This window comes from Cryptomeria japonica, chromosome 7, assembly GCF_030272615.1.
Source record: "Cryptomeria japonica chromosome 7, Sugi_1.0, whole genome shotgun sequence".
Taxonomy (NCBI): Eukaryota; Viridiplantae; Streptophyta; class Pinopsida; order Cupressales; family Cupressaceae; genus Cryptomeria; species Cryptomeria japonica.
Window position 1 is genome coordinate 397,695,034 of NC_081411.1, and position 72,089 is coordinate 397,767,122.

The window sequence follows — 72,089 nt, forward strand, 5'->3', positions numbered from 1 at the left end:
TAGGGGGAGCACACATTTTTGGAGCAGACAATTTTGATAACACAGTTTTGACAGTTTTAGTAAGACAATTTTGGATACACATTTTGGCTTTTTCTCATGAGTGTTGCCATCAATGCCAGAGGGGGAGATTGTTGGAAAATGCACACTCCAATGAGAAATTGTAGGTGATTGAAGGTATTGTCATTGATGGCAACCTTACAATCATATAACTCCGGCAGGCACCGACACTGACAGATTCTACATCGACATACAATTCACCGACACCAAAAAGATTGATTACCGACACCCTGGCCGACAAGATTTTGTTTATTGTATTTTGTAATTAATCAGAATCTTTTTGTAAGCCAACAAGGCATATTGTAATAACGCTCATATATAAGTATGAGATCTTAGAGAACATTTGGAATGAGGAGATATAAATGGATATCATGTGCGAATATTCAGGCAGATTGTAAAGTAAGGTTTATGATTATTGCAGATTTTAAACCGGTATTGAACCTGGCGTAGCAAATGTTGATCTAAAGCAGTACATGACATTGGATTTATATAATCCACCTTTTGTAAGTCAGTGAGACTTCTCTTTTATTTAAGCAGTGAGCTTTAGGCAGTTGACCTTCCTGCATGTGTAGGCCCCTATTGTAACACTAATATTCACTTATTGGCTAGTAAGCGAATATTATGGGTCACAAATCTGACCGAGGTTTTTCCCACACTGGGTTTCCTCATTAAAAATATTGTGTTATGGCATTCTTTCTATGTTGTGGTTGTTGTTCTTATTTACTGCATTAATTCTTGTTTACCGGTACACTATTTTGAGATGCAATTCATTTAATAAGTTAAGAAAATCCATTAACCAGCAAGATACTGATTCACGCCCCCCCCCCCCCCCCCCCCCTCTTAGTATCTTTGGGAATCCTAGTTTTGATTAGTGTTATAATGCTAAATCATAATAGATGTAACACCCTACTAAGGACACATTTGGGAAGGATATACTACCCACTCTTGTTGTAAGCCTTAAACCATCCACAATCTATCAATGAACCCCTACCTTACATTCTTAATTATATATTTGTAGCCTTGAAGATAAGAATAAGCTCTAGGATTGTAGACCCATGATTTTGGGACCAAATTTTATTTATACTATGAATTTAGAGTGTTTCATGTATCAGATAGCAAAGTATTGCTCATTACTTAGTTTTTACTGTTAGGAATCCCACAGATACTAAGAGGGGGGGGTGAATCAGTATCTAACCAGTATTTAGAATTTCTCAACATAAAACATGCAAAACATATTATACCAGTGTACCGATATGCAAGAAATAATGTAATAAATAGAATTAAAAACATCCACATGAAAAGCACACCATGACACAAGGATTTAACGAGGAAACCCGGTGTGGGAAAAACCTCAGTGGGATTTGTGACCCACAATATCCACTTACTGGCCAATAAGAGAATATTACTTACAAGAGGGGCATGCACATCCATGAAGGCCAATTGCCTAGAGCTCATTGCTCAATGGAAAGTCTCACTGACTTACAATGTGGATTATACAAATCCAATATCTTGTACTGCTTTACAATAGCATCTATAATACCTGATCCAATACCGATTTCTGCTCTGTTCTTTACATAAAACCTTTAACCTATATTTCGCATAATAGGTCTGCCTAATATCTTCTTTTTCTTCACTTCCATTACTTACTAAATGTCTACAATGATCTCTCTTATATATAAGAGTCATTTTACAACTTGCCAAGTCGGCTTACAAAGTTTTTACAATAATAAACAAAATATAATATAACAAAAATCTTGTCGGCCTCTGTGCCGATATGCTTCATTTCTCTGTGCCGGTGTTGGTGGTCTGAGTGTCGGTGTAGAGTGTGATCTGTTGATGTCGGTGAACTATCTCGTCGGTGTAATGCCTTGTTGGTGCCATAGGATTGTAAGGTTGCCATCAATGACAAAACCTTCAATCACATCCAATGTCTCATTGGAGTGTGCATATGCCAACATTTACATCATATACATTATTATTACTTGTAGCCCTTTCTTACCACCTAACAAAATTTTAATCTTCATAGCTATTGCTTATTACCTAGTGATATTTCCCTTGCAAAAAACTCTTTCTTATAGCCTCAAAACCCTTCATGGACTAACATCTTGAATTGTGTTGGATGTAGAATGGTTTTCTACCTTTCTTCCTATCTCCAAATTGTCATTTTACAAAGATATATTTCAAGCTCAAAACAATTTTGTGATCCTATTTTTAAAAATGGATTTAACTTCATTGGAGAGGTAATTTGGTATATGAAAAGCTTCCTCACCTTGATTTAATCCATTATAGTTGAGGGTGGGGATTTAATCAAGTTAGAGTTTTATGCAATGCATTCACCTTTTTATGATTATTCCCATATGAGTTTCTAATTGTAATTTATGATTTGATTTCCAAGAACTAGTCCAATAACATAATTATATTATTTATATTATTGGTTTTTCTTTCTTTATAAAAAAACAACCTTTAGCTCATTGTTATCCAACTTTTACTTTGTGAAATTGAGCTCCATGAGCCTTGTATTTAAAATTATTTGCTCAACTTTTCTTGCTTCCAAATATTTGAATAACTTGTATTCATGTGTCGAGGGATCATCTAGATTGTCATAGTGTGTGATCGTAATAGGATCTAAGATAATGAATATATTTAAAGGCATGCAAAGGGTTTAGTTGGAATTTAGTTTATCCCTTAGTAGACACAAGTCTCTTTTAATTTTTTCTCTTTGATCAATAGATAAAACCTTTCTATCTTCTCTAAAGCCCACCAAACTATATCTCGATGGGTGCAACAAAATTTCTAGAATGGGGAAGGGACCTATAAGTAGGCCAAGAGGCCCTCCTATCTATATTGGTTAGGGATAGGATTAAATCCTACATTTCAAACTAAACTTGTGTTGGTGTGAAAGGGATATTTTACCTAGCTAGTTCATCACTGATGTCCTAATCACACATGTTACTTAAGTTTACTTGGGGTACACATATGTCCTAAGAACCTTTTTAGAATTCTTAATTGTCATGTGATCTAACCTTATCACATTTACTTCATGTCTCCTAGGTCATTTAATATTTATTATATTAGTAAGTCTCAAGTCATAAGTCATAATCTTATGCAATCCTATGTTCACCTTGGCCTATATAACCAAGGGGTCCCCTTTATAATCTTGATTATGTTTTATCGATCTATTACTTGCATCTTTTAATAGAATAACATTATTCTTTCATAATATTATAACTAATAATTTAACATAAAATACTAATATTAATTAATATACTATATAAATTGATATTAGAGCATAATAATATGACTAGTTAAAACTTAACATTATTGTTTTTGTGATCGATGTTTAAATTTCCAACGTGGTACTGAGCTCGTAGACCTTATGCCTCCTTTAGATCAAATTTGAACCTTTTGCATTAACGTAAGAAATGATCTCCCTCTCTACCTCAACTATATTTAGACTAGCCTAAATATTCTTGATGTGTGTTGGTATAGCTAGGAATGGTATATTAGTGACTTTCAAAAAGATGAACTTATGTTGATAATAGTCCAATATCTCTACTCACATTTAATATTGTATTGTCAATGAATACATTTCTAAAATAAAATAAAAGATCTATTTAATCAACTAATATTTGAATGAAAACACTCTCTCTCTATATATATTATTTTATATAAAAGAAAATAATATAAGTTCCAAAACAAATCTGGCATGCAATGTATGTATACTGCATTGGCACAAGCCGACGTACCACTTTTTGCAGTCTTAACACATGAGAAGGCTGCGCCATATTTGTACGGACTTATCTTTTATTTTCCACGCTATGTGCGCTGGCACAAGTATTTTGTGGGGTCAACCAATGTACTTCCATTCTATACCATCTAAATTCTGCCACGTGTGAATAATATACTAGGTACATAATCCCATGATGTTTAATTTTTAAATTGTTTAGAATGCTCAAAGATAAGGGTACCCAAGATTAAAATTTGGGATTGTATTTTTATATTGAACTTTAAAGAAAATATTTAACAATCATATAATAATTCAGTCATTAAAGTTGTAAGAAATATATACAAAATAGGGGAAAGGACCCAGTAATTGAGCATGTTCCAATTGTTGTGAGGGTTGTTGATACCTTTTGTTCCAAAAATTGAACAAATAAAACCTATTGTTTGAAACAAAAAATATCAATTTTTGTTAGGAAATGTACCAACAGTTGTTAGGAAATGTACCAATAGTTGTTAAGAAATGTACTAATATTGTAAAAAGTAACCAATCAGGTGATGCCACATCGGCTGCACAACTATTGGGGTCTCTTTTGCACGCCTATTGGTCTCACTTTTTTTTGGGGCTGTTTTGGACACCTTGGCAAAAAGCATGCTGATGTGGCATCATATTTGATGATGTGGCCCTGAAACCTTAGTTATAAGCAGGGGACTTGCCAAGTAAGCTGCTGTAAAAAAATCAGAGTGATTCGAAATTTCCAAGTAGGATTTTGAGAAGCGTGAAGTTAGGGTGCACGACTACTGGGTCCTTTCCCCTAGTAAAAGTTTTGTAAGTATTACATTGATTTTGTTTTGTATCGGAGTTGAAACCTTAAAAATTGTTCTTTAGTTTGTTGAAGTTGGTCCATGATCTTAACATTCTTTTTGCATAAAACCTGGATCTCCGAGAAAAGGGATTGTATATATTATATTGAAGTATTTTTTCATAATATAAAAGTAAAATTTAATGAGTATTATATTATTGTTGAGTGGTGCGACTCTTAATTCTTATCTTTAGGTTTCTAGTCCTTCCTAATTTTATTGGTTGTATGCTCATTAATAGTTTGTATTTTTAGTGTAGTTGTTGGTGGAGTATGTTAATATTTTTGGCGATTATGTTGGGAAGGGGGTTTGACTCTTAGCCTTGGCAATTTAAATGTCATGTGGTCAACCATGTCTTAGAAATTGCAGCAACATATACTATTTTCAGAGCCCTCGTTAGAGAAATAACTAGAAACAAGTATATAGAATCCACAATGCAAAATAATTGCAAAGCAAACCCACAAGATGTTATGAGATGTACATTGGGGAAACCCTTTACAAAATTACTCAAACCCCAAAAGCATCCACTCAACTCAATTGATTATCTCGTGAACAAGATTACAATACACATTGATTTAGAAGCATACCAAGATGTAAAATCAATCTTGCAACCAAAAAAAAATCTTTATGTGTTTGTTTTGTTTGCATGTTTTCATTATATTCTAAGTACCGATCAATTGTTGAAGAGTATACCATATTTTATAGCATTTGTGCATCTAGCCTTGTACCAAGAGATATATGTTCTACTATGCTCATTCAATATCATATTTAGTTTCTAAGAGTTTTTTACCATCACAAGGATGACAACGGGTCTCTAAACTATATCACGCTTGCCAAACATATATCAAGTTCATTGTTTGGGGCTTGCAATAGATTTCCAAAGTTTGTGCAATGAAATGAATATATAGAAAGGCACACTGGACAAAATAGTTCTTATGTTATACATCGCACAAAGATATCACATTTTTGCATGTGATTTTGGAGGTTCATCTATACTTCTATCCAATTACATGTTTCACGAGGTATTGAGCTTTACACCATCTTATGGTTGATTGTGATCATTCTAAAGATTCGGAGTTAGTATATATACATCCATCAAGATCATTAGAGAGTAGTGCAGAAAGCTAGGATAAAGTTCGGATTGTGTTGCAACAACCTTTGAATTTTATAAATTGCACATTGTAATCAAAATATTAAGGCCTGACATATGTTGGAGGCTCATTGGGGAAGATTTTAATGTTGATGTGAATATAATAAAGAGATCCATTTCTTTCTATTCAATTTATTTTTATATTAGATGGCATCAAAGAATGGTTGATATATATAGTTTTATAGAATGAGATTGACAAGGAAAAATGAGATGGCAATATAAATCCTAAAGAATTGATAGATCATTAGATAACTAATTTAGAGGAACATTTTTTAGTATGAAGACATTGATGATCCATTTATAGAAATTTTCTAATACTAAGTTGAATAGTCAAATAAAGCAATCTTATGTTTTTGTTGGATTAGTATTTTGTATTAGTAAAATATGAGGATAATATCATTGTTATTCATGGATAGTTCATCTCATCCTTCTATTATTAACTTGGAAAGAGGGATTCATAAGTACTAACAAGATGGAATTCTAAAGAATTTCAAATGGATTAATCTCTCCTCGATCTCTATGAACTTGCCCCAAACCAATTAATTTGTATCAATAACTTGTGCGGCAAGAAAATATTGATCATGTTCTTGTATTTATGGGTTGTAATGGTGATTACTACATAACCTTTGTCACAATTGGCATTGAGTTTACTTATTCTCTTTGGATCAAAATTTGGGAGATGTATGGAGATATAGTTGATCCTCCATTCCCCCCAGATACTAACTTAGAATATATTGTTATTTTAGATGATTATGAGAATATACCATATGATCTTAAAATAACTATGAAGCTTGAACATTAAGAAAGTTTTTAACATCACGATGACATAGCAACCTCTCTCGATAATACTTCTCCTCCTATAAATACTTCAGATGAGACCTTGACTTCTATGGATCCTATGACAAATTCAAAGAGTGCATCTTCTTTATCTATGAGTTAGGATCTTGAGACTAAGGATTAAATAATTCCAAGATTGTTAGATAGTTCTAATGTTTATAATTAAACGTATTGTGATAACACATCATTCATGGATGATCAATGTAGTATAATGGCATATATTGACATTTCATCTCCATCTCTAACTTATTTTGATGATTTAATAAAAAATAATATTCATCATCTTCTAAATACAACTTCTTGGTATGTACTTAATAGGAATTGTATCTTATAAAGATGAGACTATTGAGGATATGCATTTCCTCTTTGAAATTAACTCCTATAGAGTTTCATCATCATCTTTTGATGTTATAAGGATACTTTCAGATCCTCTTGCTCTCTCTCTCTCTCCCAATTAATTTTTAGTACAAAGATCCTTGAGCAACATTTGGATGACTCAATTTTTTTTTTTTATCATGTTCTACATCTATTTCCACAAGGATCTAGATTGCCACCTTCATCAAGTAGGCCTAGTGGTACTTTTAAGTTCATTGATATGATAACACTTGATAAATGTTCAAATACATCATATGTGATATATTTTCTTTCCTCGCATTCATTTTAGCAATGGAAATACATGTATATATTATTGGTTTTATTTGATAATTTCAAATCATATTTAATGGTTTCAGGTAATATTTACCACTCATTGTCAATAATCTACCATAAGTGTAAGAGATTACACTTTGAGGGGGTTTCATGGTCTCTCTTCTTCTCTCTTGTGGGGGGAATTTTTCCTCACACGAGTTTTTATTCATCTCATAGTTTTGGAGAGCATCTTATGTTTTATCTCTTTTGGAGCTCAACAAATTTTCTCCTTTTCTTCATGTGTGATAGATTTATTTGCACATGGGTAGTTAACATAACCTTGTAGCCAAGACCCATCATTGCATCATTGTATTTTTGCATGTATTCTTATTCTACCTTAGTTTCACATAAAGGGGGTTTTGATGTGAAAAAAGTATATTACCTAACCAATTCCCCTATCAAGCCCTATTCACAATAGTCTTAAGGTCACTTAGGTTGTTCTTAGAGAATTTTTACTTTATACATCTTAAGTAATAAGATCAAGACACATGTCATTATGATATATTGTCTTGTGTCTCACGTTGAATTATATATCCAAGGGTTTCTCATTATCATCCCATATAATATACTTATATTGTGCATTTTCATTCTTTGATAGATTGAATTATTCTCTCACATTGAGTCTCTCAAATTGTGTTTTCATTGAATCTCCTAGATCTTGGGTGGCTATATCCATAGCCAAATCTTGCATGATATAGACAATTCTATATAAACTCTTATAATTCTAATTCTATTCATATAATAGATCATAGGAAAAATTTTCATTTAAATAAAGTTATTGATAATCAAGTGGAAAGTTTGAGTTACAAAGTGTTGTTATATAGAGCCATGGTGGAAGTAAGAATAGTCATGGCAAATGCATGACTAAATTTTTTCTTTATTCATTGGTTTTGTGTGAATGTAGAAAGAGTAAACGGAGTTCATGGTGGGAAGCATGGTTTCATGACCATTAGTGAGGTAAAACATACACTTGATTTATAAAATATATTGGAACTAGATGCAACCCATAATAATGATGATTCTATAAGGATACAAACCTAACATGTAATGAGAAAAAAATTACCCTTATATATACTTCTCAACTAGGCCTATAAATAGAATCTTGATAGATGTAAAGCACATATATGATGCTCTTTACATGTGGATGGATGAGTGAAATGTGTAAAACCTTTATGGTTCTAGTTGGGTCAATTTATGATATGGTTGTGCATGCTACCACATGTCTAAAAAATATTCTATTGAATTGAATGTGTTGGCGTACATGCATGTATGGGTCACACATAATGTATAAATATTAAAAGAGTTATAAACATTATTTTAATATCATGAAAGTGGTGCAAAAAAATTAAAGAGTAAAAAAATTGATATGAAATGAATGGACAATGCATACATAGTTATTTTGCACCATATCATATAAATCTTATTGAAAGTAATACTTGCAGATGTGTGTATGAAACCATTATACCAAATCTCTCAATTATGCATAAACATCTTAGAATTATCTAATTTTCTCATAAGGGAATAATGCAATATAAGATGAGTGAAGTAGAATAGTTGTGCAAGAGAAAAAGTGGCATTAGTTTGTACATAAATTATATTTTAATAATGTATTTTATGTCACATGTTATGTTCCTTACCAAAATAGATCTTCGATACAAGTATCCCCCAAATTAAAATTAAATAATAATACATACCAAAGAACTCATTCTATACACATGGTAGCCTTTATGAATTTTTAGTCATGCCTAATGGTTTTATGAATGTCCTGTAGCATCCTAAAATTGCGACACTTGCAATTTTGACTGCATTTGGGTCTTCACGATGGCAATGCAACACTTAGCCTTGAATGGAGACTTAGAATGCTCAATTGCTTGAAGGAATGCTTGAATGCTTGAATGCTTGAATGCTTGAATGTTTGAATATCATTTCCGCCTTTTTTCCATCCTCTTACCAAAATGGGAGAGGAAATGTAGTTTTTATACTTGTCAATTAGGGTTGATAGACTGATTTTTTCAACCTTGGGCCGACCAGGAAACAATATTTTCCAATTTGCAAACTTAAAGACCCGAAGCCCCAAAAGAGACCGGGCCCAAAATAGGGCTAGGGACCAGGGCGCTGGGCGCCATGGTCCTGGGGGACCAGGGCGCTGGGCACCCTAGTCCAGAAGGACCAGGGCGCTGGGCGCCATGGTCCCACCTCCAAGGACAACAGGGTGCAAGGAGGATCAGGCCAGGGTGCTGAAAAATGCAGTTTTTGATGTCATGAGCAAGTTTCGGGGTCTCCATTCAGGTTCCATGTTGCATCGCCATCGTGAAGACCCAAATGCAGTCAAAATGGCAAGTGTCACAATTTTAGGACGCTACATTTAGCCCCCACTTTAGCGGGAGTATAAGCGTATGCTCATACTTTCGGTAAAGTACAAGGAAACAACATTGAAAAACTTTCACCACGTCAAGGAGGCAAGATACACCAAGCCCCCAGTGGACTAAGGATCTTACGACATCGATTGACAAAGTAAAAGGGAAGATCACGAGGGAGAACCATGACTGTCAGTAGTAAGGTTCCCTCACTATGAGTCATGCAAGAAAGATATCAAAAATTTTCAAGGCAAAGCTAAATTTGTCAAGAAATTTTCAAGTATCTTGAAAAGATATGAATGGGATGTATGCCCCCCTACGTTAAAGCGATCGCACACGCCTCACCGGGGGTGATTTCTTTAAGGTAGTGATACATATAAGAAATGAGAAAGGAGCACGTTATCACAAGGATTTAGCCCCCAAGTGTGAGCTAAGCCCAATGATAATAGACACAAAACACAAAGCACAAGGTGACTTCGCTTTCCTCGGGGTCAGTCTGTTGTATGATAATTCATGTATATCATATGTATGTATGCATAATTTTTCTTCATTCCCCAATCAAGGAAGGTCACCTAGAAGAAGGGAACACATGTGTCTTTTGAGTCAACATGAGAGAGACCAAAAGAGATCTCAATGTTTTGCATCGTCCTCAAGTAGACAACACTAAGGACAACAAATAGAAGAATGAGAATAACACATAGAAGAAGTAACAAAAGAGAGGAGGATAGAGTCTGCTATGCTAATGAACTAGTCTAGCACGTCATCTACCCCCCGATCTTGCTGATCAATATTTCGGGAAGGTAGGAAACATGCTAGAGGAGGAACATCCAACACAGCAGATGGAGCTATCACAAGATCCAAACAAGGGCTATGTTCATACCCCAAGCCACGGTGTTCTTGTCTAGGAGCTAGGATAAGTGCTTTAGAAAATTCGTTAGATAGATGGTTATCAACATCAACATATTCATATTCACTATTAGAATGAAGAGGAGTAACATTTTCATCATGAAAAACATTTTCATCTATATCATCATCAAGATTTATAAAAATAGGATCTTTAACTCGCACAGGATCAAGACCATCATGCATCTTATGTTTAGAAGATTTCGGCTCAATCGTCAGCTGAGGAGAAAATGGAATAATATTGGCTGAAGGTGTTTTTGGGGATTGCAAAGTTTGAGAAGCAGCTGCCTGAGCTCTAAGACGACGCTTTTGTCGGCGTTCACGTGCAGAACGATTTCGTCTAGTCTTAGTAGGGAGTTGAGAAGAGTGAGGAGGAGGAATATTCTCATCCTTATCACTTGGGTGTTTAGGTTGTGGTCTCTTAGGTTGAACAATAAGAGAAGAGGAAGGTCTCTTCTCTCCATAAGAGGAAGGAGGAGGAACTGCTCCATATAAGGGAGGAATATTCGGTTTAGGAAGGAGACCAAGTCCATCATGACGAGGAGGTATAGGTCTACTTTTAGGAAGTTTATTAGATATAGGCATAGTCACATTCATAGGAATGGGTTGGGAATCTTCTTGAGGAAAGACATTAGTTTTATCTTTCAAAGGAAGAACTTCCTTCTCAAGAACGATAGGAATGTCAAGTTTGGGTGTTCTAGGTTCACTTAGAGATAGGATCATATCTTTTTTCCACTTTTGATAAGATTTGAAAAGATGATCACTTCGCGGTGGAAGAGATTGGAATTGTTTAGGCCAAAAGTAATCAATAGGAACGCTAGAAGTTCTTTCAGCTGGTTTAAAGAGACTATGATTGACAGTAACAACTTCACCATTATGGGGAAATTTCAAACACTTGTGAATAGGAGAAGCAATAGCTTTCATGGAAGATAGCTAAGGATAGCCTAGCTTCACACGAAATTGTTCAGATGATGGAATAATAGCAAAGTCCACATCAAGGGATTTGTTATGGACCTCAATAGGTAATGTAATAGAACCAATTGCAGGAGAAGAAAATGCATCAAAGAGTTTCACAACCACATTTGTTTCATCATAGATCACTTGATTCAATTGCAAAGTAAAAAGAAATTCTTCAGTAATGATATTAACCATACAAGAAGGATCAATAAGCACTCCACGGCAAGGTGTATTCTTGACTTTTGCAACTATATATAAAGGACCATCAGGTGCCCTGATAGTTTCACTAGAATCAAAGGTGATGGAAAGTTCTTTAGGGATTTTCTGCTGCTCCACAAAGTTAATCACATTCGGAGTCATGGACACAAGATCATCAGGTGAGACAGAGGAATCAATATTATCAATCGCATTAGAGGTATGAGAAGGCAATGGATCAGTAAAAATCTTAAGATTTTGGTTAGGAGGAGCTACAGATGTGTTGCCTTTATCATTCACACCAGAAACAGAGATAGTATTATTATCAATCAAATCTTGAATTTTACCCTTTAAAGCAAAACCTTTTTCAGTATCATGCCCAGGATGACAATGAAATTGACAAAAAGATTTGTTATCAAAATAGGGTGAATTAATTTTTGCAGGATCTATTTGCCTTATAGGAGGAAGAGTAAGCACATTTTTTTCCAATAGCTTATTCATAATACTATGCAATGATTCATTCAAAGGAGTAAACTTTCTTTCTTTCTTGAAAAACTTAGAAATAAGGGGCACACCTGATGCCATGGTCCCACCTCCAGGGACAACAGGGTGCAAGGAGGATCAAGCCAGGGTGCTGAAAAATGCAGTTTTTGATGTCATGAGCAAGTTTTGGGGTCTCCATTCAGGTTCCATGTTGCATTGCCTTCCCGAAATATTGATCAGCAAGATCGGGGGGTAGATAACGTGCTAGACTAGTTCATTAGCATAGCAGACTCTATCCTCCTCTCTTTTGTTACTTCTTCTATGTGTTATTCTCATTCTTCTATTTGTTGTCCTTAGTGTTGTCTACTTGAGGACGATGCAAAACATTGAGATCTCTTTTGGTCTCTCTCATGTTGACTCAAAAGACACATGTGTTCCCTTCTTCTAGGTGACCTTCCTTGATTGGGGAATGAAGAACAATTATGCATACATACATATGATATACATGAATTATCATACAGCAGACTGACCCCAAGGAAAGCGAAGTCACCTTATGCTTTGTGTTTTGTGTCTATTATCATTGGGCTTATCTCACACTTGGGGGCTAAATCCTTGTGATAACGTGCTCCTTTCTCATTTCTTATATGTATCACTACCTTAAAGCAATCACCCCCGGTGAGGCGTGTGCGATCGCTTTAACGTAGGGGGGCATACATCCTGTTCATATCTTTTCAAGATACTTGAAAATTTCTTGACAAATTTAGCTTTGCCTTGAAAATTTTTGATATCTTTCTTGCATGACTCATAGTGAGGGAACCTTACTACTGATAGTCATGGTTCTCCCTCATGATCTTCCCTTTTACTTTGTCAATCGATGTCGTAAGATCCTTAGTCCACTAGGGGCTTGGTGTATCTTGCCTCCTTGACGTGGTGAAAGTTTTTCAATGTTGTTTCCTTGTACTTTACCGGAAGTATGAGCGTACGCTTATACTCCCGCTAAAGTGGGGGCTAAATGTAGCATCCTAAAATTGTGACACTTGCAATTTTGACTGCATTTGGGTCTTCACGATGGTGATGCAACATGGAACCTGAATGGAGACCCTGAAACTTGCTCATGACATCAAAAACTGCATTTTTCAGCACCCTGGCCTGATCCTCCTTGCACCCTGTTGTCCCTGGAGGTGGGACCATGGCGCCCAGTGCCCTGGTCCTTCTGGACTAGGGCACCCAACGCCCTGGTCCCCCAGGACCATGGCGCCCAGCGCCCTGGTCCCTGGCCCTATTTTGGGCCTGGTCTCTTTTGGGGCTTCGGGTCTTTAAGTTTGCAAATTGGAAAATATTGTTTCCTGGTCGGCCCAAGGTCGGAAAAATCAGTCTATCAACCCTAATTGACAAGTATAAAAACTACATTTCCTCTCCCATTTTGGTAAGAGGATGGAAAAAAGGCAGAAACGATATTCAAACATTCAAGCATTCAAGCATTCAAGCATTCAAGCATTCCTTCAAGCAATTGAGCATTCTAAGTCTCCATTCAAGGCTAAGTGTTGCATTCAAGACAAGGATTCAATGATTGAAGAGGAGATCACATACAACATACAACATACTACATACATTACACCTTCGCATAGACGAACAGATCCCCCTTCGTTTCGCCGATTTTTCGGAGGACCGTGTGCACGCTGGGCGCCATCGTCCCGTCAACTTTCGCTCAAATTTGCAGAACAGCACCGTCTCGACATTTTACTGCTAATTCCAGGTCTGCAACTTCATCCCATATCCCTATCTTTGTTTATAAGAGAATCTTTCCTACTTTACATGCATTCCTAATTCAATCTTCCTATCTACATTCTTTACAAAAGAGGGTATCCTTGCTATCACAACCCTTGAAACTCATTTAGAATCCAATCTTGCATTGCGTGGGATTGGATCTTGTGGGTTTCAACCCCTCTTTTGAATGTAAAGTCTCCCCTAAGTGAAAACCATCAACCCTAGTGACTCTCCCTTCTCTCTCCTTGGAGTTGGGGAGGGGAGAACGACTAGGGTTCGATTTTTCCGCTTTACATGTCCCTTCCAATATTTTAAATTTTAATGAATTTAATATCTAAACCTCTTATTTGTAAATATGGATTATTAGTATTTGATAATATACTTGTTTATAATAGAACTTGGGATCGACATCTCCAATATGTGATGTAATACCCCTCTAACTTTCACACGTAAGGCAGGTATCGTGATACTAAACCTACACCTTAATGTTGATAATGTAGTAGTGTAGTAATAGTCAATGTGGATGGAAAGGGATAGCATCACATCATCTGAATAGATGAAAATGCAAATGATGTTACCATCCCCTTCAAATGAATTTAATATTATGGTTGTTTTCATGCATATGGGGGATGCCTAGTTATAATGTGAAAATATCTTGATTGTGCTAATTAGCAGGTGGTTATTTAATGTTACTCTGTTATTAATGATTTTTTTAATTGACAAGTGGATCTTTCTAAGGTCTTGTTTATTATATGATCTCATTTGAGAAATGAATTATGATCTAAGGTAGTGCCTTCTATTTTTGTTTTCCTAATTGTGTTCTTATGGATTTATGTTGGCTCATGTGGTATGTTGCATGTCAGAGGTAGGCATACTCAGTTGATTTATTGTAGGCCACTCATGTATAGTGGATCTATATTTTAGGATTTGATTATGTTATAATGATATATATAGAAGGACCTATTGGTGACATAAGGGTTAAATGTTACAATTATGATTTCCTAATGACGTTGATATGATAAGGATTTAGTGAGAGTATTAGGGTTTAGTGTTTATGATATTTTATGATTATGATGTTATACTAATGTTTGATTATGATATTATACTAATGTTACTAGGGTTTGATGGTTATGGTGTTCTATTCTCTTGAGGATAATATGGTTTTATGTTATGATCTCATGATGGCTATTTGTTAGATGATGATTTATTATGTTTTTGGCATACTAACATATCTATTGATGTTTATATTCAAGGATTATCATGATTATTGATGCTACTTGTTAGATGTATGTATATGGATATATATGCGTGCAGGTGTTTCGATGTTTATTTTGACTATAGGTACCAATTGTCAACTCCATCTGTCTTCACAAGTTTTAGCATGCCTCACAATCCCCAATGGTGGTAATGGAGATGGCATAGAGGCCCAAGTTGACTTAACCCTAACCATTGTCCCATATTAGGATAATCATTCTTGGTCTAGTAATTACTTATTCAATAGGCAACATTTGCATCCCTATGTCAATCACTTTGAGTATGTGGTGAATGTTCTAATTAATTTGAAAAATAGGTTTTAAGGACCTGAAACCTTTAACATAGGAGCATAATATAGTTCATCAAAAAGCATCCTGACCAACTTGAAGTAGCTTACAAAAAGACTGGCAAAAAGGCCAGTAAACCGAATGGACAGCTAAAGAAAGGAACAACAAAGCGAAAAAACCAGTGAAAAGATAAAAAGACAAACAACAACTATAATGACTTAAGAAGATTAGATGCCTTATTGACCACCTGGTCATAGTTTTTCAAAGCAACTTTGAGTTCTTCCATATCCTTGTTTGGCTTCTTCTCCTTCTTTTTGCCTCTGGTCCTTGTTCTAGGTACTTGCACTTCTCCCGTACCTTCAATGTCAGGCTCCATCTCTAGGGAGTCCTTCTCGTTCTCCATTTTGTTGATGAGAATTTTGGTGTTGTCGGTCGAGGCCTTCAGAATGCTATAGCTTTGTTCAGCAATACTTTTGAGGTATTTTTCAATTTTGTTGAATTTGTTGTTAGTTTCTGCCATTCTTTGGTCAGTAGCATTATAATTGGTTTTTATCTCTGTCGGGGCCTTCTCAATTTGTTCAAACCTAAGGTTGAAGGAATCTCCGATCTCTTTGCCTCTGGCAACAGTTTTACTCAAATCCTCAACATATTCCGCCATAGATTTGCCTTCACTAATACTGATTGTCTCCAGAATTTGGACCCTGTGGCTCAACTTTTTATTATCCTCCACAACTTTCTTGTAACTATTAATTAACCAATCCATGGTGTCCACAAAACCTTTCAATCCCTCAGTGGGAGGATTTGAAGGGGGGGTTTTCTCACCAGGATTGTCCCGATCATTTTTGGGGACGTTGTCACTAGTGATCTTATCGACATTTCTATCAACCCTCTGATCAAAACCTTCCCCTGTGATCTCCTCCTCCAATTTCTGGTCGACTTCAGGATCCTTTCTCTACACTTTTTCCTCCAGCTCCATATCATTATCTTCCTGCCTCTTCTATTTGTTCCTTATCTGAATGGGAGTTTTAGTTTTCTTTTTCTGAGGAGACTAGGGTTCATCCTTCTCAAAATCCTCAAAGACCTCCTCCGAGGAGGAGGAGGAGGAACGGATCTGGAAAAACTTTTCTTTAGATTTTTTCTTACCCTTCGAGGATGAGGGCCTGGTACTCACCTATTTTCTTTTCTTACCAATTTCAGCTTCAGAGTCATCCAGACTCTCCTCTGACTCACTCATCGAATCACTTTTAGACTCCTCACCCATAGAAAAACCAGGATCCGACCCTTCCTCCTCATACTCAGAGATAGAAGGCTGGGGATGGGCAATTTGGTTGGCTTTTAGATGGTCATAAATTAACACCATAAGACCTTGATGCATGGATGTATCACCCTTGGGGTTCTCTCTATGGGATTTAATGGTAGCATTCATTAAACACAACAATAAATATGGAATACTAACTTTTTCATCATACTTGAAATGATTAAGCAATACAAAATGATAGCCATACACTTTTGTGAATCTTCCATCCAAGGTAATATAACACATAATAGCAAACAAAACCTCCCTCCATGGCTTAAGAAATGCCCTAGGCGGGTAGTAGGTTTTACTTAGCTTTACTAGGCGCTTCTTATCCGTTGTCATTTCGAGGTATCACTCAATAGCCTCCTTGCTAAGTTTTTTGTCTTTGTAGTAATTGCTTCCTTCCCTGCGAAGACCTGTGACCTAAGCGATGAGGTCTTCATCAATGGAGATTGTTTGATCTCCCATCTTTAGAGTGCTATTCCTCCAGTTTTTGCAGAAAAAGTTAGTGATTGTGGCGTCCCTCCCATAGAGCCTCTCCATAAACTTTGTAAACTCATCCTTCTGCAAGATGTTCCAAATTACCTCCTTTTGTTTCCACTCCTTACAGTTGTTGGGTTCATATCAGCGTCTATTTCCTCCCATTTTTTTGCTTTTCGCAACAGAAGGCCAAGAGTTATAGAGAGCTATAGGTAAGAAATTTCTTGAAGTGGCCACATATACCCAGAAAGAATGGGAAAAGGTGGCTTTTGTCTTGTAATAAATGGTATTGACATTATTATAATTACTCATAGCCCTTCTATTAATCTGTTTAATCATTATTTTGTCCATTTATGATCTTTGGGGTACTATTGTATTGATCCATGAATATGATCGATCTGACGTCATCGGTGAGACCCTCTTCACCCTTCCAAGTAACCATATTGTTGTGATTGACCGCCACGTTGGCTGCCCAGTCAGCTAGACCATTAGCTTGATAATAAATGTGGGAAATAAAGCATTTCTTGAAAGTGTTGATGAGATCTCTAGCAACCTTTATTATGTTGTTGATAGTCCATGAAGGCTTAGAAGTTCCTTTTAGGCACTTGATGATGTTATTAGAATCCCCCTCAATCCATAGATAAGGACAATTCCATCTTTTAGCTAGGAGAATTCCTTGGAGAGAAGCCATAGCTTCCGCCATGTGGTTAGTTTGGCAAACTATAGGAACAACAATCATTTCCTTACAACTGCCATTTTCATCTCTGAGAATTGCACCACATCTCATTGGGCCAGGATTGCCTTTGGCAGCTCCATCGAAGTTGATTTTGAGCCAACCATGAGGGGGAATGTGCCATCTGGCTTCTAGTCTCTTGTTTTGTTTAGGATCAGTACTACCAGCACTCTTCAGATTCCAGGAGTTGAAAATGTAAGTTTCCAAGGGGTTGGCAGAATTGCAAGGATCCCCAATGATCCCAAAGTTCTCCATAATAGCCCTTTGAATTTTTTGGAAAACAACAGTTTGGGTGAGAGAAGTGTCCCTGAAGATGCGGTTGTTCCTTTCTTTCTAGATCCCCCACAGGATGTGAGGGAGAGTTAGTTGCCACAAAGATCTCAAAGTGGGGTTAGACCAATGATAACTCCAAGAATGGACCAATTCACTGATAGTGTTAGGAAAGACCCATTCCATGCAAACAATCTTAAGAAATCTTTCCCAAATTGAAACGGTGAAGGAACAGTGGATAGCCAAATGGTCCACAAACTCTTCCTCCTCAAGATATAAAGCACACCTATTTGGGAAGGAAAAACCTCTAACCTTAAGATTATCTAAGGTCAAAATTTTGTTTTGAAGGATTGTCCAATAGAAAAAATTGATCTTAGGGATAAGACCCTTTATCCAGGATTTAGACCAAAAGGGATTCTCTGAAGGGACAGAGGAAAGAACACCATACATTAAAGAGACAGTAATGTTGCCTTTAGGTTCATATTTCCAAATAAGAGAATCTTCCTCATTGTACAACCAGGCAGAAGACAGATGGTTCTTAAGATTGATAAGGTTAGGGTGGATACTTTCAATGTTCTACTATTTATCACCTATCTAATACCATTCAACCAAGGAGCCAAAGAATCTAATACAAGGGGCAGAAAAAGGGGCCCAATCAGGGATTTCAATCAAAAGTTTATCAAAAAGCTAGGGATCCTCCCAAAATCTAACTTCCCTACCATTACCAACTCTCCATTTCACCCCTTTAGCAATGTTGTCTTTACACTTAGAGGCATGATTCTAGATGTGGGACCCTTTAATACTAAAATCAGAATTGATGAAAGAGAGAGGAGAAGAAGACAAAAGAGGATACTTACTTCTCCAAATTTTACACCATTCACTATCAGCATGGAACAGTCTCCAAACCTGCTTAGACAAAAGAGATTCATTGAGGGTCTGAATTCTTCTCAAGCCTAGACCACCTTTACTTTTCGATCTGCACACCTTGTCCCAAGCCACTAAATCCATTCTTTTCTTTTCCTCAATCCCTGACCAAAGAATTTTTTTTCAAATTTTCTCAATAGCATCAACATACTTAACTGGAATTCTGAAGAGGCTAAGGGAATAAATATGAATGCTTTGAAGGGATGCTTTATGAAGTTGAAGCTTGCCAACCTAACTTAAAATAGCACCTTTCCAACCAGCAAGAAATCTTTGAAATTTATCCATTAGAGAACTCCAAAAGGAATCAGGTGGAGCAATGCCGAAGGGGAGACCAAGAGAAGTAGCGGGAAGATCAACAATCCGACATTCCAAAATCTACTGATTCTATGTTGTCTTCTCTCAGGAGTGTTGATGAAAAACACTTCACTTTTAACCCAGTTGATAAGCTGGCCAGAAGAAGAAGCAAACTTACAAAGGATGTCCTTTAGGATTCTGGCTTCTGATATGCTTGAGTCCCCCATAACAATGGTGTCATCCACAAACTATTGGTGAGAGCAAATATGATCAGCCGAGAAAGGTTGGAGACCTTTAAAAATGACTCTAGTCACCAAACTCTCCATGGACCTACCAAAACATTTAGCCATAATAATGAAGAGGATAGGGGAGATGGGGTCCCCTTGCCTCAGTCCTCTGAAGGCTTGAAAGAAGGAAGAGGGAGATCCGTTAATAAGAACAACAAAGGAGGTAGAGGAGATGAGCTGCTTGAAGAGGTCCACACATTTGTTAGAGAAGCCAAAAGCCACTGGACCTTCATGAGGAAAGACCAATCAACCCGGTCATAGGCCTTAGACAGGTCAAGCTTGAGGATGAAACCCTATTTCTTAGCTATTACAAGGGAATGGATATTCTCATGGACAGTTATGATGGAGTTAAGAATTTATCTTCCTAGCACAAAACCATTTTGCTAATGACTAATCAAAGAAGGAAGGACTTTCAGGAGTCTGGAAGTAAGGACCTTGGAAACTATCTTATAAAAAGAGTTTCATAAGCTGATTGGCCTGAACTTGTCCATTGAGCCAGCACCTTGAATTTTGGGGATTAAAGCAATGAAGGTGTCATTAATCTCTTTCGAAAGTTTTCTAGCCCCAAAAAAATATTTGACCCCATTGGAGACATCTTTCCCAACAATATCCTAGAAATCTTGGAAGAAGAACATAGGGAAGCCATCAGGTCCAAGGGCTTTGTTACCATCAAAAGAAAAGACAACATTTTTTATCTCCAAGTTCAAAGGTATTGAAAAAAGGAAGGCATTCTTCTGCTCATCAATGAGGCAAGGAATGTTATAAAGGAATGAACATTGAACATCAACATCCAGGCTTTGATCCCTACAAAGAAGATCAGTGAAGAATCTTTTGGCCTCATTTCTTACCTCCTCCTCCTTAACCAGCTCCCCATTGTCCATCATCAATTTTTTTATCCTATTAGCCACTTTATGTTTGATAGTTGACATATGAAAGAATCTAGTATTCTTATCTCCTTCCTCCAGCCAGATACATCTAGACCCCTGCTTCCAAAAAGCTTCTTCTTTAGCAATGATTTCATGGTATTTTTTGAAGATCTCATTTTCTTCAGCAATAGTCACAGTTGAGAATCCATCCTTCTAGATTTGGACCTGCATTTTATTGAGGTCTTCCTGAATTTTTCCTTTGGCCTCAAAAATATTCCTAAAGCTGGATTTATTCCAAGTCCTTATATTGTATTTTATGCTTTTGAGTTTCTTCACAACTCTATACATGGCAGTACCCTCAACTTGAATGTTCCACCATTCCTGGATTTTATGGGTGAGATCCGGATGAAGAGTCCACATCTTTTCAAATCTAAAAGGAAAGTGCCTTCTTCTATTTATGGGGTTAGCAAAAAGAGTTATGGGATAGTGGTCAGACCCAACCTGGATGTGAGTAGACAAAGAGCATAAATAATGTCTGTACCAATCATCAGAAATAAGAGCCCTGTTAAGGCGAACTTGAATAAGGTCATTTCCAGCCCTCCTGTTAGACCGAGTGTAATTGCAACCCTACATCTCCACATCATTAAGAGCCCGAGTGTTTATAAATTCCATCAGGGCCATTCTGCTTTCCAACTAAGAAGGGCTTCCACCAAATTTTTCCTCCTCTCTCAAAGGGGTGTTGAAGTCTCCCATGACCAACCAGCTGAGGTTCTTGAAGCTGTCCCTTATTTCCATAAGTTTTTTCCAAAAAATGCTTCTGGCTTTCAAGGTGTTAGGAGCATAAATATTAGTGAGGACCCAAGAGGTTCCATTTTTTAAATTCTCAAATTTAATGCAAGAAAATTTTCTTTCTTGAATAAGAACATGACCTTTAACACTATTGAGATTCCAAATAGTTGCAATGCCTCCAAAGGCACCTTCCATACTGCCACCACTGATACTCCCAGATTTAAAGAATTTCAAATATTCAACCTTATCTCTACTCATCTTAGTTTCTTGAATAAGAAAAATATCAGGTTTACTATCCCTAATCATATTCCTAATAATATCATGCTTGTGGGGATTATTAAGTCCCCTAATATTCCAAGAGACAATCTTCATAATTACTTACCAATTCCTAACTCCTTAAGAGTCTTCTGAGTCCCATCAGGTATGTTCTTGTTGGCCTCCTTATCTCTTACTTTGTGGTTTGAAGGTCATCCTAGGGATGAGGAGACATACCCGACATCAACTTGAGCAATTCTACTAGACTTCCTTAATTGGGCAGCCGAGGGAGTGGATCCTTTTTTGTTCGTATGTTTTGGAATTTTCCAATTTGCTTCTTTCTCAAGAACCGCTTCAGGGTTACTAAGAATTCTAGAAATTTCCTCTTCATTACCCCAATTGGGTGATCTAGAATCATATGAAGAACTATTGACTGTTTTAGAAGCTTGGTCTGAATCTGAAAGATTCATACCCAGTATAGCACATTTCTGGGCTTCTTGCATATCAGACCTGATCATGAGAGGGGAAGAGTCAATCTTTTCTTCTTGTGAGCCAGTAATCTCCCCTTCCTTAGGTTGTTCAGCTTCCTTAGCATCCTCATCCTTCTGATCCTCTTCAATGGGAGCTTCCTTATTGGCCAAGGTGTTAGCAATTACAATCTCGGTATTTTCTTTAGAAGAATCATTCTGATCTTTTATTTCCTCTATTAGGATTTTCCCTACCAGGGGGTTGTCTACTTTAATTTGTTCCTTCCTCAGAGATTCCTAGGGAGGGAGATTCGAGACAGAGGAAAAGGAGACCACTTCCTTATTTTCCCCCAGGGGTCTAAAACTGTTGGTTTCAACAAGGTCAGTTTCCTTATTTTCTGATTTTTTGACTTGCAATACCTTTTTCTCTGGAGCCTTTTTACTTTCTACTGAAGGTTTGGCTTGCTTGTTCTCCCCTTTAGGTTTAAGAGGATAGTGTTTGGCCCAGTGACCCGCTTTCTCGCAGTGGAAGCAAGCAAAGGGGATGGATTCATATTCAATCTGTTGTTTCCATGTTCCCAACTTTGACACTATATCTATCTGTTCCGGCATATCTACATCATGGGCAATCCCTACACAAAATCTAGCATGAGTAAACCTCCTTCTTGAAGTTGTGACTAGATCTATTGAGAGGAGCTCACCAAAAGATCTTGCTATACTTGCGAAAATGCTTTCTGCCCAATACTCAAGAGGCAAACCTGGTAACTTAACCCAAAGTGGGGCTTGCACCAAAAGAGAATCACTCATGTTTAGATTCGAATGCCATTTTTGAAGGACTAGAGCTGTCTTTCAAACCAACCAAGGACTGCCATAGAGGATCCTTATTTTATCTTCTTCACATGAAAAGGTAAAGTGAGGAGGCCTTTGGGCAGAGCCGAAATTTCAACATTACCTTTCAAAACCCATTTCTGTTTGACATAAGCCCTAACAACTTCAATGTTTGGGCATGGTTCCATGAATTTACCCACCAGAGAGTTCAACATACTACTTATGTTATGATCCAAAACCGAATGAGGGATTGAAATGACGAAATTACCACCAATAGGGTCCGATATATTCTTGACAAGAGGCAAGGAGGATTTTCCAGATGGTCTAGTTCCAAAGAGGGATGACCACTTTCTAGATTCTTTTCCATTCTCCAAAGCCGCTTCACATGGGCTGGACCCCCCGCTGGACCCCCCCATTGTGTTTCCAGAACCCACATTCTTCTCTGGCAGAGTACCGTTAGCCTGCAGAATATCCGGAGGCTTGTCCTTCTCCCCCATAGGGCCAGCTCCATCAGTCTGGTCGTTCCCACCATTGGAACCAGAGTTCCCACCTTGCAGAGAATTTGAATTTTGAATTTTTCCATTGTCGCCTTCTCTACCTCCACGCGAGCTTTCCATTGTTTGTCGTATGTGGTGAATGTTGTCTTGGCATTGTCTCAAGTTTTCATGCATAATTCTATGAGTTGATTAGTGTTTTTGAGAGTATTGAGCATTTATGAATACTAACGTGTCATTATTTATATTATTATTGATGTTACTATTTTTTAAATATTGATATATCTCACTTATATTAATAATAATTTTATTAATTCCACTAGGCTATTTAAGTGATTATTATATGTGTGCTCTATCTAGTGGGGAATAATAAATAATAATAAATATTTGCACATCTTTATTAAGTGGGATGATTATATCCTATGTTTTTAATTATTCTTTTATGCTTATTTGATTGGTGGGGAGTTGGTTTTGTATCTCTCAAGTTAATCTTCGTTTATGAATGATTTTCCAATTTTAATTGTGGGAGTTGGTTGAGTTTCCTGTACACATTTTTGTGAGGGAATTTTCTTTATTTTTGGTGTTTTCTTGGAAATAGAAAGGCTACTCATTTTAGGGGAGAATAGCTGGATTTGTTTGTCTAGAAATTATTAGGAGAGTTGGATTGGGAATTTGGGAGTTTGTTTGTCAGGGTTTGAGAAGGGAATTCTCTCTCTTTCTTTGAGAAAATAAAAGGGGTTTTCGGGGAGATTTCTTGGGATTTTTGAAGGAGGTTTTGTTGATTCTTGGATTTTATGTTGGATTGTTTCTAGTTGGATTAATCTGATAGAGCATGACTTGCATCTAGGCTTCATCTTTCATCGAATCTCCTTCAATTTGTGGTGTCTTCACAGGACCTGAGGTAGGATTTTGAGACCCCAATGTAGAAGAATGATTAATTTATTTTTTTTGAGAAGGAAAGAATGTTGTTTTTAGTGCTTTTATTGTCATTTGAATTTAGCTTGTTTGTTGGAAAATATGGGAGAAAAGGGTTTTGAATGCATTCCTATTTCCTTTGGTTTTCTTAGAATTGTTTAAGGTTTTATGTTTGAATGGAAATAATTCTTGATCTAGAGTGTTTCCGGATAAGATTGTGTATGAATTTTTTGCATCAACATTTCAGATCACACTTTGTGATCCATCATCGGGATGAAGTAGAGAGCATGTAGAAGTGATAATTCTCTTTTGGGTTGGTTTTAGGAAGTGGAATAATGTATTCCATGATCTTGAATTTTTTTTTAAAGAATTTTAAAATTTGATAATCTTCATTGTTGAAATTGGAATGGAAGTTCCTCTCTTTATCTCTTGGTTTTCTTGAAATGTATTAGGGATTTATGAATCTCTTAAATATTAAAGTTGTAATTTGTTTTGGTAATGAATAGTGGTTTACTTGATGTCCTATTATGTTTTTTATATTGGTTTTTGAATTCTAGTTATGAGTTTAGAGTTCTAAGTTTGTAGGCCCTCTTTAATGGAGTTTTCTAAAGCGTTATTTTCAGATTTTTATGTTCAGTAACCCTTTTTTTGGGTCTTGGGATCCAATTGATTGGTTTTCTAGAAATGTACAATAGAGCCCTCTTTGATGGGTATTTGTTTGCTTTCAGTACTAGGACTTGTCATGGGTCAATTTGCCCTCCCAAATGCTCCCTTTCATGTATGCCCTAGTTCTAAATTCACAAAATTAGATGTAAATGCAAAGGAACAAAGGGTAAAAGTGTATTGTGATGAAGCATATGCACATATATATGATGTATATTCATAATTTCATGAAATGGATGCACAACTTCCTTGTTTTGGGTTAGTTTGGTCCTGGGTGTGGTGCGCAGGGTTCCAAGTGGTTCTTAGAGTCTTGTCAAGAGTTTTTCTCTTTTGTGTTTTTATTCTATGGGTCATTAAGACCTAATTTGAGCTCTTTTACTCTTGTATATGTTTCTCCTATGTTTGGTTGAATGTATGCTCAGTTGTTGTGCATTTGGAGTACCTTCAATTGGTGTATCTGTTTGGAAAGGATTAGGATGGTTTAATAAGTGAATATGATTTAGTTATTAGTCTATGTTTCCTATATGATTCATTTGAAAGATATAGATTGTTGGTGCCTATCCTTTCTTGATATGAAACCCTGGGTTAGTGGCGTCTAGGTGTAATTTAGGGGGAGCGACTCTCAATGGGGGTCCAAGCCCTAAGTGGCTACCAAGATAACTCACTGAGAATTGCCTTAATCAAGTGATAACATAATAAATGAATCAAGGGAAACTAAACATTAAACAAGATAATTGTGATGCCCAAATCTATGGCCTTGAGTGATCATTTAAACTAAGGATGGATTTGGGAAGGCTTGGTCATTCAGGGGACATTGATCTGGTGTGGTAGAACTTCCTTGTCCTCATGAAAGGATTGTTCAGTTCTGCATGAGTTTTCCATGGGGGTCGAGGTCAGGAGTTAGGAGAGGGTCAAACTACCAAGGTAACCCATGTGAGGCTATACGATGACACTCCTCCCTAATTGTATCATAGAACCCTATCCTATGTGGTTGTGTTAGAAGCCTCTAGTGGAACCTTGTGTTTAGTTATGTATGTCCATGTGTATCCTTGTGTCTCCTTGGATGTTGGTTGTCAGCCTGGTTTTATTGTGTTGTGTGGGTCCTTATGTCTTTCTCTTGATCATGGTGGAGTGGACCTAAGGGGTTCCACATGGTTGGGTGGTTGATGTCAACCTTCATTTGGGACCAATGGACATGTTCATGTGCAATGGATGGTTCTTTCTTTTCCTCTTTGATATCTCTTGTTTCTTGCTACAGATGATTCAATGATATATTTTAGGGGATGCTATGTATTTTATTATTATTGTTGTTGAATCATTGTAATTGTATCATTGATATTGTATTTTGGACACTCCCTTAGGGAGATTGATGTAATTAAATGTAATATGATGGAATAAATAGGAATGTAATTCTAGATTAGTGTTAAGTGGTTCGGTGTTGGTACCAATCACTCTTGTGTGATTGGATGTATCATTATATCTTTGTAAAGGATATCATAGGAACACTTAATTTGGTGATTAAAATGAACCTAGTGTTAGACATGTATGCTCATGCATTTTGTAATGTTATGTTATTTATTATGGATTAAGTTTATTAGATATTGTTTAGAGTGTTACCTAAGTAGTGATGTTAGGGAATGTGCAAGAGGACCTATTTTTTGTGAATAGTTGTCCTCCGCTTGTGCATTTATATAATTTTATTTCATAATGAGTTAATAGTTGTATTGTACTTTGTTTTTTAATAAAAAAATTGTTACTACAGTTAATTGGTTAGTTAGTTGTTGTCCTTTGGGGTTCCTTAGCGGGGCATTACATTTGATGTTAGTTGTATAACTATTAAAACAACATCACCCTTTCCCTACAACTCTAAAACTATTGTTTGTTGTGTAGGAAGTGTAATACTTAGACGATATAGGTCACATGAGGGAGTAAAGACATAATCTAGTAATATCAAGATCAATGATGAACTGATAGAGTCCCAAAAAACTAAAACAATGAGAGTAAATGTGGTTCTAAATTAATAATATTAAATATTTATCAAAAAATGTGAAGATAGTGGTTCTTCTTATAGAACTATTGAATAAATACGATTTCTTATAGAACTATTCAAGCAACAATACAATTTAATTAATTAAATAGGATAGTCATAACATTTTAATTTTAGCTACACTATATTTTACAAAGATATTTATTGTAGGATGTGAGGCTTTAGGGCGTGGTGCAAGAATGGTTTTGATGCAAAATAGGCATCTTATGTTGGTGCGAATGGGGTATATTACATAGCTATTTCCCATATAGGTCATATCCACACCTAGTTAGTTAAGTTTACATAGGGTTCTTTTAGGTTTACTTTTTGTGTCTCATGTTATATGATTATGACACCTGTCACAATCTTATCTTATCTAATCTTGCACCTTGCTTATATAATAAAGATCCATCTTGTAAGTTATGTACCCAATCATATATATTATTATAGATTTTTTTGTTATATAATCTAGCATTCATTTCTTTCTACTCTATTGTGGGAGGAGGTTTTTGGTTTTGCAATGTGATCCTAGTTGCTTAAGTTTATTTTATGACTCTAATATTATATCAAGTCTCCTACATATTATAACATTTGAAATATAAGAAATGAATGTAAATAATCTCACAAAAACCATATATGAGAAATAAATTTTGGTTGTCATCCATACAATCAAGTTAGGGTGTCATTATTGAAAGAAAATAAGGTACACAAAGATATTTACTAAATAGTGTATGTGGCAAAAACCCTTTTGGGAGAAAAACCCCACACTTCAAAACATAAACTACTTATATTATTAGCAATAAAGGTCATGATATACTCCCAAGGTTCAATTCCCATATACAATTATCACCAACATAAAGCTTTAAATTAATTCTAACAACATAATAATACCTACAAATCAATTATGTATACTCGATCCCAAGCACCCAATTTATATGTAAACATAAAGCCAAAAATGAATAGTGGTTTTTAAAACTATGAACAAAATCCAAGGTCCCAAAAGTGGCATCAATAATAGAAAAAATTTCAACTTCTAATTTGCCCTAATTTTCTAGGATATTTGTAGAAGATTCTCTTACAATTGACATATCTTGTCATACGTAATTCCTTAATTTAGGCACTGATTTTAACATATTCAAACCCATTCAAATTTCTGTAGTGATCCAATAGAGGTCCAAGAGCATTTGAATTATATTTCCATGGTCAAATTTAGTGAAAATTGAAAATTATTTTTAAATATTTTTTCTACATTTTAGTAATCTATATTTAGAAAGGCCTTTGAAGTATTTCTAATGATTTTTTGGAGTTATTTATAATGAACCAAATAACTTCAAATTTGATAAATGGGTTAGGAAAACTATGACCCCACTTAGTTGGGGTACCAAAAATAAATATTTTCTTATTTTTAATTAATGAATATATACATTGGAAATATAATATTCATACACATTTTCCCCATAATTATTTAATGGGTGCACAATTCTAGTTCATGATAGATCATTACAATATCGAACACATATTGAAGAAACAATTATCTTCCTAAGAACAAAAAAAATAGTTTGTCAAGATGTTGGGATGTGAACTAGACATTTTTTATAAGAAAGCAAAGAGAAGTAGTTGATGCACTATCCAAAATATAAGATTGAATAAAAGCATCTCTAGGGTTTATTTTAGTACTTCACTAAGATTGGGTGAATGCAATTAAAAGTAAATGGTATTAATATCAATAGGAAAATTGGCTAATTTAGTGCTTGCAACAATAATTTCATACTTTTAATGAATTTGTATGGAGAGGTGATGCATCAATGTAGACAAGGATAGGGGTCAACCTAATGATGACCCTTCCTTACAACCACATTCTTAAAGCCAATCAACACACATATTATTTGTTGCAAAAATAATTAGGAAATAACACCAAACCACTAATTTTATTATTATTTTCAAATTAGAAAGTTATTTTTTGTTGAATAAGGCAATGCATAAATGAGTCGCAAGAAATGCTTATTATTTTAAGAATCAACATGCTATAGGTGGAATAAATAGAAAAAACAAATGTTATTCCAAATAGAATTTTGCATGCAACTATTTTTTACTACAATACAATTGTTACTTAACATATAACTCTCCTAATTACACCTTATGAATTCTCTTCCTTCAATTATATGAGCTAGTTGTTAACATTATATCATGCACTACCATAGATACATAACATAGCCAACATCTTTCCTAGAATATGTGTAAATTAGCCTTTCTATTAAGTCTTCTTTCCTTTCCAAAATGAATCCAAAGTCCAATCTAATGATGGGATATTCATTATTGGATACATATATCTTCATAATAAAATACAAGCATGCATTTCATTTCATTTCACTTTAAAGAGATATTTTTCAACAATAAGCATTGTAGGCTCTTGTTCATTTCCTCTTCTTTATACTCCGATGTGATTAATATGTACAAGTCATTCTTCTTATTTACCAGCCATTATGAATTTCCTTTCAATAAAATTACCAAGCTCTAACCTACAACATGTAATATACACTCATATGCGTTATAGCACCTAAAATTTATCATTATATAATCCATTTGAAAAACCAAGTACTATTCATCTACCAAAATTTGATGTTGTTTTTCAACTATGACATCTTAGATGGATTTGGATAAAATATTCTTAAACAAAGCTTTAATATTGGTAACAAATTATCTATGTTTCTACTATCACTAATAAATTTATAAAACTTACCTCCATATTTATAAATAGTTCAAAAACATTATTCTCTTGCATGGGTTATTTATCATCATTTATGGATTTCAACAAACCCTTATTAAAAGTTCTCCATAAGTTCAATGTTGGGGACAAGTTGTTAAACCTCATCAGTGAATGCATTACCATTGTTAATTACTTGATCCTGATTAATGGTATTCCTTGGGAATCCTTCAGGGCATATTGGGGGCTTCGTCAAGGTGACCCTCCCTCCCCTTATCTCTTCATCATTCTAGCGGAGGTCTTGGTTAGGAATTTTAGTTCACTCATCAGGATGGGAACTCTTTTGGGTATTAAACCTACCTCTATAGTACCCCCCACTATTTTGTAGCAGTTTGTTGATGACACCATTCTTTTTGGGTCATCTTCGGTTGTTGAAGCTAAGGGATGGAAATCCTTCCTCAATATTTATGCAGTGGCCTCGGGTCAGTATATTAATTATGATAAAATCAACATCTATTTCTTCCATATTTATGATAAACTTCAAGCTAAAATTAGGGTATCCTAGGATGTCACATTACCTCCCTTCCTGGAACCTACCTTGGGCTACCACTCACTGTCAAGGATGTTTCCAACTCCTTTTGGGTTTCCATTTTAGAGAGAATGCAAAAGAAGATGGCAAGGTGGAAGGGAAGATTTCTTAGTAATGTTGCGAAGATACAACTATTGGCTTCTTCCATGTAGGGGATTTTGGTGTACTTCCTTTCTCTCTTCAAAATCTCTGCCTCCATGGCTAACAAGCTAAAAAAAAATTAAAGAACCTTCCTTTGGACGAGAATGAAAGAGAAAAGAAGGCTTGTACTTGTCAGTTGGGATAAAGTCTGTTCTCTGAAAATTAATGGTTGGATGGGAATCCATAGAATCTCCCACTTTAATAAGGCTCTAATGACTAAAATGGATTGGAGGTTAATCTGCCAGGACTTTGACTAGGGATGGATCATGAGGGATAAATACCTCAACCAAGGTAGCTTTCATTTGGTACTAAATGAGGAGGGACTCCCTAGGGGATCTAAAATATGGAATAACATTCTTAAAAGTAGAGATTATGTTTATCATAGCATGAAGTGGCTCATTGGCAATGGAATACACATAAGGTTCTGGGAGGACTGCTAGCTTGGAGATAAACCCATGATTTCCTCCCCTTCTTTAAGAAGGATGTGGGGAATTGCCATGAAATTCTTTGGTCATTGGGTTTGCAATTAATTATCTAATGACTCTTGGAAGGATATTTCTACTTGCTGCCAAAATCATCCCCATCTGCTACCCTTTGCCTGGGAGCTGTAGAATAAGCTTGGAATGACTAGACCCCCTCTCTTTTCGAGGGAGGACAAACATATATGGAAATGGAATCCCTCTGGGGAGTTCTCTCCTAAAACTACTTACCATTGCCTTCTTTGGGACCCCATTTCTCAGGAATGGTGGGGGAAGGTCTGGAATCCCCACCTTATCCCTAAGGGCATTTTTTTTTTCTGGTGGACTACTCTTCACCCAGGATAACATGACAAAGTGTGGGTTTCAATTCCCTAACAAATGTATTCTTTGCAAGATGGACAAGGAAACTTCCCCCCATCTCTTCCTCCATTATGCCTTTGCCAAAGCCCTCTAGAGATTGGCCTGCCACAAGTTTAACCTTTGCTAGACCATGAATGAAAACATGATACATTTGTTGGCCTCCAACCCGCTGGTTCAAAAAATCTGGATGCAGATTCCTTCGCAACTCTGCTAGAGCATTTGGAAGGAAAGGGACAACATGATTTTCATGGATAAGGAGGCCTAGGTTGAAACCATCTTCCCTTGTTTCCTTAAATTTTTAATGGAGAACATCTCTATCACCTCTCTTAAGAAGCTAGCTAATCCTCCCTCAAGTAGGGATTGGGAGGTTGCTCTCCGCTAGAATATTCCTTGCTCCTTTGCCCATACCGACAACTCCAAGTGTCTTCTTAGATAGAATACCAAGTGGTCCCCCCCGACTCGGGGTTGCTTGAAACTCAATTTTGATGGTGCTGCAAGACATGGTCTGGCTGCAAGGGGTAGCATTATCAGAACTCATAGTGGGGCACTTGTTGTGGCCTATGCGGGTAATCTAAATGGTCTCTATAATAATCAAGTTGAAGCTATGGCCTGGGCTTGGGGCATCCATATTGCCCTCTCCATTAGCATCAGGACAATTGTCATTGAGGGGACTCTAAACTTATAATTGACTCTATCAAAGGAATGAATAGGATCAACTGGTCAATTGAAGGTATTATTGGGGACATCCTCAGGTTTCTCTCTGGTCTTGATTCCTTCAACATCAACCATGTCTACAAAGTCAACAATGGGGTGGTTGATGCTCTTGTGGCTCATGGGCTCTTGGTTCAAGGTCTATGATGTTGGAGGAATTCCAAGTCCTTTCCCATCAGTGTTATCTCCCTCCTGCATGGAGAGTATATTAAAATTATCCCTCATGGATAATCCCTCTACTAGTTATTCCTGCCCTTCCCCCTCGGTTTGTAGCGGTCACTGGAGGAGAAACTCTTCAAATTTGAAAAACTTCAATCTTCCGTTGACTAGCTTCAATGGTCAAATGATGTGTACTTCCACCGTGGCAAGGAAGTGTGATGTTGGCATCTTCATCATTTATTGACATACTTTCCTCATGTTTTTGCTAATTATGAAGCTGACATGTGTTGTCACGCATGTGAACTTTGCTGGATGGACTACATCCATTGGACCATTCAAGCAAATTGGTCCACGTGGATCTAGAATTAATGAGGATTATTCATTCTCTGATTCCAAGATGGCCTTCCACATGCCCAAGGTCATGTCAAAAGGCTTGATTTATTGCTTGCATGCTTTATCTTGTCTGATTGATAATTATGATAATTATTTTATGGTAGGGATGCATGATCGTCGAATCCCTATCAACATCTCTAACTTTTATGTTAATAGTATTTCCATTTTGATTAAGTGTTGTATTCTAGAGACTCTCTCTACATCTTTGCATATGTCTCATGTTTGTCAAAAATCTCTTACCATTAAGTTTCTTGAGTTGACCATGGGAGGTGACAGAGTCTGCTACGAGCTTGATAAACCAGATGATTTTAAACAAGATGTGGTGGTATGGAATTACTGTGTGGAAGGTTAGTGGCAAATTTTATGGAGAGCCTTCGCAGTCATGACGAGAAGCTTTTAGCTGAATTTGTAGCCTTCTGGAGTAACAAAAGGGTTATAGTTGGGGGAATCTCCTTTGATGTCTCTAAGGAGACCATTGATCAGGCGAAGAGCCTATCTCTGGATGGTAGGAGGTGGAAAAGGACTAGCCACGTCACCAGTAGTGAGGGTCTGAACATATTTTTTAGGGGAAAGAAAGAATCGGTTAAACTGCAAGGAGGGTTTGCTAAGGACGAGCTCAAACACCCGTGGAACTAGATTTGTTTGATGATTATGAAGTATTTCACCCTCGAGGGCCAATTCAAGTTATTCTACTACCTCCATTTCCCCTTGCTGAACTATTTTCATAACAATGGTTTGCTTTTCTTGCCTTTTTATCTGTTGCATTCCTTAGAAAATTTTGTTAAGGAATCCCTCGACCCCAAAAATGCAGATAAGCCTCCCATTCCCTTTCACTGGAGCCTTATCTACAGGCTTTATAATTTCCATTTGTCTTTGTCACCTCCTAGGAATTTCATGTTAATTCAGCCCTCGCTATCTATTTCTCATCCCCTTATGGCCTTTATTAGTAGCCTATCCCCCTCCACTTTGTTTCATCTCCCTGTCGAAGCTTTTGCTTCCCCCCAGTTTACCTCACCCTCTATTTCTATCTCTGAGCTAGCCCCTCACACTTTGCCCTCCTCATCGGCCAGGAAGGACTAGAAACCCATTACAAACAAGGGCAAAGGAAAGTTCCCTAGGTAGCGTAAAAGAATCATCCTTGATAATTCTTCCTCTGATGATTTGGAAGAGGAGAACCCTACTCCTAAAACATAGGGCAGAAGGAGGTCTCGCAGGCTTGCCTCTAACGGCTCCATTGAGAAGAAGGGAAAACCCCCCAAAAATATAGACCTTGAGGATGATCCAGACGAGGGAATTAGTGGTGGAAATTTGAAGGAGTTGGCGAGTAAAGAGGTAGTCAAGGCCTCTATGGAAGTTACGGATTTGGCGATTCTTGGGCCCCCTCTAGATTTTGAGAATTTGAATTCTGACAAGAGGAACCTGCTGGAAAAAATGACCTTGTGGACCCATATGAAATTATGGAAAGGGTGGACCTTGTTGTTCATAGGGCCTCTGAGCCGGATTCTGGAACCTAGGCTAATGTGGGGTCCTTAGGAATGAAGCGGTTAATAACAAAGAGTCTGTCAAGCATGAGAAAGAAAAAGAAGGTGGAACAGGTGGTGTGAGTTTTCCCATGTAGGAGGAGCAAAAGGACATTCGCAAGGAGGCATAAGAGTTCCCAAAAGGCAACCTGGCTAGTATGGAGGAGTTTCAAGGTCTTAACAATGAGGTTCGTGAACTATTGAAACACATTGATAACTTGGGACCAGTCTTGGAAACCAAGGAGGTCAAAGAGGAAATTAAGGAAATCAAGCGTAGGCTGGATACCAAATACAAGCAAATGATCAACATCAACAAATTTTACCTATAGGTACTTGATAGCTCATCTCTGACACTCTCCCTCCTCCGTGAAAGAACTGTTGTGGATGATGCTGATAAGCAAGCGAACAAAGAGTTGTATAAGTTCCTCTATGATGATTGGGATAAGGTTATTGACATGACTATGGTCTGTAAATTAGCCCCTTAGGTTTTAGGTTGTTGGTCTTTTTTCTCTTTTTTGGGGTTGGGCCCTTTTGTTCTGCTGTTGAACTCTCTTTGTTCTATGTTTTTGATATTTTAAAATTTTTCTAGTGTTGTTGATAGCTTCTTGCTATGTTAAGGGTCAACGCCCTGGTTAATGCTGATTTTCTAATAAAAAGCAAACCCTTGTCATCATGAAAGTGTTACCTTTCTCTTTCTCTTTAGTACATTTTGATGCATGTATTTATTTATTTTCATGTTCTACATGTGTGTTAGAATCTTTCCTTAAATAGCTACCATTTATGCTTGAGGGTAGCTATACAAGCCCTACACTTAAGTTATCCACACCTAAAACATTTTCTAAAGAATTGTCTTCCTCTTCTTAAAGTATACTATTTATCTCATTATTTAAGACCAATTTCATAAGAAATTCTTTATTCTCCCTCATGGTTATGATGTCCTCTTCTAACATTTTATTGACCTCATTCCACATCTAACATATGACTGACTCCATTCTCCTGAGTTTTTTTTGCCTCTTCATGCATTTTTTTTCTCTAATCAAAACATGTTTACACACCTATCTCTATCTAACTAGCATTTCTTTAAGGCCTGCATTTTTGTTAAAAAATAATGGCTTGCTACTATTAGAGACTTACTAGCTATATTTGTTCATCATTGGAAAGAGATTTCCTTGGAATGCATTTGCAAAATAATGTGATTGCTAATATATTTAGACATGCTATCATGTTGCATTTATGTAAAATCAAATGCTCAAAAGTGTTTTCTAGCTCGAAATTTCATCAAAAAGTCTCAATTCATTCTAAAGATTTACTTTTACATCTTTTCTAGATTGTCTCTATTTGTTCAACTACAAGAAATGTTAAAGGGGAATAAAGAGATCAAATATCAACTAAAGAAAATTAAAAGAAAAAATGGTTCAACTCTGAGTTAGTAAAAAGAAGATGGTACTCTCATCATAAACACAAAATATATTATAATATATAAATTGGTTATTTTTATATTCAATTTGTTTTTATAAAATATTTTATTTATGAGCTTATTTATAATATTCATGAAAACAAATGATTTTAGTGTTATTATGTTTTTTATAATATTAATTTTGTATACTTCTAACATACTATTTGCCCAAACTTTTATAATTACCTTCTGCATTATAGTTATGAAAAACATTTTTTTTTAAATCATTTCTTCATAAAATACATCCTTATAAAGGAACAATGTCAATACTCCATTCACAAAACATACTTAGCCAACACGTGGTTTTTAGTTATTGAATTGATTTATCTACTAATTTTATTTTATTTTAAATCCTAATTTAGTGTTATGTTTATTTGTGGCAAGGGTAATAGTGAATTATTTTATTTCCATTAAAAAACACTCCTAGGAAGTGTGAGTTATTTTATATCTCGATAAAAAATAATTCCACTTTCTGTTTGTTGGCCAGAGAAAGACAAACAAATGATATGCATGAAAAAAATTATAATTTGCAAATGATTTACTTAATAGAATTTATTATTATTATTCTATAATATAATGAGGGGTATTTATATAAATTAAAAATTATTTTCATTAAATAAATACAAATGAGAGGTTTATACTTTATAGGATTTGATTTTTTATATCTAAATGTACCATCATTTTTATCAATTACACTAAATTGATATAAATAAAAGATTTACACTTTCTTGGATTTAATTTTGTAAACCTAAATACACCATCATTCTTATCAATTATGTTCAATCAATTAACCTACAATCTTAAGGTCAACATTTTGTTTTTCTTTCTAAATTTTTGAAATCAAATTTATAATATTCAAATACATCTATCTAAAAGATCCTCTTAAAGAATACCTATATTAAATTTATGACATAAGTTAAAAAAACACTATGAAAACAAATTATTTAATAGTTTTATATATTATTTTATTTCTTCAAATATATTGTCTACCTCATTTTTATCTTAAGAGATTTTTTTGATTATATATTTGTTTGACTTCTTATATAACTTATAATTTTTTTTTTTGAAGAGCCATTATTAGTTATTTTTCGAATTGTTTTTATTTTATTTTATTTTCAAAAGTGTAGTAAATCTTATATTTATTTATTTTATTAAAATGTGGCATTGTTGTTATTGTCACCAAAGTTCAAATTTTGTGCTTTGTGCCTTCATCATTAGACTATTGTATTTGTGAATTTCACATTAAAACAATTGACTATATATAATAATTCCCCACTCTCAATATAAATTACACTTATAAATATAATTAACATACAAGCATTATCATATATTGTTTTAAATTTCTATACACTAAAATTATATAGTTTTTTAAAACAAAAATAAACATTAATGTTACAAATTTGGAAAGATGATTTTCATGACCATGTATTTTATCTATTTAGATATTGAAATGTTTTCATTAAAAATTCATGACTTTTCCAAGAAATAAATAAAGATAGATATGCCATGGAATTGTGTTCATAACAATACATCTTATATCTCCATCAAACAACTTTTATTATACTAGTTGAAAAAATAATTGGGGCTATTTGTTTGGTCTATCGTACATCAATGTCTTCTCTATTATTGTTCCCACATAAACTCTCTATATTTTGGTAGTAATTTATTTCAAATTGTGATTTAGATTTAAGTATGTTACCATTATAAAATTATCTCGTTGTTAATGCAACTTATGATTTTTTAGATGCGAGAGAGTATGTGTACTATATTGATGATATGTTACAGATCTAGCATATGTTCTATATGGTATGTTTTTATTGTCAGTTAGATAAGAACCCCTTTGTCCTCCCACCCACCCTAAAGCGAGCAACATGTCATCAACTATCTCTTCCCGCCCTTATGCTATCTTGTTGGGGGGGGAGGGAGAGGGCTACTCTTCTAAGGGGTTAGGCTTCAGTAGTTCTTGGGAAATTCCCTACTATTCTAAGGGGTTTTGGGTGGGTGGGGAAGTACATTTTTTATGCTTAATAGTGTCATGGAGTTAGTTTATTAGAAAAATGAATATACTAATAATAAATAAATAATACAATAGAGCGTTCTTTCAAGATAAGAATCTTGAAAGCAACAACATAAGATTAAAACAACTACAACAATGCATCATAAAGAGGAGAAAATCAATATAACACATTTGAGTGAAGCAATACAAGTGCAGATTCTATATTACAAAAAGATGGATATCACTTTTCTCCAAGAGTATCAAGTGCATGCTCCTTCGCAATAATATTGGCAGATATGATAATAAATCCATTGTGGTCTTTGGAAATAACTACCAATTGATAATGAACTTGATATAGCTCTAATTTGAGGTTGAGTTTCTCTTTCAAGGCTTTAGCAAGAAATGAATGCTACAAAATAACTCTAGAGATTAAACCATTCATAATCACTTTTGTAGGTGGAAAATCATTAGAGAAAACTTATTTACATCGAAGAAACCAAATATATAACAAGATACATTGCCGAAAATATTTTGATATTATGTTTTGAGAACAATGCAACCCAAACAATGTTGATCTCCAACTTAATTTTCTGTTTAATATAGTTGGAATAAAAGTCAAAATTGATTGCCAAATTTGTTGGTATGATTGCACATCTAGAAAGCATGTTTAATGGTTTCCAACTTGTGACAAAAGGGACATTTAGAGGAGTGGGTAGGGAGAAAAGTGAGACGTTCTCCCACAACAATTTTATAGTGGATGATCTTCCAAGTTATAAATTTCACTTTAGCTTTGGATTTCCAAATATCAAGACTGAAGATAAACCACTTGGACTCAAACCAATTCACTTTGTGTTTCAAACATGACCTTGGTTGTAATTTGATTGGAGGAAGAAGCTTATGATATATTAGCTTGAGAGGGAAATTACCTATATTATAGTCGAGAAGTCATCTCAAATCTATAAATAAATTGCATGAGATAGGAGTAGAAATTTTTAATTGAAGAGATAGAGGAACAACCTTATGAACCTTATGAATGTCATTGATAAGAGCATTGGATAATTTGAAGTCACGTTGGAGTTGCAAGTTTCTCTTCCAAGTTAATGATGAGAATTCCCAAATGTCCTTGAATTCTATAATACCCTTTTTGAATAAAATATTTCTATGCAAATGAGAATTCATAGTCAAGAGGTTACTCATGTGAGTATATCAATATAGTCCAACAAATAGATGGTGATGAAAATATCATATCATGACTAAGATCTTGTCTTTTCCACTCAAGAAGAGGAGACACTTGCCAATCTTTCCATAAGCTTTTCATATTTCTTAATTAAGAAATTAATTAATCATATCATTACTATTTCACATATTTTAATTTAGTGGTTAAATCAGTTGCATCATTTCTATCTTGTTATATGATTTAATTGATCACATCATTACTATTTCACATATTTTAATTTAGTGGTTAAATCAATTGCATCATTGTTATTTATATTTGCAACTAGCTTTGTCAATTAGTTAAAGGTATTGCAAGCATAAACCAAGTTCCTCTACCTTTGCCTCTAGTTTTCCTTTATTTCTTTCTAGGAGAAATTATATTTTTCAAATTTTATAATTGTTTATAAGCTTCATAATCCATTGTTATAAATTTGATATTCTTGTGAAAAGAATTTATCACCTCATGGATTCCTCATGCTTTAACTAGTATTGATGTTGAGCCTAAGTTGAGTGTTAACTTATTCCCATCAAGGAGTTTAGGAGAGAAATATTCCCACAATCAAATGCCTATCTTACCCAACATTACAAAAAATCATTCCTCTCATACCTCTGATGATGAGGATGACCCTTCAATACACGTGTCCAATAAATAATTGATCAATCTTGACAAGGAATTGCAAGATATTCAAAAAATTGTGAATAGACAACACAATATTCAAGGGGCAATTCCCTTGATTGAGGATGTAAGAAAGTTGATTCAAAATGATGCACATGGTGTAGATATTATATGTAGCATATCTCACATAGTGAATTAAAACACTATTATCATAGCTAGTCATGTATAAGTGCTTGGATAGTTAGGAAATAATGCTTTAAACCCATATACATTTAATTCATTTTCTACATAAAGCATGAGAGAAAAGTATGGATACAAGCTTACACAATCACCATAATGAAAAGGTTAAATATACAAGCCACAAGATAACACAACATATCCCTTGGGAAAACCCTCAAGAGGGAAAAAACATCCTCAAAAAGAATCCATACTCCATTGCATTAATCAACCATAAAGCAATACAAAGAACTTACGAAGTTACCACACGAATACCCTTGAACGATCAAGCCCTCCATGAATTTATATGTTTTGTCCAAGCATGAATCAACACATACCATGCCATGCTCCACAAATGCAATCCTTCAAAGGACTCAATACAGTGACAACCCAAAACCACTAGCCAACCCTAACTGCTAAACATGTTCTGTCTTTTATAGAACCAACCACACACAAATATAACCAGTGGTAAAGTAAAACCATGTGCCATAAAACATGTGCTAACCAACCCCTTAACTCCACATTTTATATTGGGTACTATGTTTTCTCTTTTTAAATATCTTTCCCCAATATTAAATAATTGTAATATAATATTACAATGTTACAATACAACATCACAGTGGTCCCAAGAATATTTAAAAGGAATCTCTACATGTTACAGATCCATGTGCAACATCATATAATAAATAAAATATTACAATTTTAAATATTATTATGCAAAGTGTACAACATCTTATTTCCCAAAAGGATATACCCTTCCTACCAGCTAAGTTGAGATACCAATGCCCATTTCTACAATTGTTCCTACATATACATCCTCTATCACATTTATCATTGTACAAAATGGTAATAGCATCTATGTTAGTAATAGGACTAGCCCTATCCATTAGTATGCTTATGTGCCATCATCAACCAACCTTCCTTTTATTTCTCAGTCATCTCCTCCACCCACTTACCATAACATTCCACTTACCTACCTTAATGCTCCTTCAAATCTATCATCACATTCTAACTTTTCACAAGACAATTCATCTATTGATGCCACCATAGACCATTTTTTATAAAATGTGTCATTCTTGCAACAATAATTGGCCAACATGACCCAATCTCAATCCACTCTTCCATCAAACTACATAAGTATTCCACTTTCATTTTCCATCCTTCACACTAAAATGTTGGCTTGATGATGATGTTTTGATGTAATGGGTTGATTGATGACTTGTTTTATGTTGTCATTGATGGCAACTATGTTTTGATAGCCATCTAAGTCTTTTAGGCCAACCGGTAAAGCATAACTGGTAGAGGATACAGATAAACAGTGAACAAGAAAATAGGACATCAACTAGTAAACAGGAACATAGTTGTATTCAAGCAACCGATATGAGCGATCAATCAAGAGTTAGGTGATGTGGTTTTACAATCTTGTTGGAGATTGTATCAGGTAACTATTTTTTCACACCGGAGCGATAGATTCAACAAGATGAGCGATTTATGATGTACAAAGTAGTCAATCATGAAGAACAACTAACCGGTAGAACAAAGTCACTAAGATTGGTAAACCGGTAATGATTATGTTTTATTTTTAAGTTTATGCGTGAAACCTATGCTAGAAGCATTGCCCTGTCAGTCAAAAGTGTTGTTCTGCTAAACAAATGCATGGTTTACATTGTAGAAGCATTGTCCTACGTCACAAAGGCACGACTCTGCTTGCCTTTGGTGTTTTCATTGTTTTTCCTAGTCAAATTTGGATTGTTGGGTTTGATTTCATTCTAGAGGCATTTTAGGGATTTTGTAGATGTTTTCCAGTTACTGTTATTTATCAGTCTGATGTGATTTTATATTTTCTATGTTGTAACATTCTTGACTTATTTAATTGTTGAAGATTTAAGTCTTCTTGATATTGAGATGTTGTAAATGGAAAGATTGCATTATTGTGGAGATAGCAGGTTGATATATTTTATTAAAGGAATACTTTATATTTGATATTCAAGGGATTTCTACATTGAGGCTCATATTGCATTGTAATGGATTTAAGCCCTTTGTGCTCTTTAGCTATGGTTTTCCTTGTATGTTTATGTGTTGTTGGGCTGCGTGATGGAGTTATGGATCTCTTCTTGGAATTTGAATTGGAGCCTCTTTTCTCTGGTTTGTTTTCAGAGCATGTAGGGGGAGTGGGATTTCATGTGATGACCAAAGTCATGAGAGATAGGCGGTAAGTTGATAAGCCTCCTGTCTAGACCACCAGGGCACATAGGAGTTTTTCCTTTGTTTAAACAAGTGATAACATTATTAATGAATTAGTTGGGATGGGTAATTAGGACTCGTTTAAACAAGATAATTAATTGGTTTGAGCCTCATGACTTGTTTCTAGGGAGGATGTTTTAGGATAACCATGAGAAGGCCATGAAGTCACTAAGTCAATCTCCCTTAGCTCTCTCATAGGGGGATGGCTCCACATGTCTATCGGGATTTGTTTTGCCTCAAACAAATCAAGTACCAGTAAAGCACATATAGATGCCAGTAGGAACAAATACCGATAAACAATACAACTTAACAATTAACCAGATAATCAATGCAAAGCAACCATACCACATAACACCGTGATTTGTATGTGGAAAACTCAGAAAGGGAAAAACCACGGTGGGAAGCCTACTCACAGTCAGATGATACTTCTACAGAAAGTATGTGTTACAATGAGGGGCCTGCACTTGTAGGAAGGCACACTGCCTAGAGTGTACTACTCATTACAAAAGAGTCTCACTGACTACAAAGATGCTACAACCATCTCAAGATAAATGGACAAAAATCCAATAGAGTGAACTTCCATAAATAACATCTACCATGCCTGATTATAGTCCTGGTTAAGCTCTGTTCCAGAGGACTAAATCCTCTTCTGAATCCAATTCGATCACCAATGATCGACCAACTCATCTGCCTGAATGATACTACAATATTCGCACATTACATTCCCTGACCATGACCTTTTTAATAACCATGATACATTACAAAGAGTTTCTACCTCTTATTTATACAAACCCTAAGGCCTAAACTGATTAGGTCAGACACCTAAAAGATATTACAATAAGATTATTACATAATTCCTTATTACAATGATATGTCATGTCAGCTTAAGACCAAAACAATAATAACAAATCCATAAATGATCTTGAAACATCTCAGTAACGTGTAGAGTACATGTTAGCATGATACCGGTCCATAACCTACATAGGTACCAAACCTATTCTAGGTCCATCACGCTAAAGAAATGTCTTCAACATCTTGAAATCCATAAAGAAGTTGCACCAACACTAATTATGCATCCTGTCACGATTCCTCAATGAAATCTCTATCGGTAAAGCCTTAAACAAGTGTCGGTAAGGGTTTACCAAAGTGTATGATAGCATAAACCCAGAGTGTATGATAGCATCCAATTACCAAGCCAATACCAACTGACCAAAATATGCTCATGGAGCATATGACATATGAAATCAAACATACTTCAATAATCCAAAAATGTCGAAAGTGTCCAAGAGATAGTCTCTTCTGTCGGTAACACTAGATCTTCTACCAGTAACTAAAACCTGTCTGTCGGTAACCAAAACTTGTTTGCCAATACCAATAAAAACAACTAGTGTTGACATCAATGACAAAAAATCAATGAAACACATAATCAATTCATCCATAATTCCAACGATCTCCCCCTTTGGCATTGGTGGCAACACTAGATGTGAAAAACATCAAGTACCAAGAAATGCCAAACAAATCTCCACCTGTGAATGATATCTCTATAAGGTTTTGAATGATTTTTCACATTACTATCACTCCCCCTTTGACATCAATGCCAAAAATATGAGAAAAATATCAAAGCAAAAACCTCTGAATCTCAAAGCTGACTACTCCCCTTGAGTAGTAGCACCACTCATCAGTGCCAGAATGAATAATGTCTCCGATAATGCAGGCCAGACTGATGATAAAATTCTTCAATTAAGTCTCTGCTGGAGGGGCAGAAACCCCTAATATGTCTCTCAAATACTCAAATGATTCCTTCGACAGTGGTTTAGTGAATATATCTACAATCTGTTCTTTAGTGTTCACATAAACTAATTCGACTTCCTTTGCTTCTACCTTGTCCTTCAAAAAGTTATACTTTATTGAAATATGCCTAGTCTTAGAGTGAAATATCAGATTCTTAGACATGTCAATAGCTGCAGAGTTATCACAATAGATAACTACTAGTTCACTACAATTTACACTGATATCCTTCAACATTTGCTTTATCTACAAGACTTGAGTGCAATTAGTTGCTGCTACAACATACTCAGCTTCTGTAGTAGATAAAGAAATGTAGGACTGTCTTTTGCTGATCCATGAAACCGGTTTCTTTCCAAGAAAGAAATCTCTACCAGAAGTGCTCTTCCTGTCATTAGTATCTCCTGCCCAATTTGAGTCAGTATATGCACATAAAGTGAAATCATCATTTTTAGAATACCATAAACCATATTTTATTGTTCCTTGCAAATACCGAAATATCCTCTTTATTGCACAATCATGCTTTTTGTTAGGATTACTTTGATATCTTGAAATAATACTTACTGCATTCATAATATCAGGTCTAGTCTGAGTTAGATATAACCTACCACCAATCATAGACTTATACCTAGTCGAATTTACCGATGTAGAAGTATCCTTGATAGATAATTTCTCACTTGTCGCCATAGGAGTACTTACCGGTTTGGAATTATCCATGCCAAAGTTTTTCAACAATTCTCTCAGATACTTAGTTTGACAGGTAAAAATGCCTTTGTCAGTTTGAGTAATCTGCAAACCTAAGAAAAATTTCATCTCACCAATCATGGACATTTCAAATTCATTCTTCATATTGTTAGCGAATTCCATGCATAATTTATCTTCTCCTCCAAAAATGATATCATCAACAAATACTTCAATAATTAGAATATCATTATCAGTGATCTGATAATATAGATTACTATCAACACCACCTTTAGTAAAACAAAGTTTCAAAAGATATTTATCCAACCTTGCATACCAAGCTTTAGGAGCCTCTTTCAAACCATATAAAGCTTTCTTCAATCTGCAAACCATATATTTATCACATGTCAGTGAAAATCCATCAGGTTGCTCAATGTAAACTTCTTCCTCAAGTTCACCATTCAAAAATGTACATTTAACATCCATTTGATAAATCTTATAGTTCTTATAAGCTGCATAGGCAAGAAATAGTCTAACAACTTCAATTCTAGCTACAGGTGCAAATGTCTCACCACAATCAATTCCTTCCATTTGAGAATATCCTTTACAAACCAATATAGCCTTGTGTCTTAAAACTTGACCATCCTCATTCAGTTTATTCCTGAAAACCCATTTAGTTCCAATAACATTCTTATTTTTAGGCCAGGGAACTAAAGACCAAGTCTCATTTTTCTCTATCTAATCTAAGTCATCTTCCATAGCCTTTAACCAATGTTTATCCTTACAAGATTCAATAACAGTTGCCAATTCAACTTGAGAAATAAGACATACCTCTTCATTTGCCATTTTCTTCTTGTCATAACTCCCTTGTTCCTATCTCCAATAATTTGATCTTCAAAATGATTTAATCTTACATACCTTGGTGTCTTTCGAACTTCAGGTTCACTGCTCTGATCATCAGTCACAGTTGAATTTTTTGATTTTATCGGTGTAACTGTCTTAGCTTCTTGTACCGGTTGAGGCATTGCCAGTCTAGTTATGATCATTTCCACTATCGGTTCCCTGTCATATGATATAAAATGATTTATGTACTATTCATCCACTTTCACATTAGCACTCTCGACAATTTTCTGCAATCTTTTGTTATAACATCTATATGCTTTGCTCTGAATTGACTAACCAAGAAATATCCCTTCATCACATCGAGGATCAAACTTTCAAATAGAATCATCTCTTTTGATATAGCATTTACTTCTAAAAATTCTGAAATATTTTTAACAATAGGTGTATATCCAAACCATAGTTCATAAGGGATCTTACAGGTTTCACCTTTGATGTGTACTTTGTTGAATGTGTAGATTGTTGTACTCATTGCTTCTCTCCAGTACATATGAGGCAATTTGTCTTCCATCATCATAGATCTTGCCGCATCTAAAATGGTTTTGTTCTTTCTTTCCACTACTTCATTTTGCTGAGGATTCCTAGGTGTAGATAGTTGTCTCCTGATTCCATTTGTCTCATAATAATTGTTAAATTCATGAGAAGTGAACTCACTGCCATGATTTGATCTTAGACATTTGATTTTCAAACCAATTTCAGTTTCAACCTTCGCTTTAAAGAACTTGAATTTCTCAAAAGCTTCAGACTTCTCCCTTAGAAAAGACACCCACATCATTCTAGAATAGTCATCAGTAATTAGCATGAAATACCTATCACCTTGAAAGCTTATAGTCCTTCCTGGACCATATAAGTCAGTGTGAATCAAATCAAGTACATCATTATATTTATCATGTATTCTCTTAAAATAACTTCTGACTTGCTTACCCAATTGACATTCCTTACATATCGGATTATGAGGCTTCATAATCTTAGGTATATCTCCGATTGCCTTAGTTGAACTGATATTAACAATACAATCAAAATTAACATGACACAACCTCTTACACCATAGCCAACTCTCATCAATATGAGAAATCAAGAATGTCTTATTACCAGTGTTCAAGTGGAAGATATTACTTCCAGTCTGAATACCAGTTGCAATCTCCAAACCAGTCTTGTTAATGATTTTGTATTTTCTATCTTTAAACTGAAGTTGAAAACCCTTATCGTGTTATGTCCCAGAGGCAACTGAGAGGGGGGGGGTGAATCAGTTGTATATTAATTTCAAACCAAAACTAACTTAACTAAACTTAGTGCATAATATTGGCATACCAAACTTTAATGCTGGTAGATAGTTTAGCAGTTAATAACAATATCGGTGTAGATGTCTAAAAATGGTCAACGCTTGTGGAGTCATATTTTAACATTGGTGCATTGCCTTATTTTAGGTTTTTGCGTCGCATTAACATTTCTTCTATGTTGCGTACTTGGTCTTTATCATTTGCGAGCATCGAGTCCTTCTTCCGCATTCTTCATTTGTCTTTCTTTCGAATTTGGTCTTGTCGATAACAATCTTCAGTCATGATTTTGATGAATCTTATCCTGTCGCATCAATGTGTGTGTTAATTTGTCATCATTTTGGACATCGTCAATCCTAATTAGGGTTTTGTCCTCTTTTCAATCTTGTCATCTTGCGATCGATTCGTCATCGATCCTTGTCATCGATCCTTGTCCTCTGGTCAATCTTGTCATTTTGCGATCAATTTGTCATCAATCTTGTCATCTTGCGATAGATTTGTCATCGATCGTTGACATTTTCAATCTTGTCATTTTGCGATCGATTTGTCATCGATCGTCGTCCATCTCAATCATGTCAATTTGGATCAATTTGTCATTGTTCTTCATCAGTTGGCACATTTATCAATCAAATCACTTATCAGCATTGGTCCTTTGTCAGTCAGAATCATGATCAAATCGAATCGATATCAATTATGTTTTGTCAAGACCTAATTGTCATCCTTGTATTTCTAATTCATCTTCTAGGGTTTCATGATTTATTCATTTAACCTTGTTTGTCATTTCTCCCTCTAGGTTAAATAGTTTATTTATCCTAAGTCTTCTTGTCACAATTAAATATTTATTTAATTGGCTAACTAATTCCTCCTCTCTTTGTGAATTAATTAATGAATGAAAAATTATTAATTAATTTACCTAATTTTCCAATTTACTAATTTCTCCTAATTCCTAATTTTCTAATTTTCATCAATTTTCTAATTTCCTAATTTCTAATTCATCTAATTTTCTATTTTCTCCTAATTTCATGGGAATGACATAGCAAATTTGTCATAATTTGTCATAATTTGTCATATTTGTCAATCAATCAATTTTGACATAGCAATTTGTCATAATTTGTCATAATTATCAATCAATCAATTTCGCATAGAAAGTGTCAATTTGTCATAATTTGTCATAATTGTCATTCTTGATTTGAAATTTCCTTTCAAATCTCCTCATGCTAATCTTGTCTTTTCTCCAATTTGTCTATAAATTGGATGAATTTCTTCAATCAAAAGGTCGAATCAATCACGCTTCTAGTACCCTTATGTTGTCATCTCGTCTCGTCAATATTGCTTTCCCATCAGGTTTATGCACTTGAAGGTGAGATCCACAAAACAAAGCAATTTGAAGGAGAAAGAAGGACAATGGAGCCACATGAAGGAGACATCTACATTTGGTTTGCTTAGATTTCATTTTGAATGTCATATCTTCATGTTTTCATTAAATGTAATTAGGATTAATCACTGCATTTGAGTTTTTGTGATTGAGCTAGACCAATTTCCTATTTGCTTTGATGATCTCTGAATTCCTATCTACATTAATTGGTGAACCCAATGTGAACTAACCCCCTAACCATGCTTTTGAGTGCTTTTGAGCTGATTTGCAGGTGAAAAACCCAAGAAACAGGGTAATTCAGGGCTTTCTGGGCACTTCTGCACCTATGTGGGAGAGTTTTGCGCCTGTGTCAAGGAATCTGCGCTTGTGTTACTAGATTTTGTGCCTGTGTCAAAGGGATCTACGCCTGTGTTACTACATTTTGTGCCCGTGTCACTGCATTCTGCGCCTGTGTAAGACATTCTGTGCCTGTGTAAGGCCAAAAACAAAGCACCTTGGCATTACGGATGGCAAAGACAAAAATGAAACTACTAACAAATTTCATGCAGGTTCGCTAGTCAAAGACCAAACAAATCAAACTTCTAACTTGGTAATTTTGTAGGTTGCCTTGTATTTCAGCCGAACTTTTGTGTTTGTGATTCATAATTAGGCACCTAGTATGATTGCTAAGTAGGATGGAATGAACGTGTGTTTTCTTCGATTGTCAAGTTTGACATTGGAGTAGGAGAGTATGCTCTCATCCTTCTTAGGGTGATCAGAAATCCAGATCTTCGATACCATTCTCATGGCTCAGATTGTTTGTTACCTTTAGAGGGCCTGCCTTCCCGACCATTTGCTTTCTTTTGCAAGAAAGTGACAATCGTGAGAAGGGAACGACCCAAGTGAGCATAACCAGAGTACCTTGGCATTCTAACTCACTATAAATAAATACCTGATGGGCGAAAGCTTTGAAGGAAGGGTTACGTGGGAATTGTAGTTACTTGGGAAGTGATGACCCTTGAACTCTTTCTCATATCAACATCTAAGTAGGACCTCATGGTCTAAATAATGCTTGCACAACTACATTTGTTTGGTATCTTGGTGGGCCTATGTCTCAATCACGCTTGTGTGACACCAAGGAGTAGTGCTTAACAGAAATCCTTATTAAACACCTTGTATTTAGAGGCCAAAATCCTTCTAGTTGCTTGAGAAGGAGGAGTTTGGATACTTGGAAGAGATACTAAGTTCGCCATGGGGAGATTTCCATGGGGACCGATGCTTGGCTGCCCTGAGAAGTGAGTGTCATGGAGGGGAGCCCGTGGGGTCAAGCATCTATGTATTCTCCTTGAATCTCATAATGAGTCTACCTCTCAAGTACCTACTATCCTTACCTACCATAAGAAATGTGTGAATGAGCATGATTGCCTTGAGTCTAAGTTAAAATATCTTGTCTTCTTTGCTTGTCAAAAGTTGAGTTGTGTCTCATTTCAAAAACAAGACAAATTGATTCAAAACAAGGTTAAACACAAGAGTATTTCATTCAACAAAGTTAAAAACACCTTCAAACATGGTTGCCAAACATTTTTCAAAATCTTGTCTCAACATTCATGTCACTTAGATTTAGGTTCATCCTAGGTTTGCATTTTGCAAATTCATTGTCAACTACCAAGGTTAGGTTTCACCTAGGTCATACTCCTTTGCATATCAATAAGGGTCATCCATTTGCATGTGTCCTCTTGCATTAGAGTAATACCATTTCATAATTCAACCTTAGGTTGACATTGTCATACATTTCCATTTGCATCCTTGTCCTCATAACATAAGGTCACATTTGCATACCGTAGGTCTCTTCATTAAGCTTAGGTCATTATCATATCATATTAGGGTCATTTGCATAGTAAATGTCCCTTTGCATATAGTGTCAAAACTAGGTTTTGTCATACTTGAGTAATGCAAATCTTTGATAAACCCTAAGTTATTGTTAGGAAGTCTAGACCTTGTCAAACTTTTGTCTTTTTGTCATCAATGTCATTTGGTCAAACCTAGCTTAGTATCCAAGCATATAGGTGAGACATTGTCAATTTGTCCTATTGTCACTTGGTCCTTTTGTCCTTTGAGGTCTAGACATCATTTCAATTTCCTAAGGGTCTCATTTTTAGAATTGCATTCATGAGTTTGTCAAAATCTTGAAAAACAACAAAAACATTAAGTTGCATTGTCATCCTTTAGGTTGCATTTGTCAATCCCATTAGTTGCATTGCATAGTGACATGTTTGTTGAAATGAGATCTCAACCTTCTTATGAAGCCATGTCATCACAATTGAGAAATCAATCATGTCAATCCAATCTCTACATGTCTCAGAACTTGGATCAAACTTATCATGATGATGTAAATGTCCAAATACAAAAACTAGAGGAGAAACTAGCTCAAGAAGAGGAGATATTGGAACAAAGAGTGAAAAACATTGAGAAGAATAGATCACAAATGTCCAAAATGTTTCAAAAATTTCCAGGTTGAAATCCAAAGATTGAGCCAATTGATGTAAGATCTCTTCTTGAACGATCAGACATACCAGCTCTCCTCTCCCAAATAGAGAAGATGAAACAATTTCAAGAAAAGAGACAACATCAATTTCAACATTATGTGCCTCCACAACAAGAACAAGAAGGTGTTTACTATCAATCAGATTTTCAACCATCACAACCAAGTGTTCAATAGTTCAAACATTTCCAACAGACACAACCAATGGTCCAACATATACAACCAACACAACCAATGGTCCAATTTCAACAATATGTCCAATTAACTATACAATGTCAACAAATAGTTCAACCAATGGTGGAATATCAACAAGTTCAATCAACATATCAATGTCAACAACCAAAACCAAACATTCAAAAACAAATGTTGCAGCACACACCAAGCCAAGTTTCAAACATGTTGGAACAATTGAACCAAGTCCAATATCAAAACATGACATCAGACCAGAACCAACTCCTTGCCAAACAAGTTCAAATTCCAGATACAACCATGTCAAAACCTCGAAAGAAAGGTGGCTTTATTGCAATTCTCTTAAGGAAATTACCAAGTGAGTTATTTGAGGAAGATCAAGATAATACAACTATGTCTAGCAATGCCTCATCCCCCCGCAAACAAATTGACTCTCCAGTGGCATCTATCCCTACAACTTTAGAAGTTTCACAAGAACCTTCCATATTGTCCTCATCAAACAATACACCCAAGGATGAAATTATTGAAGGGCTATCCATAATTGATTGCCAAGATAATCCAATTCATGATGCACATACTTGTCATGTTTCGGAAATACTAGACCCAATGCCACCATGCACTTTATTGCCATTACCTGTTTTAGAGGACCCCATTCCAAGTCCGTCTTCCTCATGTTCAAGCATTGATTCCTTGCCAAAATCCATCACAAATGTTCAAAGTGCATTTCCTTCATGCCAAAACATTGATTCCTTGTCAGAATCCCCCATGCATATCCAAAGTCCAACCTCATGTCAAGAGGATAATTTAGAGCATAAAGAAACGTGTCTTAAAATAGATCAAGATCAAGATCCCTAAACCTTATCATCCCATCCAATTGTTGAACGGGACCCCATGTTCCCAGACACTCACAATGATTCCCCTATTCTTGTCCATCATATCCAAAGTCCTATTGACACTCCATTCCCCAAGCAAGATCAAGATATCCCAGTCCATCCGATCCCAAACGATCCCCTTCCATTTCATGAAAAAAATGTCCTTTCAAATCCCATTGACATTCCAGATATCCCTTCCATCCTTTCCGATGATCCCATTAAAAGTCAAGAGAAAAGCACCTTTAAAGAGGAATCCAATGGTCTTCCTCCTTGTCAAGATCAAATTATTCCTTTAAATCCTCAACAAGATCCTTTTGTTCCTCCATCTCCTTGTCTTAATGCTCCATATACACTCCAAGATCGCATTTCTTTTGATGATCCCATTATTTCTCCCATTCCATCTCTTGAAGACCCTATCATTGAACCATGTCCACTACTCAATCCTAGTTCCCCTCATGATCCTAATCCCCCTCATGATTCTAACGTGTCAGTGCAAGATGTTCATGAACCCTCGACATGCATAATGGGTTCTTCCACTTTTGTGCAATTTGATCCACTTCATGATCTCATTATTTCTCTCATATCATATCCACCTCATAATGGACTCACGTCTTCTTCCCAAAGAAAAGAGTATCCTACAAGTCAAGATATTCATAAAGGCAAAGGAGTAGATCTCCATAAGCAAGAATCCCTTCATGTTAAAGAAAATATTAAGGGTCATGTCTACACAACTCACTCTCAAGATGTTGGTATCCCTCCATCAAAATCAAAACATACACCTTCCCCATCATACCTTCCATCCATCTTAGGTCCTTATATCCCTTCATCCTTTATGCAAGGTTAGAAAAGGCACACATCCTTGAGTAAATTTCATCCATCCAAAAGAACTCCATTTCATTCATATTCATCCATGCATTCCTTTCCCCCTCCAAGCAATTTGGATGCAAGCATAAAAGTCATAAGTCTAAAAATCCACATGTATTCAAGGATCAACATGTCCAATATAATCGACATGTCAAAACAAAGAAAAATTTGATCTATAAAGAAAAAGAAATATCCAAAAGGCCACAAAGGCCCACTGAGAAAAATAAAGCAAATTCAAAATATATATGGGTTCCTAAATCCCTTGTGCAAGCAATGCACTCCAAGGAACCACAAAAGCATGAAAAATAAAAAACCATGTGGATCCCTAAGCGGCTCCTTGAAGCACAAAAGCCTAAAGAAACATCAAAATTGGCATCTAAAATTGCTATTCCTCCATCTAAACCTTCCAAGTTTATTTCTCCACCACCTTCTTCATCCATTTTGGGCCCTTATGTCCCAAAATCCATAGCCTTTCCTTCATCAAAATCTCAATATCCAAAATACATTTTTCCTCCATCAGCCCATCACCCCTCAAGGTGTGTGCCAATGTCAATCTTGCCTTCATTTCCATCCACTGAAGCACAGTTCTTCCAATACCCTATCCATTATCCAATGCATATTTTCCATCCTTCAATCCCTCTGGTCCAATCCTTTGCATAAATCCTCGCCTTAGTTTCATCTCATTTTCCATGTCCTTATCCTACCAACATCTTTGAGCATACTTTTAAAGGTCATGGTCCATTTTTTTCAAGGCTACTATCCAAACAAAAAGATGCTTGAGTCCTTCTTCCATCCCCTATCATGTGTCCATCTTCTATTGAAAAAGTCAAAAAAAAAAAAGTGAGAAAAAAAAAGACAAAAGAAAAAAAAAGTAGAACAAAAAAAATTCATCCACTGGTGAAAACCTGGCAAACAGGCACTTTGGGAAAGTATTGTGATGAAAACCTAGCAAACAGGTGTCATGCATAATCTATGAACTTCTTGCATACCGTACTTGGGGGTAGGTTTCCTCCTTCATACACTATTGGCCTTCATTATCCTATCGAACCCCTGTCATTACCCTTCATATCCTATTGTCCAGTTTCTCTTTCCACCTTTGATCTTGACAAGGCTGAGGATCATCATGAGCATCATGCATATTTTTTGCAGCTTTTAGTCCATCATAGCTTTTGGTCATTTATCCATTTGCTTATTATAACTTTTCATCCATATTCCCTAGCTTATTGCAACTTTCTGCCACTATCCCTTAGCCAATCCTGACCTTCAGTCCATGTCCCTTATCCATTCTTGGTCTTGCTTATCCTATCCATACACTCTTTTTCTATTCCTTGATCTTGATCTGACATATGGACGCAAAATTTAAACATGGTTTCAAAAACCTCTTGACATGTCCCTCATGCCATGTCACTGCTTTACATTGTCATATCCAGTCTCTTGTCCCATCACACAATAGCCCTTGAAAATGGCATCTATATTATCTCCATGATAAAAGGCCTTTGTCTTCCCTCTATCCACCAACATTTCAAAAAGCCTATTTATTAACCTATCATATTCCTTGCCTTGCTAGACACTGGGGGCAAAATCCTAAAAATTGAAAAATGTCCTGAAATAAAAATAAAAAAACAATAAAAAAATGTCCTTAAAAAAATCCCTAAACATCAAATAAAGTCCTGAAAAAATGAACACAAAAAAATTGTAAAAACTCGAAGAGAAAAACAAAAAAAAAATATCCTCTTGGTGCATAAGATAGATCACTGAGCATACCTCCAATGACATGCAATCATACATTATGCTTTAATGAAATCATGCATAAACAGATGGACTTTTTCAATCAAACCAGACATTCAAACTGATCAAAATTGTCATATCAATCAACCTCAAAATCATTTGTCCTTGGCACATTATCATGAGTCTTATACAGGGTGTGGTATGCTCGAAACCAGACTGTGTCCTGTCTTAGACGGGGTACCGCATGTCCTGAAACTAGACAACATGATCGTCCTGTCGACACTTTCCACTTTTGACAATGAAGATCGAGATGTTTGTTGGACTTGTTGGAATTAGCGAGTCTTATCATTTATTGATTTATCTTCGATCATGTTCCTATGTTACTCGATGATGTCACTGAGTGATTTAGAGTGACCGGGATGGTTCATGGTCCCTTTTTTTTTGTGTTTGCTATTTGTGGAATGTTTGTTACAAACTGGGGCAACTTTATCATGGGGTGTCTGTGATAAGTACATTCGCTTTGTGAATGTCGCACATACCTCGACCCTTGATGTATGCACCCTAGGATGCTTCACTCATTCCTTTTGTGCGATGTGTCTGTCTTTTGCAAAAAGGGTTGCGTTTCAGCTTTGGCTTTCAATGCCATGATGCTCTGCATCCATTTTGGTACATTAAATAAAGGTTCTCACCTACAAAGTGCATTACTGAAAGCAAGTTTTTCTTCATCTCTAACTATCCTTTGTCTCATTTCTTCTTACTAACATTTCTTCCATCGGTTCGGGTAGTCAGTTTGGTCAAGTGCTCTGATCTCCAAACACATATGCTGCATCCTACATTCATTGATTAGTACATTTGCATTATATCAAGCATTACATCAAGCATTTTATCCATTTCATATTATAAACACATCAAAAAATACATAAAAAAATATCCATACATGTTCCACAATGGTACATCAATAGTACATATGACATCCATACATGGAAAATAAACATAAGTCATAACAAGTTGCATCTCATCATATCGATGCATATCATATCATATATCAAAATAATATCGGAGTACAAAATTGGACTGTCTATCCTAAGTATGGCCCACAGGCTGACTATATAATATCACACTACATAATGTCAACTGTCTGTCATAAGGAGCACGTGCCTCTGTCACTAGGTGCTCCCTCTGTCCTCCTCATCCCTGCCATGTCTCAAAGATGATGTCCCTCCTATCCCTAGTCCTGGCTGTGGTGATCTCATAGGTCCACTCACCCCCATGCTGCTCACTGACCTCTGAGAGCGTGCCCTGCTCTCTGTCCTCGATCGTGCCTGATATGATGATACTCTCTACTCTGGTGGAACTACACTCTCATATAGTGTCCTCCAATGGTGTATCTCCTCTCTGGTCTCTACCAACATCTGTGCCATCTCATGTGCACTGGCATCCCTAATCGACCCAATATACTCAGTGACTCTCTGTTCTTCTCGTTGTGCCTGGGCTATTGTTGTATCTTGAGCCGCTGTCAATCTGGCTATCTCTGCTCTAAACTGATCATGCTTTGTCCTCAAGATGGAATTGTGTCTCTCTAATGTCGCAATATGATCATGCTAACTCGCTATGGTAGCCCTACACATCTCCATCTCCTCTATGCTAGCTGTCTCCGGCGCTATGGGTATATCTTGCAATGACTCCTGATCGGTTGAGTCTGGCTCATAATCTTCATCCTCATCATCTCTATCCTCTTCATCCCCCTCATCCTCATCTCCACCCTCATCCTCCTCATCCTCATCATCTCCCTCCTCCTCTCCTATGAGTGGGAAGTCCTCCTGTCTCCTCGGTACCGAAATATCAGGATCTGTCAATAGCACTGGCCATCGTCGTGCAAACCATCGCTCATACTCCTTTGTCATCCTGACATCCACCACATCTGATCTCCAATCCCACTATCTTTGTTGTAGCTGTGTGAAGTCAGCATATGCTATGTGTGGCTGAATCATCCTCCCCCACTGACTCGTCTCTCTGTGAGATCGGGCAAAGTGTGCAGTCCCTCTAGGTACATCCTGCCTCTCTCCAAACTATCGTCTGACTCTCTCTAGTAGGTACATCTCAATCACTCTCTGGAAATTCACTGGTTGCCCAATCAGGTACCTCTCCTATCTACAATAGAGTAGCTCCTCACTATCATCTGACCATCTAGGGCAATCAAGATATGGCCTCCATGTGAACTCTCTCAATCTGTCTAGCTCATGTTGCCAATACAGTATGTATCCAAAAGGACCCTGTCTCAGTGCTCCCCCATAGCAGTACATGTATGGTCAGTGTGGTAATACCTGTCTCTCTGCAATTGGTCGACATATGGCTATGTGCTCAAATGCCCATACCTGTAACAGTGTGACCCCACAGCTCAAAGTCTGAACTCCCTGATATGCTATCTAATGCAATTGAAAAATATAGCATAGCAAGCACACATGGTCCCCATGCGTACACTGTCCCCTCTGTCACCATCCACTCTAGCACTCTTGCCCATCCAATAGGGAATCCATGTCCTCATCTGTCCCCTGCTAGTAGGCATGCTATTACCACTGCTATCACCACATATCGCCGATCATACTCTGATGCCATGGTCTCCTAGCCAATCTCCCTCTCTACGATATCTAGATCATCTGTGTTGCACTCAAATAATCTACACAAAGCATCTCTCCCTATCACTGGGTCATACTCTATCATCTCTCGATGAATCAGAATGCGGAGTATACGCCATGCATCCTCTAGTGTCACAGTCACCTCTCCAGTCGCCAGATGGAATGAGGAAGTCTCCAAATGCCATCGCTCTACCAATGCAGTCAGCAGTCCTGTGTTTGCCCTAATCTTAGGCATGAATGTGATATAGTATATTCCAAGTCCTGCTAATGTATCTCTGTCCGTGCTCCTGAGTCTATGTCATAACATGAAGCAGTCAAGTCGGTTCTCCCGCATGATCAATGGATATTGTTGACTCTGCATCACAATTGGGGCACATTTTGTTAGTTTTAGGGTTTGCTCCTACGGGTTGCATTTCCTTGTTTCATGTCCAAATCAGGGTGTTTCTATTCTATTTTGACCTATCCTATTCTTATCCCCCTTTTCGGGATCGTTCGCATGCTGTTTTTGGCCAAATTTGAGCTCCCAGTGCACAACTGCGCCTGTGTGCTATATCCTGTGCCTATGTTGTATCAACTTGTGCCTGTGTACCCTACACAAGCGTATGATGTGCTCACATAGGCACAAAAGTCACTTTCTGCATTCTTTGCGGGCCCCGCAATGTCCTGCAAGCAAGTCAAATTCATAAAATTGACAATATGGGTTTTTGAGATACATACCGTTGCTCTTGCGTCGTCTGGTCGTTTGTAGGTGCGTACATGTTCTCTGAGGTGATTTTCCATTGGAATGTTCACCATCTCTCTACAAGCGTCCTTTTCCAGAGCAACAAATCCTCCACTTTGGCTAGTGCAAATGAGCTCTTTTCACTCTCTTTGTCTCATTTATAGATCTTTGTCAGTGCATAGATGGACGTGCTCTCTCTCCATCTTATGCTAGTCGCGGTCTTTTGCCCCTTCAATTGCTTGTCATTCATGCATCCGATCTCCGATTTTCCATCTGTTTGCTCTTATCATTTTCTATCATTCTTATCGATCAATTGGCCTCTTTTCTGGATGATTCCAGCCAATTCCTCAAGGGGGCATGCATATGTCATTATCAGTGTCTGGGGCATTTTCATTATTTTTCGTTGAAACAACGCTTAATATCACATTGTCTCAAAGAGGGGCAAAATGTAGACGTCTAAAAATGGTCAACGCTTGCAGAGTCATATTTTAACATTGGCGCATTGCCTTATTTTAGGTTTTTGCATCACATTAACATTTCTTCTATGTTGTGTACTTGGTCTTTATCATTTGCGAGCATCGAATCCTTCTTCTGCATTCTTCATTTGTCTCGCTTTTGAATTTGGTCTTGTCGATAACAATCTTCAGTCATGATTTTGATCGATCTTATCCTGTCGCATCAATGTGCGTGTTAATTTGTCATCATTTTGGACATCATCAATCCTAATTAGGGTTTTGTCCTCTTTTCAATCTTGTCATCTTGCGATCGATTCATCATCGATCTTTGTCCTCTGGTCAATCTTGTCATTTTGCGATCAATTTGTCATCAATCTTGTCATCTTGCGATCAATTTGTCATCGATCGTTGACATTTTCAATCTTGTCATTTTGCGATCGATTTGTCATCGATCGTCATCCATCTCAATCATGTCAATTTGGATCAATTTGTCATTGTTCTTCATCAATTGGCACATTTATCAATCAAATCACTTATCATTATTGGTCCTTTGTCAGTTAGAATCATGATCAAATCGAATCGATATCAATTATCTTTTGTCAAGACCTAATTGTCATCCTTGTATTTCTAATTCATCTTCTAGGGTTTCATGATTTATTCATTTAACCTTGTTTGTCATTTCTCCCTCTAGGTTAAATAGTTTATTTATCCTATGTCTTCTTGTCACAATTAAATATTTATTTAATTGGCTAACTAATTCCTCCTCTCTTTGTGAATTAATTAATGAATGAAAAATTATTAATTAATTTACCTAATTTTCCAATTTACTAATTTCTCCTAATTCCTAATTTTCTAATTTTCATCAATTTTCTAATTTCCTAATTTATAATTCATCTAATTTTCTATTTTCTCCTAATTTCATGGGAATGACATAGCAAATTTGTCATAATTTGTCATATTTGTCAATCAATCAATTTTGACATAGCAATTTGTCATAATTATCAATCAATCAATTTCGCATGGAAAGTGTCAATTTTTCATAATTTGTCATAATTGTCATTCTTGATTTGAAATTTCCTTTCAAATCTCCTCATGCTAATCTTGTCTTTTCTCCAATTTGTCTATAAATTGGATGAATTTCTTCAATCAAAAGGTTGAATCAATCACGCTTCTAGTACCCTTATGTTGTCATCTCATCTTGTCAATCTTGCTTTCACATTAGGCTCATGCACTTGAAGGTGAGATCCACAAAACAAAGCAATTTGAAGGAGAAAGAAGGAAAATGGAGCCACATGAAGGAGACATCTACATTTGGTTTTCTTAGATCTCATTTTGAATGTCTTGTCTTCATGTTTTCATTGAATGTAATTAGGATTTTTCACTACATTTTAGTTTTCGTGATTGAGCTAGGCTAATGTTTATATTGCTTTGATGATTTCCAGATTCTTATCTACAATCGGTAAAGTTTAATGCATGAAACAAAAAGGCAATAACATCCACAACACATAACACATATATTTGTGCGTGGAAACCCTGTAAGGGGAAAAACCATGGTGGGAAACCTTACCCACAATCAAATGATACTACTGCAGATAGTATGTGTGTACAATATGGAGTCTACACATGCAAAAAGGCCAACTGCCTAGAGCTCACTGCTCAATCACAAAATGGGAGTCACACTGACTACAATTGGATGGTTTAATCCAATGATAATGTACTGCACAAAATAGCATCTTCATATGCTGGATTCAGTACCAGTTAACCTCTAATTTTCCTTCTTCAAACCTTCCTTCAATCTTGAATGATGTTTGCATGTATAGCTCTGCTTGTATTCACATATACCTTATTATATTCCTCTTCCACTATCCTTATCTTCTACATAAACTTATAAATGAGATCTTACATATATACCAAAACCTAAGACCAAATGAGTAGGTTGGCTCACTAAAAGATATTACAATAAAATCAATTACAAATGAATCAATATGCGATGCATGATGTTAACTTAATGCATTTACAATAACAGTGAATCATATTCATGACGTGTCATGCTGATCTGGAATAGATATGCTTGTCGGTCCATAACCTAGACCTATTTGCCGGTAACAACAAATATCCAAACACGATTTGACCAATGAACAAATCACAAAAACCAAGTATCCAAACAATGTCTTAGACATAACCAAGTAATCTCCAGATGATTATAGGTCATCCTCAGTTCTGGTAAATAATATAACCTGTCGGTGAACCAGATACCGGTGACTGTGCATAAGTCACTGATCATGCCGGTGAACATAACCAAAGATCTCCAAGTGTTTCTCAAGTGTTGACATCAATGACAAAACCAATGCAACATATCCATAATACCAACATATCAACCAATTGACTAACACTCAAAAGATTATGCTTTAAACCTTCTACATAATAGACATTATTAGTGTTATGCTTGCCATCCAAAGAAATAATACCTCTACCTTTGATCATACATGCCTTGTCATCTCCAAATCTGACTTAACCGCTATTGTATTTTTCCAGGGACATAAATTTTCCTTTATCTCCACTCATATGATGTGAGCATCCACTATCAATTACCCATTCATCCTTATCTTCAACTTTTGCTGTGAGGGCCTTTTCTTCATTTTTGATAGCCGGTTTCGGTTCATCTTCCTTCAAAGCATAGAACACCCATTATTTTCCATTTCTAGATCCATTAGTAGAGTCTTCTGCTGGTTCATCTGGAGAGTCATCAGTTACTCCTTCCTCATCTGCTATGTAGCATTGTTTACTTTTCTTGAATCTATATCTGTTCTGGTTAGGCTTAAAAGATTTCTTAACTCTTTCCTCAAACCTTGCATTCCTTTCAGAATATCTAGATGCAAAATGACCAATCTTATTACATGCAAAATCTTTAAAAGGTGATTTTCCTTCATACTTACTTCCAGTTGGTCCTTTAGGTACTCTTCTAGCAAGTAAGGTTTCAAGTTGCTCAAGTTCTTCATCTTCTTTCCTCATGTCTTCCAATTCTTTTGCATATAGGGCTTTCCAATCACTTTTTCTATTTGATGATGATGATGATGATGATGCATGAAAATCAGGTTCAAACTTTATAGCTCCAGAAGATCCAAATTCTTCAAGCTCAAAAGTAGATAATTTCCCAATCAAAATGTCTCTGTTAACTGAAGTGTTTGCCATTGTTCTTAACTCATTAAATGCAGTTGCCTTCATCTTGTAAGCCAGTGGAAGGGCTCTCAAGACTTTGAAAACTATTTCATCTTCACTTAGAAATCCTCCACAAAATTGAATTCCCATAACAATCTCATTTACTCTTTCCATAAACACAACAATTCTTTCATTATCTTCTATTTTCAAGTTTTCATATCTTACCCGGTAACCATCAAGTTTAGAAATTTTGAAAATAGGATCACCTTCATTCAAAGTTTGCAATTTGTCCCACATAACCTTAGCTGATGGTTTATCAGTTAATCCCATGATCTGCTGATTAGTAAGTGCACACAAGAGGGCTTCTCTAGCTCTGCAATCATTTTCAATATTCTTATCCAAGTCTGCAGGAGCAAGATTTCCAGATGTTGGATCATAAGGTGTGTATCCTTTCTTAGTGATCTCCCAAATATCCTTTCCAAGACATCTAAGATGAGTCTCCATTTCAATTTTCCATATCCCATAATTTGTTTCATCAAGCTTAGGGATTTCTCTTTTGAAAATAGTTGTTGGTAGATTGGAGGTGTTGCCATAGGATCTACCTAAAGTGGCTAAGCTTCTACAAAAGAGGACCAATATTCTAATACCAATTGTTAGGATAACCAATGAACAACTGAGATGGGGGGGGGGGGGTTGTTAACAAATTATAACTTTTAATCCATAATACATCCTTAAACAAATCAAGTACCAGTAAGGCATATACAGATGCCTGTAGGAACATATACCGATAAACAATACAACTTAACAATTAACTAGATAATCAATGCAAAGCAACCATACCACATAATACCATTATTTGTACGTGGAAAACCCAAAAAGGGAAAAACCACGGTGGGAAGCCTACCCACAATCAAATGATACTTCTGCAGAAAGTATGTGTTACAATTAGGGGCCTGCACTTGCAGGAAGACACACTATCTAGAGCGTACTGCTCATTACAAAAGAGTCTCACTAACTACAGAGAAGCTACAACCATCTTAAGATAAATGGACAACAATCCGATAGAGTGAACTGCCAAAAATAACATCTACCATGCCTGATTATAGTCCCGGTTAAGCTTAGTGCCGAAGGACTAAATCCTCTTTTGAATCCAATTCAATCACCAATGATCAACTATCTCCTCTGCTTGAATTATATTACAATATTCACACATTGCATTCCTTGACCATGACCTTTTTAATAACCATGATACATTACAAAGAGTTTCTACCTCTTATTTATACAAACCCTAAGGCTTAAACCAATTAGATCGACCACCTAAAAGATATTACAATAAGATCATTACATAATTCCTTATTACACTGATATGTCATGTCGGCTTAAGACCAAAATAATAAAAAATTCATAAATGATCTTGAAACATCTTTTTTTAACGTGTAGAGTACACGTTAGCATAATACTGGTCCATAACCTAGATAGGTACCAGACCTATTCTGGGTCCATCATGCCAAAGAAATGTCTTCAAGTAGTTGAAGCATGATCAAAGAACATCTTCGGCATCCTGAAATATATGAAGAAGCTGCAACAACACAAATTATGCATCATGTCATGATTCCTCAATGAAAGCTTTGCCGGTAAAGCCTTAAACTAGTGTCGGTAAGGGTTTACTAGAGTGTATGATAGCATACAATTACCAAGCCAATACCAACTAACCAAAACATGCTCATGGAGCATTTGACACATGAAATCAAACATACTTCACTAATCCAAACATGTCGAAAGTGTCCAACAGAGACTCTCTTCTGCTGATAACACTAGATCTTCTACCAATAACTAAAACCTGTTTGTCGGTAACCAAAAATTATCTGCCAATATCAATCATAATAGCTAGTGTTGACATCAATGACAAAAAATAAATGCAACACATAATCAATTCATCCATAATGCCAACAATTTCCCCCTTTGGTATTGGTGGGAACACTAGATGTAAAAAACATCTAACTACCAAGAAGTGCCAAACAAGTCTCCCCCTTTGAAGGATATCTCTGTAAGGTTCTGAATATTTTTCACATTACTATCACTCCCCCTTTGACATCAATGCCATAAATATGACAAAAATATCAAAGCAAAAACCTCTGAATCTCAAAGCTAACTACTCCCCCTGAGTAGTAACACCACTCATCAATGTCGAAATGAATAATGTCTCTGATAATGCATGCCAGACTGATAAAAAAATTATTCAATCAAGTCTCTACCGGAGGGGCAGAAACCCCTAATCTATCTCTCAAATACTCAAATGATTCCTTAGACAGTGGTTTAGTGAATATATCTGCAATCTGTTGTTTTGTGTTCACATAAACCAATTTGACTTTCTTTGCCTCTACCTTGTCCTTCAGAAAGTTAAACTTTATTTAAATATGCTTAGTCTTAGAGTGAAATACCGGATTTTTAGACATGTCCATAGCTGCAGAGTTATCACAGTAGATAACTACTGGTTTACTATAATTTACCCTGATATCCTTTAATATTTTCTTCATCCACAAGACTTGAGTGCAATTAGTTGCTACTACAACATACTCAGCGTCTGCAGTAGATAAAGAAATGCATGACTGTTTCTTGCTGATCCATAAAACTATTTTCTTTCCAAGAAAGAAAGCTCCACCATAAGTGCTCTTCCTGTCATCAGTATCTCCTGCCCAATCCTACTCAGTATATGCACATAAAGTGAAATCATCATTTTTAGAATACCATAAACCCTATTCTGTTGTTCCTTGCAAATACCAAAATATCCTCTTTACTGCAGATTCATGATTTTCTTTAGGATTACTTTGATATCTTGAAACAATACTTACTGCATGCATAATATCAGGTCTAGTCTAAGTTAGATATAACAGACCACCAATCATAGACTTATACCTAGTCGAATTTACCAGTGTAGAAGTTTCCTTGATAGATAATTTCTCACTTGTCGCCACATGAGTACTTACTGGTTTGGAATTATCCATACCAAACTTTTTCAACAATTCCCTCAGATACTTAGTTTGACAGATAAAAATGCCTTTGTCAGTTTGATTAATCTGCAAATCTAAGTAATATTTCATCTCACCAATTATGGACAAATCATATTCATTCTTCATATTGTTAGCAAATTTAATGCATAATTTATCTTCTCCTCCAGAAATGATATCATCAACAAATACTTCAATAATCAGAATATCATTATCAATGATCTTATAATATAGATTACTATCAACACTGCCTTTAGTAAAACCAAGCTTCAAAAGATATTTATCCAACCTTGCATACCAGGCTTTAGGAGCATTTTTCAAACCATATAAAGCTTTCTTCAATTTCCAAACCATATCTTTATCACATTTCAGTGAAAATCCATCAGGTTGCTCAATGTAAACTTCTTCCTCAAGTTCACCATTAAAAAATGCACATTGAACATCCATTTGATAAATCTTATAGTTCTTATAAGTTGCATACTCAAGAAGTAGTCTAACAACTTCAATTCTAGCTACAGGTGCAAATGTCTCACCATAATCAATTCCTTCCATTTGAGAATATTCTTTACAAACCAATATAGCTTTGTGCCTTACAACTTGACCATCCTCATTCAGTTTATTCCTAAAAATCTATTTAGTTCCAATAACATTCTTATTTTTAGGCCAGGGAACTAAAGACCAAGTCTCATTTTTCTCTATCTGATCTAAGTCATCTTCCATAGCCTTTAACCAATGTTTATCCTTACAAGCTTCAATAACAGTTTCCGGTTTAGCTTGAGAAATAAGACATACCTCTTCATTTTCCAGTTTTCTTCTTTTTATAACTACCTTGTTCCTATCTCCAATAATTTGATCTTTAGAATGATTTAATCTTACATACCTTGGTATCTTTTGAACTTCAGGTTCACTGCTCTGATCATCAGTCATAGTTGAATTTTCTGATTGTGTCAGGGTAACTGTCTAAGCTTCTTGTACCAGTTGAGGTATTGCTGGTCCAGTTATGATCATTTCCAGTGTTGGTTCCCTGTCATATGATATAGAATGATTTTTGTACTGTTCATCCACTTTCACATTAGCACTCTCCATAATTTTCTGCAATCTTTTGTTATAACATCTATATGGTTTGCTCTGAATTGACTAACCAAGAAATATCCCTTCATCACATCTAGGATCAAACTTTCCTATTGAATCATCTCTTTTGATATAGTATTTACTTCCAAAAATTTTAAAATATTTAACAGTAGGTGTATATCCAAACCATAGTTCATAAGGGGTCTTACTGGTTTCACCTTTGATGTGTACTTTGTTGAATGTGTAGATTGTTGTACTCACTGCTTCTCTTCAGTAGATATGATGCAAGTTGGCTTCCATCATCATAGATCTTACTGCATCTAAAATGGTTTTGTTCTTTCTTTCCACTACTCCTTTTTGCTGAGGAGTCCTAGGTGCAGATAACTGTCTATTGATTCCATTTGTCTCACAATAGCTGTTAAATTCATTAGAAGTGAACTCACCACCATGATCTGATCTTAGACATTTGATTTTCAAACCAGTTTCAGTTTCAACCTTTGCTTTGAAGATCTTGAATTTCTCAAAAGCGTCAGACTTCTCCCTTAGAATAGTCATCAATAATCAGCATGAAATACCTATCACCTTGAAAGCTTCTAGTCCTTGCTGGACCACATAAGTCAATGTGAATCAAATCAAGTACATCATTAGATTTATCATGTATTCTCTTAAAATAACTTCTGACTTGCTTACTTAGTTGACATTCCTTACATACCGGATTATAAGGCTTCATAATCTTAGGTATATCTCTTACTGCCTTAGTTGAACTAATCTTAACAATACAATCAAAATTAACATGACACAACCTCTTATGCCATATTCAACTCTCATCAATATGAGCAATCAAGCATGTCTTATTACCAGTGTTCAAGTGGAAGATATTAATTCTAGTCTAAATACGGTTTGCAATCTCCAAACCAGTCTTGTTAATGATTTTGTATTTTCTATCTTTAAACTGAAGTTGAAAACCCTTATCAACCAATTGACCAATACTCAAAAGATTATGCTTTAAACCTTCTACATAATAGATATTATCAATATTATGCTTGCAATCCAAAGATATAATACCTCTACCTTTGATCATACATGCCTTGTCATCTCCAAATCTGACTTGACCGCTATTGTATTCTTCCAGGGACAAAAATTTCCCTTTATCTCCAGTCATATGATGTGAGCTACCACTATCAATTACCCATTCATCTGTATCTTCAACTTTTGCTTCCAGGGCCTTTTCTTCATTTTTGATAGCCAGTTCCGGTTCATCTTCCTTCAAAGCATAGAAAACCCATTCTTTTCCATTTCTAGATACATTAGCAAAGTCTTCTACTGGTTCATCTCCAGAGTCATAAATTACTCCTTCCTCATCTGCTATTTAGCACTGTTTACTTTTCTTGAATCTGTTAGGCCCAATATGGAAAGCTAATGTACTAAGAGGGGAGGGGTGAATCAGTACTTCAAATTTTTTCAGCAATAATAACTTTACTATTAAGCATAAACCAAAAACTGTTGTAACATAATATAATGCTAAAACAAATAAATAACAATCATACATGATTCACTCCATAACACATATATTTTTGTTACGTAGAAACTCTTGGTTAGAGAGAAAAACTACGGTGGAGATGGCACCCACAACTTCACTACTGCAATAATAAAGGTTGCTCGATTAGAGATACATGTTTAGCTATTTCTGATAGCTTACCCTATTAGGAGTATCAAGATCTTTAGATCTACCTTGCTAAAGGATTTTACAACACTTAAACTAAATGTTGCACCTGGTTAAAGGCTTTACAATTTATAGAATTTGTTAGAGTCTTTTACCCTGTTAAAGGTTTCTCTTACAACTCAAAATATTATAATAAAATCTTTACAAATATCTACAACTTTACATATGAAATGTTTCAAAATGAGATTGCCTTGCTTCTAGCATACCTCGGTAACCCATAAAATGACTTGGTAAACCTTTCTGTTTACTCTGTTCCTTGACTGTTCTCTAAAATCTTTCTCGGTGACCTCTATATATCTGCAACAGTCATAACACTCAGTGCTCTCCCATGATTTTGCTTTTCACATATGTCTTTCTTTCTTCTCACCTGTTAATCCTCAATTCATGTTGTATAAATAGATCTCTTATGATGGTGATTATGTTCATGCATCGATCTTACAAATAAGATTCATCGAATGAATAACTATACAAAATATTTCATTGGATAGATGACCTCAAAATCATACACAATCTAGAAGTGCAATTTCCTATGTGATAAAGGGTCTTTGTTCCTCGATCTTGTAACACGCTTCCACACATGTGTCTAGGTTCAATGAATCTGGTAACATGTTTTCACTCGGTGTATGTTCACTCAGTATATCATTTTTGCTGCTCAGTAGACATAGTGTTACTCGGTAGACAGCTCGGTGTATACTAGACTCTGTGACTTCTATCTTTTGTAACCGACTGCTTTAGTGCTTACCGACTGAATGTTCTGGTAGTATTAACCGACTAGAGTATATAGGATGACTTTGGATATAAAACTAATGACAACTTAGTAAATAGTAACAAAATCTATATCTGTTCTAGTTAGGCTTAAAATATTTCTTAACTCTTTCCTCAAACCTTGCATTGCTTTCAGGACTTTTAGATGCAAAATGATCAATCTTAATACATGCAAAACATTAAGAAGGTGCTTTTCCTTCATACTTACTTCCAATTTATCCTTTAGGTACTCTTGTAGCAAATAAAGCTTCAAGTTTCTCAAGTTCTTCATCTTCTTTCCTCATGTCTTCCAATTCTTTTGCATATAGGGCTTTCCAATCACTTTTGTCGGTAGATGATGATGATGATGCATGAAAAGCAGGTTCAAACTTTACAGCTCCAAAAGATCCAAATTCTTCAACCTCAAAAGAAGATTATTTCCCAATCAGAATGTCTTTGTTAACTGAAGTATTTTTCATTGTTCTTAACTCATTAATTTTAGTTGCCTTCATCTTGTAAGCCGGTGAAAGGGCTCTCAAGACTTTGGAAACTATTTCATCTTCACTTAGAAATCCTCCACAACATTGAATTCCCATAACAATCTCATTTACTCTTTTCACAAACACAACAATTGTTTCATTATCTTCCATTTTCAAGTTTTCATATCTTACTCGGTAACCATCAAGTTTAGCAATTTTGACAGTAGGATCACCTTCATTCAAAGTTTGCAATTTGTCTGACATAACCTTAGCGGATGATTTATCAGTTAATCCCATGATTTGTTGATCAAAAAGTGCACACAAGAGGGCTTCTCTAGCTCTACAATCATTTTAAATATTCTTATCCAAGTCTGTAGGAGTAGGATTGCCAGATACCAGATCATAATGTGTGTATCCTTTCTCAGTGATCTCCCAAATATCCTTGCCAAGACATCTAAGATGATTCTCCATTCGAATTTTTGATATCCCATAATTTGTTCCATCAAGCTTAGGGATTTCTCTTCTGAAAATAGTTGCCGGTGGATTGGAGGTGTTAGTTTCCATAGGATCTACCTCAAGCCGTTAAGCTTCTACAAAAGAGGACCAAGGCTCTAATACCAATTCTTAGGATAACTGGTGAACAATTGAGAGGGGGGGGGGGGGTGAATCAGTTTTTAATAGATTATAACTTTCCATCCACAATACAACCTTAAACAAATCAAGTACCAATAAAGCACATACAGATGCCAGTAGGAACAAATACTGATAAACAATACAACTTAACAATTAACCAGATAATCAATGCAAAGAAACCATACCACATAACACCATGATTTGTATGTGGAAAACCCTGAAAGGGAAAAACCAGTGTGGGAAGCCTACCCACACTCAGATGATACTTCTACAGAAAGTATGTGTTACAATGAGGGGCGTGCACTTGCAGGAAGGCACACTTCCTAGAGCGTACTGCTCATTACAAAAGAGTCTCACTGACGACAAAGAGGCTACAACCATCTCAAGATAAATGGACAACAATCCAATAGAGTGAACTACTAGAAATAGCATCTACCATGCTTGATTACAGTCTCGGTTAAGCTCAGTGCTAGAGGACTAAATCCTCTCCTGAATCCAATTCAATCACCAATGATCAACCAACTCCTCTTCCTGAATCATATTATAATATTCACGCATTGCATTCCTTGACCATGACTTTTTTAATAACCATGATACATTACAAAGAATTTCTACCTCCTATTTTTGCAAACCCTAAGGCCTAAACTGATTAGGTCGGCCACCTAAAAGATATTACAATAAGATTATTACATAATTCATATTACAATGATATATCATGTCGTCTTAAGACCAAAACAATAATAACAAATCCATAAGTCATCTTGAAACATCCTGGTAACATGTAGAGTACATGTTAGAATGATACTGGTCCATAACCTAGATAGGTGCCAGACCTATTCTGGGTCCATCACGCCAAAGAAATGTCTTCAAGGAGTTGAAGCACGATCAAAGAACATCTTCAACATCCTGAAATCAATGAAGAAGCTGCACCAACACCAATTATGCATCCCGTCATGATTCCTCAATGAAAGCTCTGCCAGTAAAGCCTTAAACTAGTGCCGGTAAGGTTTTACCAGAGTGTATGATAGCATCCAATTACCAAGAAAATACCAATTGACGAAAACATGCTCATGGAGCATATAACACATGAAATCAAACATACTTCACTAATCCAAACATGCTGAAAATGTCCAATAGATAGTCTCTTCTGCCGATAACACTAGATCTTCTACCGATAACCAAAACCTATATGTCGATAACCAAAACTTGTGTGCCAGTACCAATCATAACATCTAGTGTTGACATCAATGCAACACATAATTAATTCATCCATAATACCAATAGATAATAGATAGATGGTCCCTGGAAGCCTCTCTTACGAAGATTGTCCCACGTGAGGCATTTCCTCTGAGCAACCAGCCATAAGAAGAAATTACATTTTGGCCAAAAGAAGCTATTCCAAACCTTCTTCCACTAGGGAACATCCATCAGGCCATGCAATTGCCTATCAAGCTGAGCATAACCTTTAGCAACATAAAACTTGCCTTTTGGATTAGGACCCCAAGCCAAAATATCTCTCTTCTTGAGGGAACTACATAACCTACCCTCCATGATATTAACCAACACCACACGATCTTCATGCGAACCATCCAAGGGCCATTCAAGAGGATCCTTCCAACAAGTCACCTCAACTTGTCCAATGCACCTAACCATTTTAAAATTCTCCACCTTAACCCATCCAACATTAGTGAAAATGTTGCAAAGAGGCTGAAGCTGTGGATAACTAGAAAAAATAAGAGGTTGACCATCCCAAGAGTCCTGCCAAAAAAGAGCTTCATAACCTCTATTACAAATCTAGAAAAGGCCATCTTTAATAAGTTGGGAACCTTTTTTAAGAGTATCTTAGATACAAGCTCCCCTATCCATTAAACTAAGATGAGACACCTCATGATCATTAGCACCAGGGAGATACTTGTGGGTTAAAATCTTGGCCCAGTCCTGATCCTGACTATTACACCACCTGCAATACAGCTTAGCCACCAAGGCCTTGCTAACTAAAGAAATAGATCTGAGGCCAAGACCCCTAGCATGTCTCAGTCTAAAAACAAAGTCCTATTTAACTAAAATCCACTTAGAAGAAAGAAAACTACCAGACCAAAGAAATTGATGGGAAAGAGAATCGAACTCTCTCACAAAGTTGGAGGGGGGAGCCTGCACAAAACACGTATAATTGGGAAGCACTTGCACCATGGTATTTAGAAGAATCACTCTTCCAGCAGAAGATAACCACCTATAAGTCCAATGCTTAACCTTGTAATGAAATTTATCCAAAATTCCTTGCCAAAAATGTCCGCGCTGAACCCCCAAATCTAAAGGAATCTTGAGGTACAACAAAGGAAGGGACCCCATCTGAAATCTGAGGATCCTGGCAATCCTATTCTGAATAAGACCATGTCTCACCTAGGAAGTGAGAAATCTACCAAGACCTTCAACCATGAGAATAAATAAATAGGGAGATAAAGGGTCCCCTTGCTGAAGCCCCCACGAAGCACTAAACAATTCTGAGGGTTCCCCATTAATAAGAACTGAGAAAGAGGTAAAAGTCACACAACTAAGAACCAAATTCACCCACTCTTCTCCAAAACCAAAAACCAAAAGGATCTTCTATAATAAATCCCAACTCACCCTATCATAAGCTTTGGCCATGTCAAGTTTAATAAACATAGTCTTCTCCTTAGAGGAAGCCATCAAATGAATAGCCACCATTTCTATCACAACTCCATCAAGGATCCATCTTCCATCAATGAAACCACCTTGCTCCTTAGAAACCAAAGTGCAGAGGAGAGGTTTGAGTCGTTCAACAATCATTTTAGTTATTATCTTGTAGACAAAATTACATAAAGCAATAGACATGTATTGATCCAAGCTATTAGCCCCCTCCTTCTTAGGAATGAGAGCCAAGAAGGTAGAATTCATAGATTTGAGCATTTGTTTATTCCTATGAGATTTTTGAACCACATCTAGAAGATCATACTTTATAATCTCCCTGAATTATTGAAAAAACTCAATAGGAAACCCATCAGGGCCAGGAGTCTTGCCCTTTTTCATTTGAAACACAACCCCCTCAAGTTTAGATAACAAAATGGGGTGCAAGAGAGAATCATTCATTTCAATAGAGACAAGAGGGGAAATACAGTTCAAGATGGCCCTCTCTTCCACCATAGCTTCAGGATACTCTTTGGTAAACAAATTAAAAAAAAAATAGACAGATTCCGTAGCAATTTCTTCTTCATATGAAATATAAACCTCTTCTAAAGATATGAGAGAGGTAATAGAGTTACCATACCTCTGAGCCTTAAACAAAATTATGAAAAAAAGCAGTGTTTCTATCACCTTCTTGGAGCCAACCCACATGAGACTTTTGTT